At 42.3% G+C, this 60,948-nt stretch overlaps 1 protein-coding gene across 1 annotated transcript; it reads left to right on the forward strand.

Moving 5' to 3' along the window:
- Positions 1-42,827: 42,827 nt before the first annotated feature.
- On the forward strand, positions 42,828-47,765 carry dclre1b (DNA cross-link repair 1B). The gene is made up of 4 exons (XM_080470428.1): positions 42,828-43,213; positions 43,734-43,899; positions 43,984-44,166; positions 45,060-47,765. Exons 1-4 carry the CDS (start codon positions 43,019-43,021, stop codon positions 46,172-46,174), a joined length of 1,659 nt encoding a protein of 552 aa, XP_080326554.1. The 5' UTR covers positions 42,828-43,018; the 3' UTR covers positions 46,175-47,765.
- The last annotated feature ends 13,183 nt before the right edge of the window (positions 47,766-60,948 follow it).

Here is a 60,948-nt window from a genome sequence, read left to right on the forward strand (position 1 = left end):
TGAAGTACTGGCAAATTCTGGAGTGGGAGTTTTTCACAGGATGAGTTTGGGTCAAATAAGACATTTGGTTGTCAGGCTGCAGCCACAACTTCCAGGAAGTTTGTGAGGAGTCCAGTTTCACTCAGATGGATCATTGTGGCCTGCTAATTATAAACTCCATTGGTAGATAATTCTTACATGTCGCCTTTTCAGTCTGAAATGGAACGAAGTCTTTTCCCAAATGAGGAAAAGTCTTGATGTTAATGTGTTATATCAAGGGACGGTGCCGGTTTGGTCCAGAGACCAAGATGATGAATTAAAATATTTGCAACATGGTATATATAGTATAGTATAGTATAGTATAGTACAGTACAGTACAGTACAGTACAGTACAATTTAGAGTATAGTATAGTATAGTATTACTTAGGGTATATGGTAGGGTAAAGGTTGGTATAGTATAGTATAGTATAGTATAGTATAGTATTATTTAGAGTAGATGGTATGGCAAAGGTTGGTATAGTATAGTATGGTATGGTATGGAATGAAACAATGTAGTACAGTATCGTATGGTATGAAACAGTATTGTACAGTATTGTATGATTTTTATAGTACAGTACAGTACGGTATAGTATAGTACAATACAGTATGATATGGTATGGTATAATGCAGTATGGTATAATATAGGTTGGTACAGTATAGTACAATATGGTATAGTACAGTATAGTTCGGTAAACCAAACATCAGTTTTGTAGGCTAAATGCAGATACTGCTTCAGTACCTTAAAGCTTGAATGAATCTCCTGCCCAGGGTGGAAGTGAAATCTAAAATCTAAAATACTGTTTGAAATCCTCTCAACACTCCTCGGACAGACGAGTCTGACGTTGTGAATCTGCAGATCTTTGAAAGTGCTCCACACCCGCAAACAGTCCTGAGGACACGACTTCACTGTCCTCACAAGTAACAGTGGATTCATTTTAAAACTGCTGTAAAAAATAATGCACTTAATTTGAAACGCTTTAAAACCAGCAGCCTGGAATTGACTGTGTAATTGCATTTAATCTCATATTACATAAAAAATCTGAGTGGTTCCTGCAGAAGCCGCACCGTATGGGTGTAGGTTGTCTTTAAATGTAAGCTCTCCTTTATTGTTGTCCTATAAACCGCTGTGATGATTAACGTCTGCTCACTGCACAGCGACAGCCTGGTGTGTAGGCAACCCGAGGTGTTGACCTTATTTTTTATTCTTTAATCACACATTGAGGACGAGGCAAAATAACACTTTTACAAACGACTCCACCGCTTTCTCATTTATTTAAGCCACAAATAAAGGAAAATGTGAGGACGCGAGTCTCAGAAAGCAGGGAGTTCACGAAAGGACGACAGCAGCGTTGGACAGAAGGCAGGGCGTTGAAGCAGAAGACGGGCTTTTAGTCGCCATTAGACGACTCAAACAAACACTATGACGAGGCGTAATCTAAAAAACCATGGAAACCAACGCGGCGAGCTGTCACGACGTTTAGTGTCTTCACACGAATGAAACAAAGAGAGCCTGACAGAGCGGCTCGGAGCAACAATGAATCCTGTAAACGCAGCGGACTAATTAAGACCCCGGCAACCAGAGGCAGGTAAAGGGAAGCGTGGACCCTGAAGGAAGGACACAAGAGCGGCGTGAGCTCACTGACTTTTGCTGTTTCCTGTATTCATTGGGTGTGAAATGTAATCCCATCTCGATGTAAGTCTAATCCCTGTGACCTTTACTGAAGCCAACCCATTAAAGATCGGGAGTCCACCCTCAGATGTGACAAGTAGCCGAGCATCCTTCAGCAGCAACAACCTCAAACAAGTCTTCTCCACGATGTTGTTGTTTTTTAACACCTAATTTCATGAAGTCTCGTTGTCGTTCCACAGAATCCGGAGGAAGTTGGAGTCTGATCTCTGAATGCTGCTGTAAAGCTCGGCTGCGTTTGATGTTTAGGGTCATTATACTGCTGCGTCATCAGACTCCTACAGTGCTGACGATCATCAAGTATCAAACAACTCATCCATTTCAACCTATAATCATTAGTGCTGGAAAGTAGCTGAAATAATGCCACTTTGAAACTCTTCGGCTTCAATCAAAACCGCAAAACAGCTTTGAAATGTTGAGATATTCCACCCTGGATGTAAGACCCATGGGCCAAAACCGGCCCGTAACAGACTCACAGATTAATTATTTAAATATTGAACTTTCAATTCTGACCATCGGGGACTGGGTATCCTCCAGCAACCTAAAAAAACAAGACTTTTTTAGGCAAGAACCTACGTTATGGGCATCAACCAGCAATATATTGGTCGGTAGATAAAAAACAGAGGAAATTAAAAAATATGTTGAATTCACTCAACCTTACAAGCACATTATTAAACTATTGTAGCTTGAACATTCTGCCATTTTCACATCAGGGATTCAGAGTAACATCTACAAGAATGTAAACACGGACATTCAACCTAAAGGCTGAGAACCGAGAGAAAGTGCCCCTTGAGTCCCCCTTGTGGTGAGGAGGGTTACTGCGGACCAAGAATCGCCAAGGAAGTGCCGAGAAGAAGGACCGCCTCCAGAGGATAAATTCCACGGTTCGTGTTGAAATCTTCCTCTTTCTTTTTCTCAAAGGTAGGGTAGGGATTTGTCGGAGTCTGTACATCCGCCTGGTGAATATGTTTTGTTAAGGAATATAATGGAAAGGAAAGATAATGAAAATCCTGACAACATGATGAGACATCCACTCTTCATATTAAATCAATATTTAAAAAAAAAAAAAAAAGCCAAAACGACCATCTTAGAAGAATGTTGGTAGATATTTGTTCTCAATGTAGATCATTTATTTGAAGAAACAGAATCTGATCCGGTTTCCTCCAAACATACATTTGATGATAATAATGTTAATGTGAAATCTCAAAGCAGAACATCTAAATATCCTCTGGGATGTTCCTATCCGGCCCTAATGGTCTGAAACAGTAATGCAGATAAATCCGGTAATGGGTTTTTAACAATAAACTTGTTTTCCAACACGATCAGCTCCGGTGATAAATACCTGATCAGAATAATGGAAGCAGCAAAACGCTGCTTACTGAAAGAAAAAGAAAAAGAATAGAAACGACTGGAGTCATGAAAGAGGAATCCGACATGTACATGTTGACATCCTCCTCCTATCTATTTAAAATATATTCACAAATTACTGGAAGAATACACATAGACAGAGTAGCACTCCAACACAAAGAGATACCGATATTGAGATTAAACCAACAGGAATGTGCAATGTGTACAAATATGTGGAGAATCTACTGGAAACACTCAACAACCACATTTCAGCTCTGATTGAAAAATAAATAAATAAAATGTGTTTTTGTGACCCTGCTGAACCATTTAACTCTTTTCATGTCTGTGAACCCTCAATTTTCCAAAAGTAATTCAATAAAAATGAAGTTCAAAATGATTTCTGAAAGTAGACAAAGTCTTTCTTTTTTTTTCTTTTTTTAAAAAGAGTCCATGACTTCTTACATGTGCTCATGTGGGTCAACTATTTCAGGAATGTTAAAAAAAAAAAAAAGGTGCTTAGAGTCAGGAAAATTCATAGTAAAACCTCAGGAGACAAAATTCAGAGAGATCAAACTGAAAGCAAGAGAAAGATTTCAAAAGGTATTTCAAGAAAATCCTGCGTCAAGAGGAGACAAGTCACATAAAACCTACGTCTGTTATCTGATTTTTTGTTTTTTTTGGAGTGAACTCCAAGCTGTGTTTAAAGATATGTACTGGTGTCAAGCAGTGATACGTTTTGGTTCCTGCCTTTAAAAACCTTTTCTGTCCAGTCCCTCTCGTGAAGCTCTCAGTTAAAGGGCAGAACCTGTGAAGAATCAACAACTACGTCTTTAATTAGCTCCCAAATGTTTCTATCGTAATATGAAAATTATGTCATGAGCCATTTTCTGCATATTGATATCTTAATCAATTAATATATGTGTAGAACATCATTGGGGTTGGCTGTAATATAACTGTTTTCTTATCAGCGAAATAGACAATATCATATTTGAAATATAGATATTTTGAGTAGAAACATCCTGAGTAAAGTCAAATACACTCAGCGTTTCCTTTGAATTCATACAAATGAACCTGATAGAAAAACTGCATCAAACCAAGAAAGTGCATCAATATTCATGTGTGATAATTGACGGTTCCTCCCGGTGGCCGCGGGGCTGGACGGCCGGCCCTCGACGTCAGAGGCGGACCATAATGTGACACAGTGAATAATGACATTTGTCAGTTGGTTCAAAGCCTCCAAAAGGATTATTAAAGACTTGGAAAGAGAATTTGTCAAAGCTGTAACAGCCTTAATTCCAGCGGGCTTATATTACAAGACATATTGTATTATGTTTCTCTTGTTGTAGAAAATATTTGACAGCTGTATTATGAAGTATCAGAATTCATGAATTCCTTAACAAATGTACCGTCTCTATTGCAGATAAGCAAAGAAGTCCACACAGTTATCTTCATTACAGGTACAGTAATAAGAGACATAAACAAAGGTTTTATTTCTCACGACTGTCTTTTTGTGAGAACAACAACCGAGTCACGTCAGGACAGTCAGCTCCAATAAATCTGAGGAAACTGATTTCACACAGACTCATCGAGGAGGAAAATAAACCGAAGTAGCAAAACATCAGACTTCCAAGTCTGGAGGCAGAGCGGGAAGAGCCACCAGAGACAGAAGAGAGCGCAAGTCAGCTTTTTAAGACAAGATGACAATCTCAACTGAAAAGGGGAAGGAAAGGAATTTTACTGCAGAAGCACCACAAACCATGTGAGACAGATCTACGATTTCACACCGAGGCAGCAAAGAGAAAAGAGAACTGTAGTTCAAACACCGTGGGACTATGAAATTAGATTATGGAGCAATGAATTAGATGCTGTTTATCTGAGAGGGTTTTCTTGTTCCAATAGCATCTCGACACTTTAGTGTTAATGTGCTGTAACGAAACAGTGTGTGTGTGTGTGTGTGTGTGTGTGTGTGTGTGTGTGTGTGTGTGTGTGTGTGTGTGTGTGTGTGTGTGTGTGTGTGTGTGTGTGTGTGTGTGTGTGTGTGTGTGTGTGTGTGTGTGTGTGTGTGTGTCTGTGTGTTTGTGTGTGTGTGTGTGTGTGTGTCAGATTCAGCCTGAAAAAAAAACCCAGACTTTTTCAAAGAAGGAGTCTTCAAGCAATGACAATAGTCTGAAATGTTATGAAACTGATGGTAGAGCGCCATGATGTCAAGATACTGTAGTACAGTAATGACGAATTCCCTTCAGAAGGGGATTGACAGCGTATTAAAGATGTACATCAACAACTTAAAACTGGGTCCCAAGAATTTTCCTTGTGGATTCTGGTCAAGTAACTTTAACTATCCGACTTCTGAAAAACATGTTCCATATGAGAAGTTTATTTTTTCAGGTGGGTTGTGTTGAGATTATTCTTGGTTTCATGGTAATACCCAGCATCATGCCGGGAATCCCCCAGAGGGCTGCTGCCATGTTTGTAAGTGTACTCAAATGTAAAAAGGAGGACTACTCCAGCAAAAAAGATAGAATAAAGCTAAACCCAAACCGCAGGCTGTGTGATGCTGCTCTGTGGGGGGAGCATCTCCCTGTCATCCAACACCAGACCCAAAATACGATTACTGTGCAGAAAACACTGAGCCTCTCAAACGCTGCGCTGTACCTCCCACAGCTTCACTCCGTCCGTCTGAGAGACACAAGACCGCGGCTCTGCCTCTCTCCGAATATCAAGGTTGAACGTAATTCGTGCTGAATGTTGACATTTTAAATATTCAACTTGAGATCACCCGCCCCGCTTTCTGATGAGCAGCTGATTCGGAGGAGGAAACATCTTCAAGCTGCTCCCGGGGATGAGTTTACAGTGAGACGTTCTCCCCTGCAGCCTACACACCAATCGCACGGTTACATGCGGCTCTATTTGCAGACAAAATGTGTAAAAGAAATATAAGCACAGAGCCCACATCCTGTTTTTCGCAGAAGGTGCGTGACTTGGCCGTGCTGAGTGGATCTATTTATAATACAGACGCACTTAAGCCTGCGACCCAACAGCCGATGCAAACCGTGTAGAAAATATTCATCGTGGTTTTGATTCTCTCTTTGTTGTTGTGCACAAACAGAATTAAAAAATAAATAAATCTGGAGTAGAAGGGAAAGTCGAAGCCTTTTCCGCCTCGACTGAATGCAACATGACAGCGGCGTGTACAGTAACACTGCTCACGTGATCTCGCAGCTGGCACATGAAATATTGATGCTTCATAATCTATCAGCTGTTGACTGCAAATTTCTAATTAGTCAACAAAGGGGTTGATTAATGGGGGGGGATGCAAAGTGCTATAGCCGCGTGCGCCTGTTAGCTGCTTAAACAAACACCACAAACATGCAATTAGATCGCTCTATGTTCGGGAAGCTGGGAGAATAGAGTGCAACCTGAATAATTACGGCTTTCAAAGCCCAAGTCAGCACTTTCCTTTGAAATCAGGCTCTTGCAAATAAATAAATAAACAAATAAATAAAAACTCCCTCAGTTCAGCAGATAAAGGCAACACAGAGTAAACTGGTGGAGAATCAGTGAAAGGCTTAGAATGTAATTAGAGGTGGGAGAGCTCTGTGCAGCGAGCGGAGAGATGAGAGAGGAGATGAAAGGAAGTGGAGGGGAAGAAGAAAAGTGCAGGTTATGATGACACAAAAACTCTGAGGCGAATCTTGTCTGAGAGGTGTGGTCAACGTCAGAACTGAGGGCTCGGTGGAGCCTCTCGTGCACGAGGCGTCTTTTAAGTCACGGCCAATTTTTTTAGTTTTTTTTCGGCGGCGCTGCTTTTGAAAAAGACGCTTTGGAGGAAGCAGATCCTGACGAGTGAAAGAAAACTGGGTCGAACACGTAGTTTTGGCTCTCTGTGGGAGACGACGCGCTCCGGCACGGCGTCTTTTGATGTCGGCTCAGAGATTTCGGAGGCTGTCAGGAGCCGGCGCTGGTAAAAGAAAGAATTAATAATCCAAACTAATTTTCATGAAGTAGCTTCCATTATCCAGTGTGCTTTAGCTCTCACTGCTCCTGCTTTGGACTGCCACTATGGTCGAGTCCTCAGACCGTCATACAGAAACAGTTTAGACGCCACTAATCGGACGCTGGCACACTTTGGGGATTGCTGCACAGACGTGCTGCTGATTAGACTGCAGAGGAATTGATTCCCCTCATGTATTCAGATTCCTGCCTCAGTGTTTGTTTTATTGTCTCCAGCCCATCTTAAACATTATTTATTTACCGTCTAATTTCTATTTATTTCTTTTAGCAAAGAGAAACAATACAACATAGTATATGTGCTTCATCGCCGTGTTCAAGGTGTAAATAGTAAATAGTTCAACTGCACATGCTCAGTAGATGGACTATAACAACAATGGCGGCCTCCAGAGTGTCATGACTCCCAGTTCGTATTCTCCTGAGACTTGGTAGTTTTATTTTGACAGTCACCGTATTAGCACCGTAATAACAATCCGACTTGGTCGTCTGCCCATACAAATGTCTGTTTACTCCAATTAGTGTTTATAGAGTATTGTTCATGCGTGTGCGGTTTCATTATGAAAAAAGAACAACGGCCACTAGTGGCCTTGAGCTTGTTGTTTTCACTTCTGTGTAAATGCAAAACTTTTCTCAAACAACACAAAAACTGTTTGTTTTAACTTGAAACGGGGCTTAAGTAACTGTTGCCAAAGCATGAAGCTGGTTATGTACATTCATATGAAAAAAAAATAAGATGTTGATTTTCTACAGCAGTTTGTTCTTTGCCTTCAGCCAATAATAGTTGGAACAAATCTGTAACTCACTCTTTAATGTTTTTAAACGTTGATCTTCAAAAACCTGCGACCAGGTAAACGTATCATGAGCTGCAAAGGTGGGAAAAGGTTAAATTGTGTCTCATCCAGCTGTGAAACAGAGAAGTGCATGAACATTGTGCAGTGTCATTAAAGGGACCCCGCACGCTGCCTCAGAGGTCTTAATGGGGTAATTAACCAAACTGTCATCGAATCTTTTTGACGAACTGGATTTTCAAAGCCACGTCGCGTGGCTTTGAAAATCCAGTAGTTTCCAGAAGAAAACAATCGATTTCTTAAAGCCATTTGAAAAGATTATACTGCTGTGGGAGCTTTCGGGAAATAATTGACCTTTTCTTCCCTTACAACACACACGAGCGAAGTGAGTCATAAAAATGAAGAATCTTTCTCCTCCTCATGAAATAATCAAAACACAAAGGACAAACTGACAGATCCTGTCACACATGAATGTTTACGAGATGTTTACAACGAACACGCGTCTAAAATAAGCTGATCCTTTGACCTTCAGTGAAGATTTTCTGTTACCGTCACTACGTTCTTGAAAAGGATCTTTGTGTGATGAGGCGAGTCGCCACATGTAAACCACAGAGTAGATAGATACCACACCGAAATGTTGATTGATAGTTCTAAGTTTCTGAAAACGCTCTAACTATGTAGAAATGGGTGAATGCAACGTTGAAAAAAAAACCTAAACAAAACCTCTGCCTTGACCAAGTTGGATTGTTATGACGGTGACTGTTAACTATAAAAACTACTAAGTGGAGGATAGGAACTGGGAGTCATGACACTCTGGAGAAAACGTTGTTCTTGTTGTCTATCTGCACGTTAGCACGTTAGCAGTAGCAGTGTTTCAGAAAAGTTGCATCTTCCTCCGTTTACACAGAAGTGGAGTTTTTTTTTCGTTTCCATCTCGGGACCCGATTTCAAAAAGTTGCGTTTTCAGTGGCTCCGAACACCGTTGTCGTGGAAACAGACAGTCAAAACACAATGACAGTATTTGCTTCCACTTGAAAATGTTGTGTAAAAGGGCCCCGGGTGAGATTATCTGCCGAACAGCTAAATAAAGTGCAACTTGTAATCCAGAAAATATAGTATTATATGTATTCTACATACATGCAAAAGCTACAATAAAGAACAAGAGATTTCTTACATAAACACATCCTGATATCTTCTGTCGTGTTTCTGTTCAGGTTTTGTTTCTGCATCAGTATGTCAGGGGTGGTTAAATTGTGCCTGGGCACATTTCCATACAGGACAAAGCAATTACAGCACATTTGAAATTAAAATGAGCTTCAAATTGGTGGTTGAAATGTCTGACAATGTTTTTCTGCTGCATGTGTCCTGCAGGTCTGCTGTAGAAAGATGTCCAGTTTTCACTGCAGCATCTTGCTGCAACTGATGTTCAGTTTTGGTCTCATCACTGTGTCGGTCTGCTGTGTAAATCTCACCTTGGTGGGTTAATTTGGAGTAGCAGGGACATTTATTGATGATTCCACAACGACGTTTTCAAGAGAAAATGCAACAGTGAAAACACAACTTCCTGAACATGTTCCAACTCTGTGTAGACAGCGGAAACACTCCCACACTTAGTGAGCAGCACAGCCATAGAAAGTAATTCTACTGCACATGCTCAGTAGATGGACAACAACAAAAATGGCGGCCTCCAGAGTGTCATGACTCCCAGACAGTCACTTTATTAACAATCCAACTTGGTCCTCTGTTCAGTGTCCATGTGCTCCCGTTGTTAGCGGATTGTTCTCTGCACATGTGTGTGTGTGTGTTGTTTCATCACAAAAACAAGCAACAGCACCAACTCGTGGCCTGACATGGCCTGACACGCCAACTACATCGGTTTCGGCGTTTCTGCTGTTTCAGTGTGAACGGACATCGTTTTCAAAATGTTCCAGTTTAAACAAAAATGCAAAAAGCATGCGTTTTCACTTGAGACACTGTCGTGTGAATGAGGCCTTAACTTTGTTTATCTCGCTCCTACCTGCACCAAACCTGGAACGCAGCAGCGTAAAATTCATAAAATGATTGTGTCCTTCTGCAGTCTGACTCCTTAAGAAAACCTTTAAATCTACTGCGTATATAATGCAATTAGATACAGTTGTGTGCCAGTTTATTGGATTGAGAACACAAACGAAAGAGTATAAGTCCAGACATCAGAGTCTGAGAAAAGAATTAAAAACAAGCGTCACACTAACGAGAGAACAGAGCTGACGCACAGTCAGAAAGGACAGGAACTAAAAAAACAGAGGAAACAAAGAAGTGAGCACAGGACGGCACGCTGAGCTGAAACATCAAACACACAAAGAGGGAGAGAAGTCAAAGATTAAACACACCCAGGTAATGAGCGAAACACATCGAGGTCAGGCCATTACAGGAGCAGGAAACAAACTTCAACCGAGGGGGAAATGGAAAAGCAGGATGAAGCACATTGGAAAACACGACACGGTGATCACAGCCACAACCATGACCACAACTATTATCATCAATACTTGAGTAATAAATCCAGCCTACATGGAGCTAATGATGCATCCATTTTGTTTTTACACAAGTGTTGATTCAATTTTATGGCTGTTCCAGAAGTTGCCTTGAGTCGTATTATACTGGGAAGTGTCTCCAATGGTTAGTCTGCCCCCATTGCCATAAATTCAAAATCCACTCAAATCTACAAGGTTGGTTTGTGTGGAGGGAGCGTGCGAGTTCTGTAATGGCTGTTTACCCGATCGGTCAGGCAGCCGCGCACGGGAAGAGAACATGTGATGTCCAGTCTCCAGAAAATGAATCGCACCCCCAGCCACCTTTGGGGGGGATTTGTTGGTGTATAGAAGACCAACATTACTCTTCCCTCCGAGAAAAGAGGGAGAATTATTTTGCCTCACTGGTTTGTGCTCCATTCATATTTTCTGTATTTTTCCTCCTCTGTTCACCACCTCTCAGTCTGAGAAATGTGGAGAGGGAGATATGTAAGAGGGAGTTACATGGTTCCTCCGGAGCTTTTGAAATAACCGACAATTGGTGTAAACATGGAGGAAGAGACACTTTTTTTCCTTTTACTTTCCGCGCCTCGAGGGAGAAATCTCTATTAATAAAGAAACCTCCTTGGTTGTGTGAGACACAGTCTACATGCCCTCATTTCAGAAGCACTGAGCACTAAGTAGACCAGCATGGACAAGTATGGATCAGCATAGACCAGCATAGACCAGCATAGACCAGCATGACCAGTATCTACATGTATAGACCAGTATAGATGAGTATAGACCAGCCTAGTTCAGTATAGATTAGTACAGAACAGTGTAGACCAGTATAGATTAGTGTTATGGATCAGTATAGGCCAGTTCAGGTGAATAACTCAGTTTACAGGTACAATGTGTTTCTTGTGTCAGTGTCCCGGTGAAACATGATGAAACTGGTGCAGCAGCAGCAAAACACTGTGCTGTTGTTTGTCCCTACAGGCGTTGTATTTTCTTTCTTTCTTTTTTTTTTTTTTTATGTATTCCCTGAAAGACTAAATGAAAATTAATTTCAGAAGGCCCTTTGCCTCCTGCCACCACACTAGGTTCCCCTCAAGTCATCCGAGGCCTGGGAGGACATGTGATAGTCCAGTAATGAGATAAATCCCCGCACTCCAGGGTCACTTGCTGATTCACTGTATGAACAATATTGCACATGGGGGTGGGGTGTTGGCAGGCCCGGGATTACAGAGCGCCATTTGGAGAAAATTGCGTGAGCGTGTTTACAGAAATTGAAGAAGAGCATTGGTCGCTAGGACAGGAAGTAGTTGCGGTGATGTGAAATGCATTATTCTTGCTTATGTGTGGAAGCTGGAAAGCAGCAGGCAATAATAGGAAAAAAAAAGAAGGAGTTCTGCAATGTGAGTGCTTCTGTCAGCGGAGGAGGGGATGAAATCCAAGTGAAATATGATGATGCATTATTAATATTCAGGGGAGAATGAGTAGGGACCATTTTTATACTGTCATTTCGTTTGTCATGATTAAATTATCAAGGCCATCATCAATGCATTGGCCCGCGTCCTCCAACTGGAATAGACTTCACGAGATTTGGGTTTGACTGATTTGCCGTAAACACATTTATATTAACTTTTAAATCACAGAAGAGCCTAATCAACGAGTCCCTGAACTGAAACTCCAGAATGCGTCTAATTTCAGACTTTAAGCAATTTCTGAGGGACTAATGCCTCATTACACATAACAGAAACCTTAATTTAAGAAAAAAAGAAAAGAAAGAAAGAAAAGAAACGAGCCTTGGCGAATACATTATCTTCATTATCATTCATTACAATATTAAAAAGAAAATGTGTATTTCAACATAAAGAGCAAATTAGCTGATGTATGCAGAAATATCAACTCTGACTTATCGTGGCATACGACACAAACCCTGCGTGAACGTCTCCAGTGACCATATTTAGTCACTTCCTCATCTAATCCTGCTTCTTTCAAACAATAATCAGTTCATGATAATCACAGAAAACGTGTCAGTACAGTTGTGTTACACATTGAAATTGATGCTGCTTGTGTAAGACTTCTATAACTAGCGTCAGTAAATAATGAATGAATGGATTAGGGCTCTGGTAGAGCTGACTTAACACTGATGTGTGACGGTTCAATTGGGGGGGAAAACTGCAGCGTCATGCAGCTGCGCCTCCTCATACCGATTTGTTTGTCAGGGACTGTGTTGATAATCAGCCCTCTTTTTCACAACATTTTAACAATTCATATATTCTGCTTTAATTACATTTGTTTATACTCCATCTATACATCACTTTTTTCTTGGACAGCTTACTCACACATTTCCTGTCCAACACAAACAAACAGGCTTTTAAAAAACAAGTCTAAGGGTTTTTATTTGGAATCCACAGAGACTAATTAATTATTGACAAATACTTTTTAACTAATTGTGATGCATAGTTGTTTGTGATAAATAATTGTGTGCAATAGATTTGTATAAAAAAAACTTGAACTTATCTATTTATTCAAATTTTACACCGTACTTTCGTACAATTTTGTGTTTTTAATGGTTCACTATGTTTTTTTTATATTTAAAATTTTTTTTTAATGAGGACCACAACGGAAATAAGTCTTATCGATGATTTTTTTGTGTCATCCTCTGTTTTTTTTGTTTTTTTTTTGATTAAATAGATGATTAATAGATATTTGCATGTTTTATTTTGTACGCACATGTTGAAAATCCAAATAAATTCATTCATTCATTCAACCAACCTTTCTCCATACTCTCGTATCTTTACTCCAATCAGAGATCCACATGAATGTTTCTAATTTATCACATTAATTCCTCCTTCCTTTCTGTGCACCTCCATGTCTATTTAAGTCTCGACGTCTCCGTTAGTCTTGATTTGACGTTGATTTTGGTTGATTTGCTCCCGATGACATTTTATTTTTGGCATCTCTGCGATTCGTTACGTTTGATCCCGAGCTCCTCGTAACCATGAATATTTCCCAATTTGACTGACAGCAGTATAACTGGCATGACAGCTTGTACACGGTGCCATCCGGGTGCGTAATAATTCTATATGAAGATTGCTTCGTGGCTTTGCATGTTTATAGGAAATTCTCTCTGATATGTTCTTGACCCAGTGACCCTCGCACTGCAACTGGCAGCCGTGGAAAAGCTCTTGATTAAGTGTTTTGTTCGGGAGCAGAATGCATTCCTTCCCGGCTGATGTATGCACCCTCCGCCGTCCTCCAACCTCCATCTGGGAATTCGTGTTTGTTCCTATGGCAACAGATATCGGCCAGGGAACTAATGCAGTTTCTAATTTTCAGCTGAGTGAATAGTTGGGAGTTTTTAGAGAGACACACACACACACACACACACACACACACACACACACACACACACACACACACACACACACACACACACACACACACACACACACACACACACACACACACACACACACACACACACACACACACACACACACACACTAGTGTTGCTATCTTTGCAGTAATGCAGGATGTCAAACCCATTTTACTTCAGAGGCCACAAACAGCTCAATTTCATTGAGTGGGCCGGAGCGGTAAAATCGTGCCAAAATAACCTTTTAATTTCAACTTTAATGTTTTTCGATGTTGTGGCACAGAGTATACGTGATGAACATGTTTAGATTTTCACAAAAAACTAAATAACTACTGGTGAACATGACTACAATCTCTACATAAAGCCAATTTTAATGAAACCTTTAGGTTTATTATAAAGTGAAATGGACATAAAAACTGCTGCATTATGAGTGTTTTTACAGTCAGCATGGGTTTCAGCTGGCAATAATTCCAGGGTCTCAGTGTTGTGTCTGCTACTCTTAGGAAATTTACTTTGAAAATTCAATGATTTCTTTGAAATGTTTCCAATTTGCTCGGTGGTTTGAGCCTCTTGCAGGTCGGTTTTGGTCCACAGGCCTGATGTTTGATACCCACACTGTAATGCATTTCTTAGCATCTTACCGTAAATCAACTGCTGCACGTGCCTATCCAATTTAAATATATTTAAATGTAACCGTAGCTCTATTACCACATCTTGACCTTCATATACATGTCAAGTCAAATTCAATCAATATTCAATTCAAGAGAAAAATACAAGAACGATGTCTGAGGATGTAACAGTCTAACTGTATGTAAATCATCTTACAGCATCAGAACATCTGTTTCACACACAAACAGAGAGAAAGCCCATAAAGAACATTGCTGTGAAGTCAAGCTGAATGTTTTCAGTGGGACCGGGCAGGGAAAAACAGATGAGACTGCTTTCGGAGAAAAAAAAAATGAGAAGAAAACACCCAGTGAGCATTTTTCCCCTCATTTACTACAAATCCTTTTATCCCCTGCTTGTGGACCATGACTGCAAACAACTGAAACGCTTTACGCCTGAGCAACTGGCGTCAATCTGCACAACGCTGGAGAGTCTAAAAGACTGTGACAAAGTGCTCGGTGATCAGGACGTCGATGTGCAGGGCTGTGTGTGTGTGTGTGTGTGTGTGTGTGTGCGTGTCCATTAAAAACCAGCTGCAGCCTGGATTCAGGTCAATGGGGTCACATGAGGCCTGCTGGTTTTCTGGCCCCAAAAAATGCAGAAGTCCGTCAGTTAATGTGAAGTGATGCAGGGAGAAAGGTGTTTTTAGGGTTTTTTATTTCACCCCCCAATCTAAGGATCTCGCTTCAAGAAGGATTAGAAGTTTTCCCTTTAGTTTAAAGTAGCTTTTTCTCGTGGCAATGAATGCAGCCATGCTTCATTAAACAGGAGTAGTAGATAGGGAGAGTTTATCAGTCGCCGCAATGATCGGCTGAAGCGCATCCGGGACCCTCCTGGCCTCAGACGAATCCCTGTCAATGCTGGCGGCACACAAACTGCTGACTGACTCACTGCTGTCGAAGCCGAGGTGTTACAAGACTGTGAAAGCGCCGGTAGCGTCTCCCCTCCACCATTTGCATATTCCAGCACAAGAATGGATTCTGTACGACACGAGTGAACGCACACAAGCTGCAGCCTGACCTCGGGCTTTGTGCTGCCTTCTATAAGAAGGCCGGGACTGCGCGCTCCCTTATGAATTAAATATCAAACGGAGAGAACCGTTGGCCACAGAAATCCTGAAACACAGCAAATGTTACAAGGTCTGTGATTCTGGAAATGAAATATTAAGCACACGCCAGTCATTCCTTGGGCGGCGATTAGAAATATTTTCTGTACATTAGTTCACCGACACTGTCAATCAGAGTATTTTTTATCAAGCTGCTTAAACTGAGCCTTCAATCATCTGCGAGCTTTGCTGCTGCACATTAATTATACCTGAAGTCAGGGAGATTTATCGTTTGGAAGAAATTTAATTTTTTTTTAATTGGTCCAGTATTAAGCTGATGATATTGGAACTTCTGTGAAAAAAAAACTAAAAGAAAAAACATGATGTTGTGTTTTGCAGGAATACTTAGGCTGGCGGTAGCACAGCACCGTCACCTAGTTCAGGACTCTTCTGCAGGTTCGGTTAGTGTTGGATTTGTTGTTATTTGATGGTCGTTTACACGGACAACGGCAGAAAGCGATTTGGCTTCCCCTCTGCAATCACTGGAAGTACTACACGGTTCCCGCGGCCTCAAGAAAGCGCACGTCATCATTAAGGACAACACGCTCCCCGGACACGCTTTGATTGAACTGCCGCCGTCAGGCAGACGATACTGAGCATTAAAATAAAAACAAGGACAACCAGATTTATGAACAGTTTTTACCCACCAGCAATCACCACACTCAAAACAGAAAAACACATTTGACGTGCAATGCGTTTTATAAGGGATCAGTGCAATACCGAAATGACTGAATGCATGCTCGACTGTGACTGATGGGTGTCTGCTTGTGTTTACCTACTTTTTGTTCAGGGCCTTTAGTAGATTTTTATAGTGTTTTTAGTGGGGGTTGTTACGGATGGTGTACAGTGGATTTTATAGTGCTTTTAGTGGATGTACAGATCGAATGGCACTTTTAAACTTCATTGTTACAATGACAATAAAGATATTGTGTTCTATTCTTCTAGTTTTCAAGTTGGGCCACTAATGGGTGCTGTTGTTTGTTTTAGTAATGAAACCACACACACACACACACACACACACACACACACACACACACACACACACACACACACACACACACACACACACACACACACACACACACACACACACACACACACACACACACACACACACACACACACACACACACACACACACACACACACACACGTGTGAATAATATTAATAATACGCTCTAAACAGCAACGATGCAAGGACACGGACATTCATATGGACAGACGGTGCGGTTGGAGATCGAGTCTGAGAGTTTTCAAAAAGTTCCACTTTGGAAGTTTCCAATAAAGTTGCATTTTCAGTGGCTCCGAGCACCATTGTTGTGTGAACGGACACCCAAAACACAACGGAAGTATTTCACTTTCACTTGAAAACGTTGTGTAATCTGGGCCTGTGTGTCTCTCTGTGTTTTCTCCCTGTGATGGACCGCTCACCTGTCCAGGTATAACCGGCCGTCACACTACTGAAGGTTGTTAAAATCGCACAGTGTCGGGAGGCCTTAAGTTGGACAAGGCAAAAGATAGATGGATTCATGACTTGAACTTAAATACATTTTGACTTTAGTTTGACTGCAAACAGGTAGAAAAGCTTTCAATATGTAACTTATCTACTCTGTGATGTAATCAGGAACTTGAGAGTGTTGCTCATTGGAGCAGAATGAAGTGTGGTGAAGATTTCTTACACTCAAATCAGTTTATGTCCACAATATCCCTGCTGCTGTAGGTTTCAGAGGTCTCCTTGCTTGTTTGCTGGGCATCCAGCTCTGATACAGCTTGATCATGACATTTTTATTTGAATTAAGTCAGAGGCCGACCTGTGAAGCATATGGGGCAGCAGTGAAGTAATGCTAAATTATGATTTATTGTTTCACGCATTGAAACTTTTGTCACATCCTGGTAAGATTTATAGCTGCTTTCAGAAAAAGAAGGTCACTGGTTTCCTGGAGGACCCAGCAGCACTGAGAGCAATTTGCAGATGAACTGATGTATCATGGCAGTTCAAAGATCTCTAACTAGAAGTCCTGGGAAGACATGGATTCGAGCAGATGAGCCACTAATTATATGCTGATAATACATTTTTTACACTGTTCTGTTTCATCCTCACATGCTGATGCCAAGGCACCATTATACTGCAAAGCTGGTGGTGATGCTTCCAGGATCACCTGGAAGAAACCACCTGAGAGGGGAAATAACACATTCATACATTAGCATTCATGTGGGATGGTTTTCAGTTATGGATCTGAAAGACAAATGAGGGAAGAAGACTGTTCTCCTATAAAAAAAAAAGTGCCCATGTGTACTGCAAAGTATGTGCTGCTGCATAAATATTCATGACATGAGCTGCAGTCACTTTTCTTATTTCCCTTACCTTGGTTTATTTCTGCCTCCTGATTTGTATTATGGCATCAGAAATTAGTATTGGGGGTTAGGGATTGTGTGACAGATTCATTTACATGTTTAAAGCATTAATTTTCTCCATCGGAGGGCCCATGTAGAATGCAATAACACGTTCATCATTATCCTGTAAGACTATATTGGACAGACTGAAGTTAGAAGACATTGCAGACACATTATTCACAGCATGTACATTACCTCTAGATCAACTGAAAACAGCAGTGTTAATGTGTTTTTGGTGTTTTTGTTTTACAAAAGTTTCACGCTCACACGGCAATGTTTAAAAACATTATCACTGTACACAAGGAAATAACAGAAACTCTATTTTGCATTAGATTTTGCTGAGTTTTTGTAATACATACACCCACACGTGCACACAAGGAACAGTATGATATAAACTTTCAAGCTGCTTTAAGCTCTCTTTTCTCATCATATCGATCCACCCAGGAACTATATATAACAGAGGAGTCTCCATGTATGCAGACGATAGTGTAGTAAATAGTAGTAAATTCTACAGTGAGCAGAATAAACAGCACCTGGTTTCCTGCACTGTTATTGTCAATCTATTTGCACATGTGCATAAATATTTACTATAACCAAAGTGGTCATGTGCTTGAGTGTTTCAGAGAAGCTCCGTTGTACCCTGTTTTGAAAGCTTTCCATTTTGGCAGCTTTGTCAGTGAGTCCAATGAAAGTTTACACCAAGAAATCTTTACAATTTTCACTTTGAAATGTATGAACGAGGCCTCAAAGCTGCTACTAGTCCAGACTGAGACGAACCAGTCGAGGTGGTTCGGGCGGGCCGGATTGGAGCTCGTTACGGACCGGATTTGGCCCACGGGCCGTATGTTTGACACTCCTGTTAGTCAAAGTCAGTCAGAGTCATAGAGCACATGATTCTTATGATAATGAGATTTTCTTTTGCAGGTCACTGGTACCATGTGATTAGAATGAGACATTCAGTGAGCATTTGAGTCTGTTAAGAGATTTATGGATTATAAGCTGTCAAATGAAATGTCTTTTTGTTCAGTTTACAACAGATGTTTCTTCCATGTAAATCACATTTCGTTGTGTTTTTAACTAACCCCGACAGTCAAAAAATAACTAAATAGATCTTGAAACGAGTTGTCTTTCATGATTTGAGGAGGTGGATCACCATTAGCTGATAGACACACACCTCGACATTACAACCAATCAGGGGTTTTTCCAGTGAAAACGAAAATGTTTCGTCGAGTTTTGTGTGTCCGTTTACATGACAAAGGTGCTCGGAGCCACTGAAAACACAACATTCTGAAAACGTTCTAACTCCGTCTCCGTGGAAACGGGGGAAGTAACTTTTTGGAAAAGCTTGGGCTCCGTGTCGGTGGAGACGGCGGAAACTCTGATCGTGGTAGCATTACAAACCAACAGCACCCGCTAGTGGCCCAACATGAAAATGATGTAGTTGTAGCGATTGTGAAGGTTTTCATGTAGGGTGTTTCTGTCATTTCCGTGTAAAAGGACATCGTTTTCGAAATATTTGTAAACGTAAAACCCTTTTGAAACGAAAACACAACAATGAAACGGTTTGAGGTGAAAGGTTGTTGTGTAAACAGACTCTCAGTCTTCATCTCGGCTTGTCTTGTTTTTACTCAACTTGACATATTTATCATTACAACTACCTCATATTCTTAACTTTGAAACATCGTGTGGCGTAGATTTGTTTTTGTTTTTTTTATGCCAAACAGAGAATCAATTCTTTAAACGGTGTATGTACACTGACAGTCTGTCCCACTCCATTCAGCATGTAAACAATCACTGTCTACTGGCCTGGAGATCATTCTAAAGCCTCTATAGGAGCTGCTTGTTGAGCTTTATGCTTCTGGACCTGTTCACACGTTAATTGATTTTCGCCTCAAGGTCATGATACAGATCTTTATCCCATTTATGTACCTTTCTTCTATTTCTTTGGTGTTTTTGTGCAATATTTCTGTCAAACAAAGAAAAAAAATAAAGGTGATGTCTGTGTAAAAGATGTTCATTCATCTCGCGGGAGGCGTATGAACTGGAACACACTGCGTTATATATTGCCTTCATATAGTTTGTTATTATCATTCATAAAATCCTCCGTGGCGCAGCGCACTGTGAGGGGGAATGAGCTTCTCTCGGCTGGATTCATGTTGTACGGTTTACTGACGAATGAGGGCAGAGATTAAACACACACACACACACACACACACACACACACCGCTCACCCACCCACAGCTCACACACAGCTGTCATGATGCCAGGATTCGGTTAATCCCAGTGCTGTTAAGGTATCTGCTGAGACTCTCTGATCTGGTCAAGTCTACACAAGCTGTCTCAGCATTTAACGGAAGATGTATAAAAATTCTACAGCTTTTCTTTTTGACCTTTGTGCCACGTTCCCACTCCTGCACACAAGTTACAATGGCATTTAAGTTTTAGAAGTGTCACTGATTGCCTCACTGTAAATGCACATGAATAAAACATGCCAAGGTCAGGGTCTCCTATCAATTTTATTTAAAGGATTTACTGGAGTGTCCTGGTCCTTACCCAAGGGCAGGACATCAGGATCTCGCCTTCAGTGCATACTGATCGCGTCCAGCTTACACAGACCTTTCACAAACAAACCCAGTGACGTGAGATATTGAACACAGGTTTAACGCACCTCTGGTGTTTGTTCACATGTCATAACACGCAGACATAAGTTCCCTGCATACAATGTCCATTCTGCTATCTGCAGAAGAGGTCGTATTTGGGTGAAAAGAAGCGGGGGGGTCTGAGAGAAGCATTGACTTGCAATACATGTGACATTGCGATATAAATGCCTCATTGTGTGAGTTGAGCACCAGAGTAGTCAGCTTTTGTTTTTGGACACGGCATGCTGTAGGCTAGTCGAGATTGCTTAAAAGAGGTTTTGGTTCTGCTCACCTCCCGAGGGAACAAATACGTGACCTGCAGGACTTTGAAATTACTTGTAAATGAGTGTTTCACTTCAAGCATGGCCAAGAAACTACATTGGTATGAATGTTGGAGCGGTTACAAGGTAATACTGGAGAAGGTATACATTATATACCTGTGTACTGTATTCAGTTGAGCGTATCTTTGTGAAAGTGGAGTTTCCGTATATGATTTCTTGATTGCAAAGAGTCTATTTGCATATTATTTTCTCTAAGGTTGGTGCATTGGTATTAGGGCGACAATAGGCGATGATCAGTAGAGGCAGTTCATGATTTTTATTCAAGACACAGCAACAACTGTAGTATTAGTGCACGATTGCTGCCTCAAAATATTGTTTGAAATGGATCTGTATCGTCATTTAAGATGCTGAACTTTTTAAATAAATGCTCCGTCTCTGTGTAAACGGGTAGAAACGCAACTTTCTGGAAATTCTCGGGCTCCGTAATTGTGTCGATGGCGCACACGCTGCTCCTGTGCATGCGCACAATGGCTGGTGGTGCATAGTTCTTCTGCACATGGCCCAACATGAAAATCGTTTTCAGCGTTTCCGCTCTTTCTATGGAAACATTTGCAATGATGCATAAACACGAAACTTTTCCTAAACAAAAAAAACTTTGAAACGTCGTGTAAAACAGGGTCTAAATATGTTGTATTTAAACTGAAATAATTAAAATTGACTGTAAAACTTCTGTTTCAAACGAAAATACGTCCCGTTTTAAACTTACAGGGAAACAAATACAGTGGATAAAAAAACACTGGCGTTCCCTTCATCCTGGTTCTTTAGCGTTACTCCTGTTAGTTTGTTACATCCACTCTGTTCTGCCGTTTGTATGAGAGCTGTAGTTCTCGCTCTGTCTCTGTCTGTTTTGAGGTCAGCCACATCCTTCTACGTACTGGAATTACTCACCAGCACTCTGTGAGTGACTCCGCTGAGCATCGTACCTCCCAGCAAAACGACCACTGCGCCGTCGAGTTTCTAAACATTTTCTCTGAATCAGCAGAAAAAGTTGCCAAAACATTTGTGTCAGCATGAGACCTACAATTTCGGTGACCCAGTGACTCCACCTCGGGCTGCTTTTCCAAAACATCTGAAATGTTTTGGGGAAAATCTGGAGAATCTGACATTTATGAATTGGATTCAAACTCGGCTGTTTCTTACTGCCGTGTCAGGAGCTGGAAATTATAGTGAGCGACCGGTTGCAGCAGAGAGAGAAGGGAACATAAGTTTTAGGCTTTTAATGTGGTGCTATGCTAAGAGAAGGGGACTGCTAATTGTCAGAAGCCAAACTGAAGTATTGAAGACCAAAGTCAAAACCCTGTAATAGCATTGAAACAAGCTCAGTCACTTCAAGCAGAACATTATTCAGCGAAAAAACAAAACATAAACAAAGCAGGAAATGAACAAAGCAGCCTTGGCGACACAACAAAGTATGCAAAGCACCGGCCAAATGAAATTAATGTTTCATAATCGGTTGAAAAACAATGAAAATTCATGAGGACATTAAGCCACTGACACCAAATCTGGCAAAATTGGATGTTCAGTCACATTAATTATGAATATTTACAAGCTGGTTAGTGATGTGATGAACTTGTTCTGGTCACCGGTCAGACGGTCAGGCACCGGCCTCTTGTGACCGTGAGGCGGATAAAGCCGGTATGGAGGATGGCAGATCATCACGTATCATGGATGTTTTCATTTGATGTTCAAAGATTTCACAAACCTCGGAAGTCTCAAGACAAAGCTAAAGGTACCTTCAGTCAAATCCGTAACATCTGGAAGTCCAAACAAATATTGTTATTGTCCATCTACTGATTATGAGCAGAACAATTACAGTATTTACTACGGCGATTATACGCAGTAGCAGTAGCAGAAGCAGAACCTGAGCGTTTCTAAAAAGTTGTGTTTTCGCCCGTCTACACAGAGACTGAGTCAGAGCGTTTTTCAAAAGTTCCACCTTGGGAGCTGTTTTCCAAAAAGTTGCATTTTCAGTGGCTCTGAGATCCGTTGTCATGTAAACGGACACACAAAATTCAGCCAATGTTTTGCATTTGCACTTGGAGAATATTACGTAAACGTCCCTCAGATCAGGCTTTTATAACAGCAGTGTTGAGGCTGTTCTTTTGTAAGGCTCTGAATGCTGCACAGCAACGAAAGGAGATATGAGAAAGGTTGATGTCTTTCATAACAGATGCATCTGCAATGAGGAACAAATGAGGAGTTGTATAAGAAGACGGACAGTCTGAATGTGTCTCTCGAAATCACGAATCACAGACTGCGATGGTTTGGTCATGTCAATGACAGGATACTCAAAGTTGCCATGAGATGGATTCCGACTGAGAGGATGAGAAGAGGCCGAAAACCACCTGGATAATAGGACTGTGGAAAAGGTTAAATATTTACCTTCATCTCTAAAGATCTTCACATGATGCTTTCCCAATTAAGCATAATAATACTCAGTTGTAGAATTCTGTCTGCTTCTTCATAAAAAAATGATTTGTCTCGATGAATAATGCTGTCCACTTTGGTACCAAGGTCAAACTGAAATAATTAGACCCTCCCCCAACGTGCACTTGAGGGAAAATCAAATGTGAATCAGAATCAGCGGCACTCACCAGGTCCTGTCCTGGATGTAATACAGACAAAGAGAGCGGAGGGGGAACACACATGCTCTAAAGCAGGCGACTCCACAGAACAAACCTGGTGAATTATGGATCACTCAGACAACTAAAAGTGCAAGTTCTCGTGATGGGTAAATAAAAAAAAATTAAGCCACTCTAATAGATGGAGAGAGAAGCTTGAAACGAAGCTGGGTATCTCGAAGGAAAGAGGTAGTTCTTGAATGAATATTTCATTCACTCTCCCCTTGCTCTCTTCCTCCATCGCTCCCAGTTTCTCTGTTTTTCGCTGAGGCGATTCGTTGGCCTTGGCCACAGCCTGAATCTCAGCCGCTCGCTCCGAGTGAGACCAATCACAGGACTGGCCTGCTTTCCGGTCGTGACAGTCCCGGGATGACGGGCAGCCGGTTGAAGCGAAGATTTAAAATGGTGGAGATTTCTTCCTGTTCTTACAGCTGAGTGAGTCTTATCAAAGAAAAATCACTGACCTTCCCTTTTGCTCCCCTTCTTTATTTCTGACCTCTCACGACAGCCGCCCACCTCCTCCTGTTATTCCCGTTATGTTTTATATTTAACCAGCTGCTACCACACAAAGTGAGCTTTACATTCACACTGGCATGAGAGCACTGTCAATTAGAGGAGTGCTGTGATGTGAATCTCTGGGGGGCTCACTACAGGAAGCTAAGCGCCCTTTCAATCAAAACACAATCAAAGATGACAGGGAATTCAACAACGACTCTGACAGCTAATCCCTGTCACGCCATTACACAAATGTTAATTTAATGGTGTTGGCGGAATGTATTTCCCACATCTTCAGGGGTCTTTAAAATGACATTTCATGTGCTATAAAATGATGAACGTGTGCATTTGACCTTTATTTTTTTTTTTCCTCCCACCAGCATTCTCCCATTATTTCATGTAGCTAATAGGTGCTGGCACGCCAACATCTTCAGCCCTGACCTGATGGCAGGTGTAACGGGCGGCGCGGTATTCCTCGGAGTGTCTTCTGTCTTGCCGCTCTGACTAACAGCTCTGAGCGTCACCCGGCGTGCAGCAGAGCGGGTCTTGTCCCTTCGATCGGGAGGAAACGTCTACACGTCGCTCCCCAAAGAGGGGGAGACGTCTCTGGACTGACGGCACGTCATCACTTCCTCCTGCTGCCCTCTTCACCTGCCGGAGGAGGAAACCAGCAGCGGTCCAGGTGAGAAGTTCCTGCACATACGGGCAGTATTGAGATGCAGATTACGCGACAACGATTCAAGTGAAAACGGCAACATTTTGAAAATGATGTCCGTCGACACCGAAATCACAGAAACGCTGATAATTATGTAGATTTCCTGTCAGGCTACTAGGGGGCGCTGTTGTTTGATTCAGTAATGGAACCACACACACACACGTGCACATAGAACAATAAATAATCCTTGCCTGACATTCTAGTGGACAAACGACCAAGTTAGATTTTTATCACAGTGACTAACTATAAAACTACCAAGTCCCAGGAGAATCCTTCTATTTACCTAAATTTCATGGTGAAAATCCTCACAAATAACCTCCAATTAACTATAAATGAATAACTATCCAAAAAGAATTTTTAATCAAAAATGATGAAATCATTGGGAAAAGAAAGTATCACAAAGAATAAAGAAATTAAGACATAAGAGGAATCTAAAGTCCGATGATGGTTAAAGTTATTTGATTTGGAAGAAATCAACTATACAAATCACAGGGTCTCATTTACATGTTACATTTACAAGTTTCAAGATAAAACGCATTGTTTTTGTGTTTTCGTTTCAGAAAAGTTTCCACAGCAACATCTTGAAAACGATAACTCTTCACACAGAAACTGCAAAAATGACAAAAACAATGTAGTTCTCCCATTGTGCCACTAGTGGGTGCTGTTATTTGTATTTGTCATAAAACCAAACAATACGCTATAAACATTGCACATGCGCAGAGGCAGTGTTTCAGAAAAGTTACGGGGTCGAAGCATTCTCAGAAAGTTCCACCTTGGGAGTCATTTTCAAAAAGTTTTCAGCGGCTCCGTCGCATAAACTGACACCCAAAGTGCAACAAAAGTTTTTGCGCTTTCACTTGAAAATGTCGTGGAAACAGAGACTGCAGACAAACAGCAGACAAACAGTCAGCAAAACTGTCAAATGGAATCATGCGTCATTATTTTAGGTCGGATTTCTGTTCCCTTGAACAACTATAAATGTCACAAAGTCCAACACATGCCGCACAGCGAGCAGCAGCAGAATCCATAAGCTGCGTGCACACAGAGTGTTCTTGGTCACATGAATAATGAATGTCTGCTCATGCTGCTCTGAAAATAGTCTCCTGTCAACATGGCAGCCTGGCATGACAGTAGGCGGATATTGAAAATCGGATTGCATCTCCATTTCCTGCAATCAATAGCTGGCGTGGTCATCATCTCTTCACTCTAAGAATCATGACACGTCAAATAATTCAAGGTTAAACACAAGTGCATCTTTCACCTTTGGCAAATTGAGAGGTAAAATTACTCTACAATGAACAACTCACTGGAAATACTTTGTTTAAAAAAAAAAAAAAAAAAGGATTCTTAGTGAGGATAAAAAGGGACAGAGGGAATAAAAAGCTCTGATCCACTGCAGCTCGTGTTCATAATGAGAAAACGTAGCCTGAAGGAAAACTTTTAAGTAAACCCAGATTCCTGATGAAGTGGGTCCTTCCTCATGGGTGCACTTTTTTTTTTGTGATATAAATTGTTCAAGTGCTGTTTAACAAGTTCCATGGTGGGATGAGAATCTGCCCGGGAAACTTTGGAGTTGGATACCTTTCTGAAGAAACTCGCTGCTCGCTCAGTCCAGCAGGTTAAACTCTTTACTGACGTCACAAGAGTGATGAGAACTTGAGGAACCTGACTAAAATCTTGTCATGTAAACACTTGGAATTGGTTTAGCCGTGTTCACGATCCAATCGGAGCTCATGAAGATTGTTTCAATCTGTCGGAGGTTTGCGGACGTCTGCGACGTCACGGGACAACTTGATGCTTCACGCAGTGTTTTGAGAAAAACTGCCAAAGGAAATCTGGTTGATGCAGGAGACGATGCGACCAGATCACGCCCAAAGGCTCAATGTAACATAACAACAGCTTCAGGTGATAATGTAAATCTCTTTTTGCATTTTGGGGGTCTGTTTCCACAACAACGGTGCTTTGAGTGACTGAAAAGGCAACTTTTAGAAAAGCTAAAAAAAATTGTTCTTCCGCACTTTAGCAGATGGACAATTGATGAACAGTCCGGTTTCTCCCTTGGAAAGAATTGAATTGGACGGACAAAGAAGTGACGAAAAAAACACCGCTGATGTCAAAGAGGGACATCTTGTCTTCAACAGGGCAGTGTGATGAACGGCCGAGAGATTTCTGCTCCACATCCTGAACAAACAGTCTTCAGGTCAAGTCTGAAAATATTTCTCTTCCTAAAAAGCTTATTTTCCATCATTCATGTTTGCATTCATCATCTACGTGCATAACAACTAGCCCAGTGAATGGGCACAGAGATAAGGTTAAGAGCCATTTGAAAGTGCTGAGTTTTCCAGCTCTACCCCCCCCCCCCCCCTCCCCCCCCTCCCCCACTCTCCGTTCAGAAGGTTTATCTTTTAAAGCAAGATGAACAAGCACGTCTCTCGTGAATGATACCATGAAAGCTGCTGCTGATTTGTAAAGAATATCACAGACATGGCCGGCCTCAGTGGACCAAGAAATGCATCCTGGTAAACAACCTGATGGGGGGAAAAAACGCTCTCGCCTCCAGTTCAATGCAAAACAAGATAACAACAACATGGACTGCTGCAACATGCCAACGCCTGTAAGTCATCCTATTAAAAAGATTGTCGGCTCTTAGCGTTCAGTTTGTACCAGGGATACTCGGGGCTCGTTTACGTGACAATGTCAAGTGAAAATAGAAGATCTTCGTTGCGTATTCAGTGTCAGTTTAGACGACAACGTTGCTCAGAGCCACTAAAAACGCAACTTTGTGAAAACTGCTCTCAAGGGGGAACTTTTTGAAAACACTTCGTCCGTGGACTCCCATCGATAATGTTTAGAGCGTATTGTTCTGCTAGTGCCGTTTCATTACGAAGACAGACAACAGCACCCACTCGTGGCCAAACATGGAAACAACATCGTTTTCAGCCCTCCTGTCATTCCCGCCAAGATTTCAGAAATGAAAACAAACAAGTGATGCATTTTCACTTGAACCGTTGCCTTATGAAATGTGGATAAGGTTCAATCTACTGATTATTTTAAATAAACCATAATTCATCATATCAGTCATATTGTCACATTTTGATGAATGAGAATTACAGTTGTGAAGAAGCACACAAAGTAAATGGATTTTCACTTTTCGACTGTGTCAGCGCTTTTTATTGCTGATTGAATTCACCCACTCACACCACTGAAGGCGGCTGCCACTCAAGGCACCTAGTCTGCCTATTGGGAGCAGTTATGGGGTTCAGTGTCTTGCTCAAGGACACTTTGACATGTGAACAGATAGAGAATTGAACGACCCACTCGACCAACCGAGCCACAGCCACCGCCTTGAATCAAAATTGCTGTGGTGAAGAGGCACACGAAGTAAAACGATCTACTCCAGACTTCTTGATCCTAAACTGTTATCAGCTTTGCAGGAAATGTCCCGGAACAGATTTCGCCTTTTGCTCTCTGAGCTCCGGACATTTGGTCCCAGCAGCTTCATCCTGAGAATGTACTAAAAATAACCTCAGCCAGTGTTTGAATCCTGTTTTAAATTAATTCAGTCCACCAGAGTTCTCAGGCACACAGCACTCTGCCAAAGACTCTCTGCCAACTGGGCCTCATAAAATGATAATGAGAACGCTGCTGTCTGCTGACAATGAAATAGACTCAGCGAACACAGATGCACCGGCAACACATCCAGATTGGCTGCTTATAGCACGGCTTTGAAACACATTTATGATGGCTTGACTTTGTCTCACCAGCTCAGTGTCTACCATCTAAAAAAACATTTACTCAGAGCAGGTTTCCCTCGCCGACAACCACACACTACGCTCTGCAAAATGGATCCACTTCCCTCATCATCACTTCTGGAAATGGTTCATATTTGACGGCTTCCAAATGAAAGCCGTGAATTCATTAGTCGTGAAGTGTCTCGCTGAGGTGCCAAGTTAGTATTTTCACTTCACTGCTGTTCATAAGTACAGTTTTCAGGTGTCTCTGCTGCATCTGAGAATTGACGAGTTTTACTTTTCCTCCCGACATTTGAACTGAACTGACTTTCTAGTTACACTCTACAAGCTGGTGACATTTTTTTTAAAAGAATTCATGATGTTTTATATGAAAATCAGGCTCTGTTTGGTTTTAAACCCGGGTTTATACACATTTCGTTTTCGCATTTTCGTTTCAGCAACGTTTCGCGTTTACACGGTAACGTTTTGAAACTGACGTTTGTTTCCATGGAAACGGCAGAAACAATGAAAACGACGGGCCACTGAAGGTAATTGGTGCTGTTGTTTGTTTTGTATTGAAACCACACACATGCAGCAGAGAACAATACGATACAAACATTAACAATTGGAGTAAACAGACATTCTTATGGACAGACAACAAAGTTGGCTTGTTATTACAATGGCTGTAAACTGTAAACTATAATGTGTAGTATTAGATTTTCCGCCATCTTGAACTTTCTTAGCAGTCAACTACTTGAAACTGCCAAGTCCCCGGTAGCAGCGTTCCCAGCGTCTACACAAAGACGGAGCCCGAGCATTTTTAAATAACTGTGTTTTCCCTCGTTTCCATGGAGACGGAGTCGGAGCGTTCTCAAAATGTTCCACCTTGGAAGTCGTTTTCAAAAAGTTGAGTCTTCAGTGGCTCTGAGCACCGATGCCAAACAACAAAAGTTTAGTGTTTTCACAAATTTATGTCTCAAAAGTGTAATATGAGTTGAATTACCAATGATTAAGCTGCTTTATTCACACTGCATGTATCAGCATATGATCATCGCTGATCATACTCAGTTTTAGTGTTTATACTTCATACACACCTGCACGTCTTTAGTTTGACTTGAGTAAAAATTCAAAACGAGTACTTTTACGTCTACATAGAACCAGTTTCATCCCCCAAGTGTCCTTATTCCTTGTGAAGTAATGACTGTGAGTGCTTTTTGCCACTGCTGTTATTTTGCAATAATTGAAAAAGTGATGAGCAGCAGCTCTGCTGCTCCTGATGTGAGCGCCACAGAGCGCCGGCTGCTATTTCTGTAAACTGGCTGCTCTTTGCTGCGCTCCCTGGTGACTGGCAAACATCTTTTGTTAACACTTTGAGTCCTGTGTAGGACCTGAACTCGCTGGGGGCTTCTGAGGGCTTGAATATTTCACTGCCTGTACATAAGAATAACCTTAAAAGACCATCAGGCTGACAGGGTGCGTAGAGATGAATGTGGATCTTAACACGCTCCAACTCGCAAGAGGACAGTATGGAAATGTGACTGGAGCGGCGAGAAGCAAAGATTTAAGAGAGTCTTGCTGCGTGAACAAGAGGCTAAGCTGCAGGTCAAGCGTCGGATTTCACAAACGTTTAACTCGTGTATCTAACCAGGGAGCAGATCTGCCCTCTGTGGCTGGTTAAGTGAAGCAGCTGTGATCAATCATTATAAAATCTCCATTAATAATAAATTATGGGAGCACGTGTGTGTTGAATTCATGTATTGAAAAACTCACAGAGACAATCACACACCATGCAGCCTCTCACAGCGCTCAGTGTTTTCAAGTTTTCTGAAGAAGCAATAAAAATTTTAAAAAAGAAAGATGTATTCTCCTCAACAGTCGGTGCAGAAAAAAATAGTGAACAATGAACTTTCCCGTGCTTATGAGTAATCCCATAGAGACACGGATCATTATGTATTGTACACAGTATGAAATGAGAAAAATAACAAGGTGAATATAGCGCTCTCCCCGAATAATGAGAAAAATCTCAGTACAGTTGCAGGCGTGAGAGCTTTTCTGTGTGCAGTTTGCAATGACATTTCTTTTTTAAACAGTTCAACAATCGTGAATATGATTTGCAATCCCCCTCACTGAGGCCCCGTTTACACAACAACGTTTTCAAGTAAAAACGCAACACTGCATTTGTTGATTTATGGGCGTCCGTTTATACGTCAACGGTGTTCGGAGCCACTGGAAACTTTCTGAAAACGGCTCCAAAGGTGGAACTTTTCAAAAATATACTCATAAACTCTGCTACTGCACATCGCAAACCATGGCTATTTTCTAAACATGCACAGCTAATGACTTCAGAACAAAAACAACCAACAGCACCCACTAGTGGCCCAACGTTTCTGCCGTTTCTGTGTAAGCAGACATCGTTTTCAAAACACGGCTGTGTAAGCAGGAAACTTTTCTGAAACAAAAATGCAAAAAAAGATGCGTTTTCACTCAAAACATTGTGTACATTTTCGATCGTTATGTTTCTTTGTGATAGTTTCCATACATATTTTTTCTTTGTGACGGTGTTTTAACATGACTTTAAAGCTAAAAAAGGAGGAGATGAAGAAGTTAAAGCTGTCTGAACTGAGCCGATTTAATCTCAGGATCATCTTGTGTCATGGCTTTTATTTGTTGAGGAGCAACTTTTCTATCTTCAACCTAATAACTGAAGGAGTTACAACTCTTTCATTTTCACTCGTCTCGTCTACTGCCGTGCCGTCAAACCGCCGTGCAGTCAAACCGCCGATCTCTGCAATGCATCAGACTTTTTTTCTTCCCACTCCGATCTTTGAAGTCTGCTAAAAGAGGCCAGAGCTAATGAAGACAAATGAAGTCGTGCAGTTAAGAACTCGTTATTGGAAATCAGTCTCCTGTATAAATTCACAGCTCTGGGCATTTCGAGTTCAGAGGGAACGTCTGCACTCGTCCTCGTCACGCGGGGTACAGCACTTCACTCCACACTGGAGTCCTACTATTAAATCTTGGTTCATCTGAATGACTTACGGCTTAACTGGATGCATAGTCTTTTGCAATCTATTGCAATTGTTATGTAATAATAACAAAAAAAAAACCCTAACACATGAAAAAGCAGATGATTTATCTCTACAGTTTTTGGCTTGTTGTACTTTATTACATTTACAGACAATGTTAATGGTTTGAGCAGCAGTTATATATGGATGGCTGATGAGGGGGACAGAACACTAGACGGGCGTTGGAAACTAAATTTGGGATATAAATGTTGTGGTATGCTGGTCAATGCCAATAAATGGCGATTTAATTGGAAACAATGTCCAATGTAGCTTGAGTCCAGCATAAAAGCAGCATTAATGAGAGCATTAAAATGACCGTAGAGAATCATCACGTCACTGCACGGTCGATGAAGACGGGTCGTAAAACACAGACATAAACCACTCGCTCAGTTTCTTTGGGTCCAGGTTAACAGAGGGACTGCAGGCATGTTAAAGTGGGCAGTTTGGCTGCATGTGGGATTCCACACTGTGAATCAGTGTCTGTGTCAGAGGGAGACTTTCCCTGCATGACCTTTAAAAGTGTTGCATCAGCTCCCCCAGCTATTCCTATCCATAACATGTGCAGTGATTCGCTTCAGTTTATACCGGCTGTAATTGATGCTGAGCAGGCCATCAAATATTGGCATCTGGATGGTGCACGGGCAGGTGAAGGGGGGTGGGGGGTTTAGATAAAAGAGCATTTTTCATTCACTCCACTCAGTGGTGAAAGCACTCTGGGATGGGCACCTGAGCTTTTTTTTTTTTTTGGTGCGAGTGCACATCTGGCTCTTTGAAAAATGTATGCACCTTCCTGTAAACTACAGAAACTTCAGTGTGAGTTCTACCGCTGCCATTTTCTGAAGATTTCAAAGCCAAAGGAACTCATCTTCCATGCCAGCTTGATCCAGAGATGTGCTGCAGGGAAATCAGAATCAAGGGAGCAAAAATTCAACAAATGTCGTGATGCGATCCTCTGAGCAGAACACTCTGGAAAACATTCAGACAAGCTCGTTCTTCTCAAGAAGATTCACTTCACTTCTATATCTCATTCAAAAAAGAATCCAAATGTTGTTGTTTTTTTAATACCAATAACAGTTTTGAGTTTTCTCGGATGATTCTGTGAGCCTTGTGCTCCTTGGCACTTTCACCCTCACAGCTGAGCGTCGGATTGGACGGGCAGCATGTGTGACCTTCCGTCTTCTGGACTCTCCAGCTGTTTTCATTTTCAGCTGAACCATTCAAGGACATGCAACTTCTCGATATATCCTCTTTTAGTTGTGGCCCGTGACACTGAGAGGCCTTCTCTAGTGTGATGATACCGCCACCGTGCTTAATTATGAAAAGATGTTTTCAGTCGATGGATGTCAATGGCAGCTGTGCATGAATAAACATGGTAACCCAGTGGGTCCAGATGGCATCGCAGCACGGGTCCTTCAGCTCTGTGTTCGGGAGCACGCCGCCATTTTCTTTTTTTTTTTTTTTTTACATCATCTTCAGGTAATCAGACAGAACGGAGTCAACAGCAAACCTCCAAGCCCCCTTTTCCCCAGGAGGCCACCACTTCCAAACTGTTGCATTTACACTAATAACAGTGAAGAAACGCATTATATTTTCCTATAGAGCCAAACTTCGACAGCATAATGTTGTCCACACACGAGCTCAACCTTCAATCAAGAATCAACCACTGAGAGCCCACGTCAGCATTTATTCACTGTATTTACAGCTTCCTCACAACTGACGACAGCAGCCGCCGCACCTCTTGTGCGGATAATAGCGAATGACACTGATCACTTTCTAATCGACTCTTCACACTGCCACTGTCAGAGCGCAGATAAAGGACTTCAGATTGAGAAATAGAGAGCTGGTTTTGGCAGTTGTTTGCCTCCCGCCATCACAGTAATAAAACAAGCGAGCATTGATGTAAAGCCCCAGTGTCATTTGTATGCGCGTGCATGGGTGAGAGTTATTTGTTGTATGTTGCGGTGCACTTATCTGTGTGTTGTGCGTACAGACTTGTAAAAACAAACTTCCCTTTGGCTCGATAAAAACCGTCGATGACGGGTGCTGTCTGGTGTTTGTGAGGAATTGTGCTTGGAGCTCTGCCGGCTGATTCAGTTGTTGACTCATCAGATCAGAGAATCGTTTTTGTTTTTTCTGTAGCTGTCTGAGGCTGTTAAATGCTGTTTGGCAGAGCTCAAAAGGGCTGTTTTGTGACTTTTACCACGGAGTGGCTTCTATCTCGCCGCTCTACCATGACGGCCTCCTGCAGCGCTGCCGTCCATGAGCAGAGCTTCAATTTGACTGCTGGATCTACGTGATGTCTTTTCTCTATAGACTGTAAAGATGATTTGGCCTCACGATGAACTTGAGACAAAAATTCGAGTGATTTGTTTTGGTAGTATTTGACAATTATTGAGGCTGCTGCACTCCAGGAAGCACTCACTGGATCCATGGCCTTTGTCAATCGATGCCTCATCACAGCTAAATTGTGAAGATCTTGAGAGTCCCTGGACTTTATGACTTTATCTCTATCCTGACAGGCAGCAGCTTTTATCAGGTTCAAGACTCATCTGAAGGACTATTGAAGCAAACAAGACGCCTCCACTCATGGGTCATTGGGCATAGATTGACGACACAACGAGCGAAGCATAAAGCAGCAGGTTCTGCACTGAAGAAACTGTGTGTATGACACCTACTGATGAAACACTGTATTTATACACAGCATTGGTATGCATTGTGAGTTCCCAACACAATCACACGGTATTTAACTTGGATGCATATTTAAAGCACAAAAGAGAAGAGACTCTTTGAGCCGGCCTATTTTTAATAAGACAGATTATAATTCAGTGTTTGTATTTTTATCTCTTCAATGATTTGCATTCACTATCAAAACCCCCCCCCCCAAAAAAACCCTACAGAAGTCAGATGAAAAAGGTTGCAGTTAAAAAAGGCAACACAAGCATGTGGGGGGGGGGGGGGGGGGGGGGGGACACACACACAGAGCCAAACAGAAGCATCCCGGGGATAACGACCGGGAGAGACGCCATAAAAGTTTCTTTTATGTCAGCTCAACTGGAGCCGCATAAATAATTTCAATCATTTTCTCCTGCGCTGTGTGAATCCACAGTTTTGTAAATGATAACAGAAGTGGGTTAGCCCGGACGACAACCGAGACGAAACTGAGAGGATTCATCTGGGTTTTTGTGTGTGCCGAAGCTCATTTAAGTTTACCGTCGCAGATCTCCCCAAAGCATCCGCAGACGGAGTGAAAACTGCGGCACAGACAACATTTACCTTCCATTTTGCTAAACAGACACAGTAATATGAGACCGACTGTCACATAATCCAGAGCGGACTTGTTCTCACTCCATCTTTCAGTGGAAATATTACCAGCGCCCTAATCCTGCAGCCAAAGATAAGGCTTCCACTGCCATCAAAGTGAGTGGAACTGATCACATATTTGATATTTACCGGCTTTGCTTTTAAGCGATTGCAGACCTCGCAGCCGAAGGTCACGCTGCGACTGCAGCAGGACGCCGGGAATAAAAGGGCTGAGAATGTCCAGCGCCTGAAAACGCCTCGTGAAAAATTAAACATCCCACAACTTTAGAGCTTTTTGTTGGCGGTAAAGCCTCTGTCCATTGATTACATGAAATAGCAATGATCCTGTACCTGCTTTTATACAGTAAATTGATACTACTGAGACAGTGAATTGATTGTCTGGCGAGCCCGTGGGAATACAGCTACCATTTAATTCCCTGCGAATCAATCTGTAGTTGCGAGCACATCCATGTAGACAACCTCATACTGAATATAATGATCCTGGTAATAAACATTTGTTCCCCACAGCCTGGAATTGATTCACTGGGACAGCGGACTTTCACCAAACGGCTGTTTTTGCCTTTTTCATGAATTGTAGTGGAGACTTCTTCCACAGAGATACCACGTCCTCTTGACTTCACCGACCGTGTGTGTGTGTGTGTGTGTGTGTGTGTGTGTGTGTGTGTGCCCCAGTGCCTCATTAGCAGCAGTGTAAAATATTGTCCTAAAGTTAGTTTGCTTAAGCAGCCACACTACGAGAACACCCACAAGGTTACTACCCTCATTTCTCTTCAGGTACTTAGCGCCGGAACCTTTAAGGTCGCTGTAACACTTCCACAGTCACGAACAAACACAAAGCAGCCTTTCTCCTCTGTGCTGCAGTTGGGCTGTATCAGGCCCCATTTAGACGACAACGCTTTTGTTTCAGAAAAGTTCTGTGTTCATACAGAAACGTATTGATTACATGGAAATTGCAGAAACGCTGAAAATGATGTCGTTTTCATGTTGGGCCACCAGTGGGTGATTGTTGGTTGTTTTCATAAGGAAACTACACAGATATCCACAGCGCACAGCGAACTATCTATCAATCTATCCTGAGCGTTTCCAGAAAGTGTTGTTTTCGTCCGTCTACAGTCCGACTAACAAGGGTTCCACCTTGGGAGCCATTTTCAGAAAGTCGTGTTTTCGGCGGCTCTGAGCACCGTTGTCATGTAAACGGGTTCATACCAGTGGATTGATAACACGAAGCACCCGGTTGGAGAAACCCTCCCTCCAGTCTCATTGGTGCCGTCGCCGGGCTGTAAAATAATCAAGCAGCTCTTGTGCTATAACTGCATCTCGCTGCGATACAGTTCCACTCATGCATTATGCACGTGGGGAGCACTTTGCTAAATCACGAGCAAACGCATAATTTGTCATGCACATTGATACACGAAAGCATATAACAGTCCTGTGAGTATGGCTTCGTCGGGGCCTTTACGATCAATTATTCATCGCCTCTTTTATTACGGTTTAGCGTACGGCGTGCCATTGGCATGAAGGGGCATTTCTATAGAAGTGAGACATCTGTTAAGAAACCAAATTACAGCCATAACATTCAATAATAAGCGTCGTCTGCAGCGCTTTCAACGTCTCTCACACAATGATTGTTTTTGATAGAACACACACACAAAGTGGATTCTTGATAAATTTTGTATTTTCACTTCAATCTGCTGCCAGCAGGCTACTTGAAAACCTATTTTATCAGGGCTCCATAGGAGGATCTTTTTTCTGAAGGATGCTACTCTTCTTTAATCATTTCAGTAATTTGTCTTCAATAACAGTTTTCACGGCGAAGGCCTTTTTACCACTCTTCTAGACTCGCTTTAGTGCTAAATTGCATTCAAACTGCTTCTGAGAATGATTGTCCTGAGAAAGGGCTGACAGAGGCGAGTCAACAGCACGCAAGCGAATATCTGCCATCACAGCCGCAAACCAGTCAAGCAAAGCATGTTACAGGCTAAAGCTACATGAGCAAATGTGATCGACGGATGCTCGAGTTCCCCGTCGCTCATCTGGAAAGACAAAATGACGTTCGGCTTGATATTCTCGTCGACAGCACTTTCACGAGGAGTTGTCAGCCAGCTGTCAGGACGAGTCGTTTGGGGGGAAAACAAGAGGCAAACAAACCTGTCTGCTGCAGCAAAAGTGCCACAAATCCTGAGACGCCAATAGATCTTTCTTTTTTTTTGTCCGAATTGAAAGCGTTTGCTTATAGCTGAGGGCATGGACGGTGGAAACAAATAGACTATCACACACAACATTACACAAACTCAATACAGCATACAAAAGTCATTTACAGTGTCGGCACCGACACAGAAACTGCCTGAGTCACCATTGGTAGACCGGTACCATCAGATAGCCACGGAGGGTTAGCTTTGTACATGTGGATGGATGGATGGATGGAATGTACAACATGGCACGTTAATCTATGTAAACAACGTTTTCACTTGTAAAGGGTAGAAACGAACAAAGTCATAACAATCAGTGACTTGCAGATGGCGAGAGGAAGAGGAGAAGTTTGACGCTTTGCCAAGAGATGAAGCCATAAAGAACATTTATACGATCCCAAGTACAAGGAACCTATCGACTCAACAAAATATAAAAAAGACTAATGAAGCATCTGAGTTTATCTGTGGAAACGAGCTATGGCGGTAGAGACAGATAGATAGATAGATAGATAGATAGATAGATAGATAGATAGATAGATAGATAGATAGATAGATAGATAGATAGATAGATAGATAGATAGATAGATAGATAGATAGATAGATAGATAGATAGATAGATAGATAGATAGATAGATAGATAGATAGATAGATAGATAGATAGATCGATCACACTTCCACTCAAACAACAATTGGAACATTGGAATTAAAACAGAAATGAAATAAAATAAACAAGTTAAAACAAGTGCAAAATTGTACACTGCAAAAAAATAGTAGCCCAAATATAAGATATAAACACTAAATTTAAGAAGAAAATGACTTACAAATTATTTGTGACAATATCTGTCCATGGATCAATTCCGTTGTATTGATAAGAAATGTAGAAATTACATTTTTAACCCTCATTTAAGATTATATTGTAAAATCAAGGACAAAAAAATTTGTAAATACCTTTCAAAACAAGCTAAATGATCTATCATGTCTAAGAGTAAGATTCTAAATATTGGCAAGCGCCAAACAATTTGCAGTGCAGATGAAAGTTTCAGTTGATAAACTGACTGGGGCCTCGCTTGAACCTTTATAAGCTGAGAACTAATGACCGTCTTCAGCCCTCCGGCTCCTGTGACGCTTATAAGAAGGCAACCTTTATGAGGGCTTTCAGCCACTACGATTCTCCCGGCACTTGCATCCTACCAAGAGAGATTCAACAACTCTCGGAGCCCTCCAGGAAGACAATTAGAGCCATCTTTCTCTCAGCGTGCAGTGTTGCCGTGACGGCAGGCGACAAGAACACTGCAATACATAATGCAGGCCTTGAAAGGACGGTCCCCTTCGCTGGGCTCAGACCCCCACTGTAACTCTAATCAACTGATCTAATCGCATCAGACGAGCGGCGGGCTCATCAGCAGAACTCTGTGGTTTGAAGTCTGGAGCGTCCTCACGGCGTCTCCACTCCTGACACACGCCGCTGAAATAGTTTGCACAACAAGATGGTTACCAACGCTGTAAAAGAGGGCGAGGCAGAAGTCACACTGCAGAGCCGGGGCATTGTGTGAGTGTCAGGAGTGACGGGAAGTGAGGAGCACAGAATAAGAGATCAGGGAAACCCTATTGGGGATGACAGAGTGTTGCATTTTCTTGACATTATCGTATTCCAAAGAATTCTGGATGTAGAGAGGCAGAGAGTGTGTGTCTGTGTGTGTGTGTGTGTGTGGGGGGGGGGGGGGGGGGGGGGGGGGGGGGACTAAGAAAGTGACAGAGAGATAAAGAGAGAAAGGCAGATGGAATAAGTGAGAGTGCCTGCCAAAATGAAGATATGTGTTCTCACCAGCGTGCTTTAGCCGGGGACTTGCTCTCAGCCTGTTTCGGCTTCTCACACACGTCCATAAATATCTCCTGCAGCAGCGTGTGTGCAGCACCTCTGCATCAGCCCCGGGGGGACGTCAGACATAAGCCGCCATCACCTCTGACTGTACAAATTTGTTGACTCGGATGAATGAAGCCAATAGAGGCAGACTCCCACTGCTGGTAATGAAGCCAGAGATAGAACAACTCAGAAAGAAGAGAAGAAAAAAACAAACAGCCTTGGATGAGACTATTTTTGGATTTACAAATGGGGAATAAAAACGGATTACTTATTTTCTTTCTTTCTGCTGTGGACATAACAACAGGAGCCACTTAACACTCCATTTAGTCAGGCGCATATTGGAAAGTACAGAGCCACGCTGGCACACGAGGTCAGTAAAAGAATATATGGAGGAATTAACGCCTCGCTTTCAGCAACGGCGGCGTCGGATCGCAGACTGTGCGGCCATCTGCTTTTGGAGCGTCACCGTTGCTGTCTGACAGCGGTTGTTTCTTTTCCTGCAAAGCAACATGGCAGGAGAGGAGCCATCCTCTTGACCTCAGCAACCTTTGACCCCACGAAAAGATACAGAGCCTCTGTTTTAATTCTTGTCACTGGTCCTATATTCTCTTCATTTGTTCTCTGTCTCCGTCTTGTGATATAATATGGATTCTATTCAATTGTGAAAATGCAGTTTTCATATTTCATATAGTCTTTATTCAGCCACGGTCTCATGACTATATGAGGCTTATTGGCCGTACGATTGATGATTTACTGCACCTTTGTAGGGATGTCTCCCCCCCCCCCCGAGACGTTATGCATCATTCCTCTATAAATAACCGCGAATCCAGTGAACAGGGAGTAAAACTGCAATTAATTTCTCCGCATCTTTTCGAGTCACGTGACTATTTGAAGTTACCTCACACCGGGAGCAATGATCTAAGGGCCCCCCGCTGAATTGCTTCTCACAGAGCATATAGATGCAAATAGCAACAGGAACGTCTCTGATTTACAGCAGTGGGGCTGAATGTGAGCGGTGGGGGGTAATTAACTGTAAAGGAGGCAGTGATTAATGTGCGTCTGGATACGAGGAGAGCACACACACGCTGTGCGATGAGTGTGCCACAATCCCAGGTATAATCCAGGAAAGTGAGCTGTGTGCAGGGATGAGGGTGGGGGTGGGGGTGGAGGTGGAGGTGGGGGGCTACAATGGGTGACTGTCGTCACCATGGCAACGCCCCCATTTAGCACTATCTTCTCTCCATAGCATGTTGGACCCAAATAACGCAAAACAATCATTACAAACGCCGGGATGCTGTAATAACTAGGTGACGTGCTGAGACGATGTTCGACAAATGAGTCAGTGAATGAGGTTGTAGAGGAGGAACAATAAATCATCCAATGTGAGGTGAAATGAGGTGAACACCTCTAAATAGACTGTGCTTTTTCGCCCATGCTGAAGAAAATGAATACACTTAAATATGTGGTTTCAGAATCTGACATCACATTTTCACTTAACAGCTTTTCCAGGTCATAAAAATGTGATTATTGTAGGACAGCTGTTTGCTTTCTATTGGCGCCATCTAGTGGATCGTAGAGTATTATTCAGCTCTTTTTCTAGAAAAAGAAAATTAATCTGCCCTTTCTTTCCTCACACTATCACAGGAAGAACATGCAAACTCTACACAGAGGAAGCTCCACGGCCCAGGCCCGGACTCGAACCGGGGATATTCTCTCTGTGCAAGCACGCCAAACCGTACACAACTGTGCAGCCTTTAATGTAAATGATTTAATTTCTTAATGACCTATACATTGTAAATGTATTTCTAATTGTTTCATAAAGATATTTGTGGAAATAGTTTTTAAAAGTAAATTTTTATCCACATTTCACCAGAAGATTTCATTAAAATTGTCTTTTTGTCTTAAAGAAATACCCCCCAAAAAACCATTTCCATCACATATACTCTTCACAACAACAGAGGAAAACTTTAAAGTTTAAATTCAAACGTCATTATGGCACTATCCGACCACCTTAAGAAGAAACCTTATCTAAAATGTGTTTGACACCTCTGACGTTTAACTATCGTGTGCCCAGACAGAAGCGCTCATCAGATCAAAGTTATTGTTTTTCTATCTACAAAGAATAACTCCTGACAATGTTATTGGTGATTTCCTGTCACACAAAAAAGAAAAGGAAAAATTGATAGTCATAGTAATAATCCTGATCGATCATCAGCTCACTGCTGCCTGATGACACTCGATGTTGCCCCACGCCCCACACACATATGGAGCACATGTTTGGATTTGTCTGCACCTCAGTTACATTAAATTCGTTGTTGGATTGCTTGACTTTGGCATCAGATATGAGACTTACTGTTCCCATCTCCTTTATGAAAAAACATTTCCAGAAATGCATACTGTTCACCTGCTGCACTAAGATCCATCAACATTTATCCCTGAATAGAGGCAGCGTCACCTGTTTCACTGTTTTTCTCTTCTTTTCTTTTTTTAATCACAGCTTGAATCCTGAAACCTCAGTTTGCTTTTAAGTCTTTGCCCACAGGAAACCTTTCTGATGCTGTTTTGTTGCAGTACTGAATTTATAATTTGTGACCCAAAACTGTCTTCCACACTCTGTTTTTGACCTTTGCTGCACACTTTGAGTTCTTCAGCTGATTTTAGGTGCAATTGTTTTAGTATTATGCGATCATTTCTGTTTCAGTTGACAATTATGAGTCTCCTTGTTTACCTTGATATGCAAGTGATGGTCATTATCACCCGATAGGTAGAACTGGTTAAAACAAATAGAAATTTCTTCATTCACAAAAAAAAACAGAGATTGTGACTAAAACTTTCACTTTGTAATTAAAGTGTCAAGTGTTTCTGACTCTTTAAAGTGTCGCCACTGTTCACAAACATGTCAGAGTCTCTGTGGAGTCAATATGCAAAGCGTTATCCTATCAAAAATCATTTGGGTGTGAAAGCAATATATCTGAAAGACACATACAAGACAGAGCAGATGATGTTTGCTGAGAGGATGGATTACATCAGATCCCTCCATCCATCATCCGTATCTTTAGCCAAACGAGGGACGTGGGGACTGGTGTCAACGCCAATTGAATATGGGTGATGGCGAGAGAGAAAACACAGACAAACTCTACAACCTTCCCAGAAATTCCCTTTTAACAGAAAGAAACCTGCAGAGCTGCAGACTCAGAGGTTCACACATTCAAACCCTTGGTTCAGACAGGGTGTTTTGATTTTCTATTCAATTCACATTTATGACTGCAAATGAGAGAACTGGTGGTTCTGAAAAACTGAAACATGTTGTAAGAGTGCTTTTAAATTGACGCATTTGTACCGTTTTTTTCTCTCAATACAATCCAGAACATGGGACTGCAACTTTTTTAGTGGGTTAAATTGGTCTTTAGAGCAAATCTCGGCATCATAAGGCCTGGGAACCATATGTGGCCCTTTAGCTCTGGCTGACTGGCCCTCGGCGTGTCACTGGGAAATCCTGAATAAGATTGTATTTACTGTAATGTTTGCCCTTGTTACATCTATAATGGTCACATTTCCATTTGTTATTGGTCATTATTATTGTGTCTAGCACCTCAGCTTGGAGAGCAAGCAATTGTTCCCTCACAAAATTGGTGTTTCATAGTGGGGAAAAATAGTTTATGGAAAAAAATATAGTTTTTATTTACCAAACTTGAAATTTAAAAAAAACAAAAAAACCAATTATGATATCCAGACAAAGACAGGGACTCTGAGAAATCAAGAGATTATTGCTATTGAGCAAAACTCATTTTAACTCATGCCTCAGCCCTCAATAGTAGTGGTAATTTGAATTTCTCATGTGGCGCTTTAAGAAAATTAGTTGCACTGAGTTTGTCTTCAGACGATTATATGCTCTACCACACAGTGTCCTGCAGGGGGCAGTGTGGCACAGGCTCCCTCGGACTGCATCTTCAAAGCGCACAGAAGAAGGAGAAGCATATCAAAAACAGAAATGGCGGGCAGCGAGAAGAACGTCACTGCCTCTGTTTCTGTTCAAACAATTCAAACGTAACGACTGGGTGGCTCTTAAGAATCCCCGAGGCTGCTGCCAGGCTTTTTAAACTCATTTCTAAACGTTCAGAAGAGCAGCTGCTGATCCCAGTCGATCAGCATGTCCTGTGGGAAGGTGATCCCGCACACCCCGCTGGCTGTGGACTTCTGGCAGGTCCGCAGATGTGCGGGGGCTCGACTCTTCTTCCTCTCCCACATGCACAGCGACCACACAGTGGGACTGAGCTCCACCTGGAGCGACAGGCCAATCTACTGCTCCCCGATCACCGCCTCTCTGCTCCGGCTCAAGCTGCAGGTGAGGACCGGTGTTTCGGGTCATCTGGTGCCCCTGTCGACTGGTGACCGGCTTCGTCGAGCGTCCGTCGCAGCTGCTAATAACAGCAGATGTTGAATTAAGACTCACAAAAGTTACGAAACATCCATCCATCTATTTATCTATTCCTCCCTCCATCCCTGTTATTACATTTCTAATGTGTATGCCCAGTAAACAGGCAAAACAATTGCACGTAACAGTTTATGTATCTGTACTTACAATGTATTATAATTGTTTTACACTTTGATTCAGTTTTATTTAAGATGCCATGTCATTTAAAATAGCAGCGTCTCATGTGTACTACCATAAGAACTGAGCAATACTCAAGAAAAAAGTTCCCACCATTCTCTTAAACCATCTGAGAAATTAAATACTCTTCGTTTGAAGTTGCGGTTTATAATAAGCGAATTGCATTTTGAAGGCACCTCCTTGGAATTTTGGTGTGAGCTGAAGTAGATGTGATATCCATGTACTCCTTGTGATTATTTCAATCACCACATAGGTGAAAGAGAACTGGATCCACCCCCTGGAGCCAGGCGAACCCCACCTGCTCCCGCTGGATGACATTGGAAAGGAGAGACTCACGGTCACACTATTAGATGCCAACCATTGTCCAGGAGCAGTAATGTTCCTGTTTGAAGGCTACTTTGGCACGATCCTATATACGGGTCAGTTTGTCTTTTTCTTCCAATCTATATCTGAGAATAGTTCTATTAAAATAACGTTTGGCATTGATGTTTTGATCATTTCAGGCGACTTCAGATACACGCCCTCAATGCTGCGCGAGCCGTGTTTTCAGACCAACGCCACCATCGATGTGCTGTACCTGGATGACACCAACTGTGACCCCAACCGCACGCTGCCCTCCAGGCAGCGAGCCACACAGCAGATCAAAGAGATCATTCGCAGCCATCCCAAACATGCTGTTGTCATAGGTGAACGTCAAAAGCTTGTATTTCACAGCATATTTCTCCTATTTTACGTTACTGCTCACACATCTGAGCAACAGATGTGAGGTAAACAAAATTCTGTTACACAACTTTACACATTACTGCAACATAATCAGAATAGGGAAAGCTTTTTGACAGGTCTGTTGAGTATGTAAGGAATTTACTTTATGTATATTTAATTTGAGAAATAAGAAGAGATTAGGATACTTGCATATAATGAGATAAGATTCACGCTCCAATCCGGACCGCAAAACCACCAAGTGAATTGTAATAATTACAAATCAAACATTAATTTAAAAAAAAAAAGATTCTTAAGAGTAGGTGACATAGCACAACACTGCATAAAAACTTGACTACATGTTCAGATTGTAATCATTTTCCATAGTAATCATTTGGTTTTGTAAAAATTTATACTGTATACTCTGCGTCACCACGATTTGAATCCCTCCTCACAATCTGCTGGTCTGCCCCATCCCTTTTGTCTCCTATTTTCTAACCCCAACCAGAAAAGTCTCCACCTCCAACTTTAGTTCTTCCTGTTAAAGGGGAGGTTTTCCTTGCTATCGTCTCCTCTACTTGGCTCATGTGGAGTTGCTGGTTTTTCTCTGTAAAAGTGACTGTGGAATTTGGTGTCATAAAATTGAACTGAATCCAGCCTGTGAGCTGGAGGTGAAGAAGAAGATAGGAGAATTTATCACTGAGCTTAAAAAGAACAAACAAATTTTGCGCAAATGCCAGAAACCTGACATTAAATTGATGATAGTATTGCTCCTGATCTGCTGGAGGTGCTCGCTAACAGACAGGTGAACTTTGTTCAGGGTGATCGTACTGCTGGATAGCTCTTTCATTTGTTGACACAGATTCTCTCCATCTTGCAGGTCTGTATACGCTGGGCAAGGAGTCTCTGCTGTTGGAGCTGGCGCTGGAGTTTAAAACCTGGGTGGAGGTGAGCGTGCAGAGGATGGAAACCCTCAAAGCTCTGGAGCTGCCCGACGTCTTTACGACCGAGTCCGGGGCCGGTCGCATCCGCGCCGTCAGCCAGTCTGAGATTTGTTATGCTGCTCTGCGCGAGTGGAACACGGAACAGCCCACTCTGGCCATCCTCCCCACCAGCAGGCCGCTGGTCTCCTTCCACCCCAACGTCTACGTCGTGCCCTACTCCGACCACTCGTCCTACCAGGAGCTGGAGGATTTTGTCTCGGCACTCAGACCCGCCTCCGTGGTGCCTCTGTTAGCGAACCGTCTGCCCGGCGGCCTCGCTGCTTTACTCCCCAGCAGAAAGCGCCACGAAGTGCTGGTGCCCGAGTCGGTCAGAAACTACATGCTGGGTCAGCCTGAGCAGCAGCTCTGCTCATCGGCGTACGCAAACCTCCACCGCAGACACATCCAGCGTCTGTCTCCCAAAGGAGTGATCTTTGACTCTCCTGTTCGGAGATCCAGTCAAGACGCCGTGAAGGCAGACCGTCTGCTACAGTCCGAGGAGGAGATGGAGACAGGAAGTAGCGAGGCCGACTCGGACTGCATCCTGGTGGACTTCAGCCAAAACATTTCTCCAAGCAGAAACCGAAAAGAAGCTGGAGACGCGCGGAACCTCAGTGTTATCCGAACTGTGTCAGACGAAGCAGTATCGGAAGAGCCGCTGCCGTTCGGTCAATTCGCCCGCAACAACTCTTCTTTTGAAAGTGATGACAACATGAGGAACAGTCACCAGAACGGACACAGACGAGCACGCCGCCACCGCACCATGTCAGACGGGGAAAACACGAGTCGGCACAGTGGGACCGATCAGAACTACACCAGCGAGGAGTCCGGCGCTTCGTCCGGCTCCTTCACTGAGCGACAGCACGATTCTTTAGAGGAGCTTGAAATCTGCCTTTTGGAGAATCTCGTTTTCTCGACGGAGGACATGAATCCCCGCGGCCTTCTGCCCAGGAGCCTCGTGCAGCAGTATCCGCTCATCCCTCAGAAGACCTGTGACATCGTCTTCTTTTAGAAAGCTTTGTGTGTTTACATTATCATTGTACGTTACGATCTGCAAGAAGCAACTTAATCGTATTAAAAATTGTATTCATATTTAGTTTACTTTCCTCCACTCTTGCTTGTTTGCCAAATCAAACCAAAATGATACTAGTTTTTCTGCCTGGTGGAGTCGACCTCTACATGTGAACTGTGCTGGAGACCGAGAAGAAGTCTGTGAGTTGCTCTTTGTTTTCTGAATCTGCGATTGGTTTTGCTCATGTCTGTTAGTACATTAAGTTATTGGCCTTATGTCTCTGTTTACTTTTCAGCCGAGTTTCAGTTGATGAATGTTGGAGGAACAGCTTGTTTGCCTTGACCGCCTGAAATGAGTCATTAGAGTTTTTTTTCCAGTGAAGTGAGTTGAAGTCATAATTATCTAACAGAACACTTCAATTCAATCAAGTTTGTTTCGCTGCTTGCCTAAATAACCTTTATGATTCAAACGTTTGGCCTTTTTTGTAACATTTGTGAAGTTTCTATGGCGAATTTTAGGAATCTGGTTTCAGTTTTTTTCTGATTGGAAGCTGTGATGAGATTCTTCCGGACGATTTTGAAGCTTTTAGTTGTAAAGGAGTATGTAGGACACGTGGTATTATCATCGGTTTATTATTAAAACCACGTAGTGGCGTTATTTCTTCGTCAGTCTGCAGCTCCAGACAAATTAATGTCTGATTGATGTTCATGTTTCCCCAACAGTTAAAGATCTGAACTATTCAGTGTTGATTAAGAACACAGGAGGTGCAACAAGTACCATTGGTTGTCCTCAAGGTGGCACTATAATATTTGTTTCTGCTTCAAACCACATTACTGCATCTACTTTCTTTAGAGGAAGAGTACAATTCTACCAAAAAAAGTATTGTCTTATACCATTATAGTGTGTATTGTGTGTCAGAGTGTGTGAATTTTAACGTTTGAGGCGGCTGGTGTGTAATGTTAAATATGAGTCATCATTTTGTAAAACAAGCACAAAGCACAAACCCCTGGGAATATTTCATCTTTTCAGTTATTTTACAACGTCTGTCGGTGTTTGTCAGTCCTTCGTGTTTCAGAGCAGCATATAAAACTTTCAGCGTCCTCAAGAGACAGAAGTGACATTTTTCTAACTTCTCGTTTCATTTCCAGCCGAAGTGAGTTTGCAGGTGGATTTGATCTAATCTGGTGACTATATTTGCCTGAGTGAATATTTATGTCTGGGCTGTGGTGTTTGGATCTCTTTCTGAGGTGAACCGTTCTCATGAATATGTGTCAAATAAAGTGTAAAAGGACCCTACATGTCTTAAGTCTCACCTGTTGGACACTCCTAGCTTGTGTGTCAGTACTGTGCATTTTCATTGGAAAATACATCATGGAAGTATTTTATTCATATAATCACGTACTACCTGTCTGTTTCATCGAGTGTATACTGTGTTGAATTTTCTAAAGGAAATCAGAAGAGTTCGCTACGTAAGTGATTTATTGAAATCTTGTGGATAATGAGAAAAGGATATAAAGTCTGTAACTGTACCATGGATGCTAAAACAAGATTGTTTGTGAATCCTTTCTTAAATAAATTGCACTTTTTCACCAATATTTCTTTTTATGTCTCGCTCAAAGGCACATAGTTAAAATCTGGTAAAAAGCTCCGAGGTTTATATTTTCTGTTGCAGTACCGTTTCTCTTCCTTAAGGTGGCAGTAGTTTGTTATAAAAAAGAATAATCAGATGCCTTTTACTTTTTTAAATTCGGCTTGGATTATTTTTGGTTTATTAATCTCTTAACTATAATAAGATCTAATTTGAACACAATATTGCACTTTACTCCTCACAGTTAAGGTAAACCCATTTACATTGTCCTATAATATGATCTATTTACTCAGCTTATATTGTACATATGTTTCTCTCGTGTGTTTTAATTTGTATTTTATTCTTATTAACCTTGTTTCAGTCTGGAACAGGTGTTAAAAACATTCCCCTGCACATGACACTGTGTATAATTGTGTTTCTTTGATTCTTGATGATGCCTACATCCTGGATGAAGTACCTGAACCCAGATTCAGACGGGGACAGAGAGCAGGTTATTGTAGGAATCCAACACTGAGGCGTGCCGCATGCCCGGACTACAGAGCAGCGCCTGCTGTCCGCCCTTTCAGGTAGTCTGCAGCGCGGCGTGATTCCTGCCGCTCCAACACCCACCATCCACTAATGAAGCATCACCTGAACCCCGAGGGACCAAAAAAAAAAAAAACCCCAGTAGAGCAGAGTGCGCCAAACTGACACAAGATGGACAAGGAACAAGATAACAACGTGACGGCGCAGGTTACTGCGCAGCAGCAAAGTGAGCCATATAAAAGAAGCACAACTGGTCCGGGTGTATAAACATTTTCTCTGGACCTGCCCCTCACAGCACGGCCCATTAGCCTTGAGCTCCGAACGGCCCGCGCGAGAAGTGGTCTCGGTGTGGAGATCAGAAATCACAGGCGCCGCACTGTGACGCCATAAAGTCGCCATCGGAGGGTTGTGAGGCTGCCGCCGGGAGTCGTACAGGGTGAATGATCGGCGTGTTGGAGGAGCTGCTCAGGATCCGAGGCAGGCTGATGCTTATGACACACAGTAAAAACACTCCCATGACTGTGACTGCGAACACGTTAAACCCGCCATTCTTGACCTTTTTCATGAGGGAACCACATTTTTACCATTGTGACGACCTGGACAAGAGGCCGCGAGAAACACAGAGAAATAAATAGTGTACATGCATACATGCAATAAAAGAGTGTGACGCACTCTTAAAAGAAAGAAAGGGGTGTTTGCAGTGTTGAATCAATAAAAGTGCAGTGATCCTTCATTATTGGTTTTATAGTATTTGTGAAAGATGATTGCAGATGATTCCAGTCATTTGCAGCAGAAAACTGAAATTAGGAGCGAATTTTCGAGAACGTAGGTCGAGATTTGTGTTGAGAATATTGAGAAGGGACTATGAGTTTTTACCAACGGCGAGTTTGTCTATCAGTTGAGTTTGGCAGGAAAACAGGCAGCAATGGAGAACGTTGACTGGAGCTCCAGGCACAAAGCGGATCGCAGCAAAGTGAACAGCATCCATCTTGTGAAGGCGAGTCTTTGAGGCATATCTGTAGATTACATGACCATAATCTCGGACTAGGAGAACTGCCATTTCAACCAGAAGTTGTTTGTGTAAATGAGGATTTGGTACGATAAAGAAATTAAGAAAGATAAGGAAATGTTGAAGGGGCAGTTCGACATGTGGCATATTTCTGTTGAAAATCATTTCTATGTCTCAAGCCCTGAATAACCTGAAGATGGATAGATTAAAAACTCAAATAAAATGTAGATAGGCATATCTGATGGGTTATCTTCTGATTGAAGGTTAATCATGCTCTGAGGATCCATGAGAAAAGGATTTTGTGGGGGGCTGGGGTGCAATAGTCCGTCTTTTGATGGTGAAGGTTGCAGCCCTCTGGATTAAACCAGCCGGTAGAAGCAGACTGCCTCCACTGGCTGCCTCCACCTCCACCTCCAGTTTGTCAGGCAGAACCAGGCTGGAGGTGGAGGCAGCCAGTAGAAGCAGACTGCCTCTACCTCCAGCCTGGTTCTGTCTGACAAACAGGAGTTTCTCCTCACGGCCATTATTCATGGTGGAGTTGTTCCTGTCAGTCCGTTGGACTTTAATGTGTTAATCACTGTGAGATGACTGTGTTGTACCTTCTGCCTGTGTTGCATTCTGCTGTCCTGCTTCATCCAGCTCAGATCAGGTCAATATGACGCTTTACTACACAATCTATGAAAGAAAGAGACAGAAAACGTAACATTAAACTTGAGAATCTTCACATGAGTGTAATCTTTATTGTGTTTGGAGCGGCAGAGAGAAGAAGAACAGCAACTATTGAATTTTTTATCTTGTGGGATGTGTTGCATCATTGGATTATAATTACTGCCGTAATCATGTGCGGGGAGCGATTTTACCGTCGTAGCTGCTCGAGGTGGAGCTTTTCTCGACTAATTAATACAGAAGTGTAGCTCCTAATTATTGTTATGGTGTAATCTCCTTATTATTTTCCAAATTATTCAATTGTTTGCCGAGTGAAATTCCTGAAATGAGCGAGAAATGTAACATAAAAGAGCACTCTGAGATTAAGATGCTCAAGGAATTAAAAAATGAAAAAAATTAATGAAGCTCGTCGAACAAAAGTTAGAACACTCCCAACAATCCGTCACATTCACCCATTCATGCACACACACACACACACACACACACACACACACACACACACAGACACACACAGTGGACAGGAGCCAGGTGAAGTGTTTGCACACCGAAGACACTTGGACACGTGGACAGATGTCAACGTGAGCTGCACCTCTAGGGGCCCGGTGGGGAAGCCGAGAAATCAAATTTGAGGACAGAAGGAGAACGTGGATGGATTGTTTCAGTGCACTCAGATGACAGTTTGGATAATAGCCATTTGTAATCTGTCTTGGCAGCGAGGGGGACGCACTGTCGTCCTCCCGAGACTCGCTGAATTGTAATCAGGACGAGACAACGCCCGAGACTGAATTTGCATCAAAACTTCTGAATATTTAACACAAACTTGCCTCTTTTTTCCCCCTGCATGCTATATTTGGATTGAGTTCCTGTAAAAACAGAAAACATGTTTGTGCCTAAAATATGATTCATTTTGTGGCATTGCATGTGTGTGTGTGTGTAGGGGTGTGTGGGGGATTCAAGGGGGGGGGTATTTTCTTTCCCTCTTTCTCTTTTTTCCCCCCATCACACACAGAGACTATGACAGTCTGGCAGTGAAGCCAGGAAATGAAAGGAAATGGAGTGTCACATACCCCCACAAACATCACAGCAGGGTATTAGGGCTAAAGTAATGGATTCCTCACACACGCCATTACTTCAAAGTGGAAATCATGAGGCCAGCGCCACCTGCAAGGCCGAGCCCTCTTACCAGGAGTAAAACTGCTGAGAGAACGCCACGGATTGTGAAGTATGCTCAAGTCTCCATTCAAACCAATATTTCCATTAAGAGGGCTGATCTAATTTTTATAAAAAAAAAAATGTTTAAGTCTTCGGTTCTTCCTCGACGTATCTGATAGATTACAGTCGTGCTGACTGAAATAGTTCCTGTGCCAGGTGCATATCAACAACACTCACTCAGAATCAATGCGTCTTTTTCTTCTCTTTTGCTCAAGTGTTGCACAAAAAAGAAGAGCAAGATGCAGCTGGGTAATTTATTGCTCCGCAACAGAAAGTGCTCCTCCTTTATTCTTGGAGTGTTAGCCGGGACTGAGGATCAGTTCCCCTCAAGAGTTACAAATAAAACAAAGTTAATGCACATGACAGGCGAGCACACCGAACCTCTTTTTTAAGTACCGAAGCAGTAAATCACAGCGAGTCCCAGATTGTGGCCCGCAGACTCAACGCTGCACCGTAAAGTCCTTGAAGAGGACAAAACGTCTTGTTCATAACTTCTTTTTGCTTGAAGACTGAATGTAACAACGGCTCCATTGATTCATGTTTTGTTCTTGTTTCCCCCCCGTTTCATCTTTCCCCATTATTAGATTTATTTCATACAACACGCCTTTGCTCATCTGCAGTATTTTTTTCAATTCTAAGGATTCATCCCACCACACCGGGGAGCTGGATTATTTTATAATTGTAGTCCTAGACAGCGACTCTATTGTTTGAGGTTATCCTGTCAAAGCTCAGGATGCAGTTTCACTCCTGATGGTTCAGAAAAACCTTTCTATCTTAGTAAACAGAAATGAAGAATCATTACATAATTTGAAAAGTACAAATTCTCCCTACATAGTTAAGTCTACTTAATACTTTTTCTGATCTTTTTTTTTTTATAAAAACAGGCCTTGCCAGTTAATCTCGGTTTGTTCATCACTGTTTCCACATAAGAACAGCATGTGAATCTGTATAAACCTTTTAAAAATGTATTCTCACTTTCTCATTTTTTTTCCGCCCAGCATGTTCAAATCCAGTTATTGAGCTGTCACCACGCTGAGCAGCACAAGCTGTACTTGAGCACGAAGTGAAGACTGCGACAGTTTTTGGTTTAGTTTGTGAAACTGAGCCGTGTCCCTGTGCCTTGAAGCCGGTGGTGCCGGTTATTGTGATCATGAATGCATTTGTCAAGGTGAACTTCAGTGCACCCGAGTGGAAATACTTCTGGATTCCGCGTGCAAATATGACAGAGTGAGAGGATAAAGAACCTGGAGTGACTATCACGCTAAAGAGCAAAACCTTTCAGATGTGTGCTCCTGTTTTATCTGTGTTCTGTCAGCATAATCGTTTATTTGCGGTTTTTTGGTTTGGTCTGCTGGTGAAGTGGCTTTGGTCACAATGCGGGGAGATGAATGTTTTTCTCTTCTGTGGTTGAAGAAAAAGATTAATCAGAAGGGAAATACATATAGCAAATCACGCACTAAATGATAAATTAGTGACAAATCTGTATCTTGACCAGGGGTGTCAAACCGGCCCAGAAAAGATTCCAATCTGGCCGTCAAACCACCAAGCAAATGCTAAAAATTTTAAATAAAATATTGATTTTTTTTTAACACATTTCAAAGAGTAGCAGACACAACACAACAGTGAGACCCGAGCTGAGATATCTGTGATGCCAAGATGATATCAAGATGATATCAAGTATTTCCGACAAGGATTAAAAAGGTATTTCTATTCTATTCTATTCTATTCTATTCTCATGGCCTCAAAGCCATGCTGACTTAGTGAGTTTGTAAAAACATGCATAATGTAAAGTTTTTTTCTTTGACATTTCACCATATTTTCAACCAAAAGTTTAAATAAAATTGGCTTTATGTTGAAATTATAGTAATTTGTAGTGGTAATTATTTAGTTTTGTGAGAATATTTCATCATCAACTCAACAAAGGACATTATGACAATGTTTTACCGGTCCGCTCAAGATGAAATTGGACTGCATGTGGCCCCTGAACTACAATGACTTTGACACCCCTGATCTAGACGTACCACAAAGGTAACCAAGCTTGAAGATCTTCTAGTTCGTAACCTGTTAACCTTGTAACCTGTAACACAACAGAGCCATGCTATTTTAATCCTCTATGAAAACATCAGGAAGTCCAAATAAACCAAACAAGACAAAGTATTTTACCATCAACCTCAAATACTTGTTAGATAAAACACAGAATGTATAGTTCAAGTTTGTTAAGTGTAGAGTAGTAGTACCCCCCCCCCCCCCACTCACTGCATTAAACAAGCCGATTACGTCGGTGGCCTTTCAGCACCACGGACAGCACCCGCTGAACTCCACCACCACCGATCTAACTCTGAAATTATTGCAAAGCGGTTTTGTTTTGGCAGAACAGCAGGTTTGATCTGCAGCGAATATATTTCCCAGGTTTCGGGGGTTTTAGAGAAACACTCATCCATGATGCAGGAGTCCTCACAGCCCCAGTGAAGCATCACATTTCGGGCGACCGCACTGGTCTTGCCAACTCGACAGAGCGCTTGACTTGACGCAAGACTTTTCCTGGAGGCAAAAACGGTGAGCTTTTCTTTGTGTTTTTTTTTTTTTTTTTTTTTTTTAAAACCTCGCAGCTCAGAGAAAACCCATTTTTCCTCATTTCACTTCCACTTTAATGTGCAGAAACGCTGAGTGCGCCTGCTTTCCGCAGCTCCTCAAAGACAATGCGGCTCAGAGCGCAGCATGGCTAACATCAGAGGCACAGAGCAAGACTTTCAGCAGGGAGGGACGGACAACAAGATGAGCCACTGCTTTCTGCACTTTGTAGAGATTTCTCTCAGTCCCTTTTTCCCCAGACTGTCGCAGAGAGGAAGGGGAGATGAAGCTGAGCTGTGTCACACCCACACAGCAGCAGAGGCTGTTATCTTTTTGCTCGCAGTCTACAGCTATTTCTGTTTCTGTGTACGTACACACACACACACACACACACGTACGTGCATGCATCCATGTGACAATGCAAGTGTTAGTGTGTCTTCTGAGTGGATAAATAAGTGTGAGCAGGAGTAAGAGGGATAAGCCTGAGCACAGTCGTCAGAAAACATCTGTGATGACTGGAGAGAGGGCAGAAAAGCTGCCAAACCCAAATGAAAGAATATATATATATATATATATACATATATATATTATTTCCAGAAAATGGAGCTGTTGTTTTGCGAATCAAAGAGTCTTTTTCATCATTAAAACTGGTAGGTTTCCACACTCATTAAAAGCACTGGAAACACGTCAACATTGGCTCGTTGTGCTGACACATGTTAAATATTTTGGAGGATTTTCGGCACTTATGAAGCTTTTGAGCGTCACAAGAAAGTAGAGCGCGGCTACCTTTGATCTAATTCGTCCGCTGCATAGTCTCAGTCAGAACAGAGCTTCGATCAGAAACAGAGTGACTTCACAATGAGAAACACTTCCCTCTTTTATCCCCTCTATCTGAGGAGCAGTCAGTCATCACCGTCTCTTTGTCGGGATCCCATAAGGCCACAGTGCGGGGAGTCAGGATTACAAAGGCCCACGTCCAGATGCTCAGGCGTGACTCAGGAGAGTGCTTCCCGATGGGTTCTCTGTCTTCCCCTCCTTACTCTCCCGCTGGCTCTCCTCCTCGCTCTGCTCCTTCCTCCACCTCTGTGCTCTCTAATTTCCTTCACTCCCCGCTGCAGTCACTGCTCCCTCCACTTTCTCCCACCTGCCAGCTTTCCTTCCCTTTCACTCCTCTTCTTTCACATCTCTTTAAAGTTGCCTCCCGCCTCCTGATCGTCTCCTACCGCTCACATATCCTCTCTTCCTCTTCTCCTCCAGCCACTGAGATTGGACTGCAGGTGTGAATAAAATGCTTGCAGGGTGCGCAGCAGCAGCAAATAGAGCATTTGTCATTGTAGGAATTAATATGAGAGCAGGTGACACTACCAGCTACATTCATTTTTTACTGCATGACAAGTCAGTCAAACTGAGCATTGTGTTCGCGTTTCACTTCGATGCTAAACGGCAGACATCAACCAGGGACTGCCTCTCACTGCTGAGATGCTTCATGTCTCTTGGCAGCACCTGCAGACATAACGCCCGTTTTATTTGCATCAGATGAACTCTTTGATTCAGCCTTCACCCTGTGAGATTTACCATATATAGAGCTGAACTCATACCAGGCGAAGGTGTTCCATATGTGCAATAATATGGCTTCAATCTGAGAATTTCTGCAAGTTCATTTCTCATTAAGAGGCAATTTAACATAAAGGTTGTTTATTCAGGCAATAAAGCACAATACAGGTTTTCAGCAGAGCAGCTTCACGGCACTGGAACCACTGTGATTTTTTTAAAGTAGTAAAATCTGCTATATAATCCTGCACGGTGGTGTAGTGGTTCGCAGTCCGGCTGTGGTCAGTGAAGTTTGCATGTTCTCCCTTTGCATGCATGGTTTTCCTCTAACTCCAGGGTGTTAAACTCTAAAACTATAAATAATGGTAATTTAAACTCATTTCTTTTGGGAGTTTTTCCAACCAAATAGAACTACCTTCTGAAGATGTTCACATTTATTGAACAATCTCTTTGCAAAACATATACATAAGTGCAATTTCTACAATACTGTTCAACATTTACACATTAGTGCATTACAGCTTCACATCGCAGGGGATCTACAAAGGCAGAAAACATTTTCTCACAGGTATATGGAATTCTCATACTGTTGTTATGGGTGAAACTTATTTCATGATGACAAACAATTTAACATCTGTGTGAAAGTCCTGACAACCTGAACTAACTCTCCACACCATACAAAGTACAGTTTGAGATGTTAATGAAGGAAGGTTAATTTATCCCTAATTTATCCCTCAGCCTTGTAAATGCATGAGCCTCGCATGAAACTCTTTTGTCCTGAAGCTGCAGATTCATATGTTATTGCACAACGTTCAATGTCTGAAAATATTGAATATTCATGGTGCAAAAGTCGAAAAGTATTTTACATGAAGTGGGCTTACTTACACTTTAACTTGTTCCACAAACTTGGTAATTACCTGCGGGCTTGATTGGACCCCCTGGTGGGCCGTGAGCTGTATTCTATTTTATTAAATTCAATTTCTATAACGAGAGAGAGAGAGAGAGAGAGAGAGAGAGAGAGAGAGAGAGAGAGAGAGAGAGAGAGAGAGAGAGAGAGAGAGAGAGAGAGAGAGAGAGAGAGAGAGAAATGAAGCTCATTGCAGGTCTCCCAGCAGTCTAAACCGATAGCAGCTTCACTAGAAAAGGGTCCATGGTGTTCTGAAACAGCCCAAACTATAAGTCTCTCCTGCTCTTGTTACTCTGGTTTCCTTTTAAAGCCCTAAAAACGTCCATTGGAGGTAATTTTGTCTCTTCTGTGCTATGACCATGAGTGTGTGCGTGTGTGCGTGTGTGTGATGAACTAAGGAGGGATTTTTAAATATTTCAAGATCAGTCAGAAATCCCAAGCACTGTATTTAAATTTCTGTGGCAAAGCTTGTATTGATATTGGATCATAAACATTGCTGCCAATTATTTTTTCCAGCAGGCAACCAACTAGTTTCACCTCTAATTATATTCTGAAAGTGTTCAGGCGGTGGTCTGTTTAGTATACAGGCTATTAAAACTGTGCTGGCCTTCAGTCTCTTCCTTTCAGACTGGATTATTTACCTCCTCATTCTGCTCTGTGCCGGCATAAAGAATCAAATAAAATCAGCAAAGTAACCCAGACAGTTTCAATTTTGTGTTGTTTTTGTCCGTAATGGAAATGCATTTTTATGGGGGGGAACAGGCTGTTCCTGAATGCAGCAAACAGTAAATAAGACTCCCTCAGCCTGGATGTGATGATATTCTCTGGATTGGACTCCCCTCTGAGAAGCCAGCACTCTCGTCGTCAGAGTATTCAGCTCTTCTCCACTTTATATTTGCTGGTGTTATTAAAATATGTGGTCAGCACATTGAGTCATATTCTATTTGCTGCTGTTGTTGTTATTCCTAATTTCCTCCTTGAAGGCAGAAACTTAATTTCAAGGTTACTTTAAGCTGCAATTCTCCACTGTGACCTTTTGCTCAAATGGAAAATGAACAGGTGGATGAAAGACTGCGTGTTTTGTGTGTCTCTTACTGAATTTGACCCAACGATTACGATATTCTATCACCATTTCTTTGTGACTGAACGGCTATTTCAGCTGACATATCGCTGGCACATTATCTCACATGGGAGGTAATAGGAAACCACCCACTGCTCCACTCGGGCTCCATTACCGCACTCTGAGAACTCACTCATACCTTTAATATCATTCCTTATCCGTAGCTAAATTATGATTTATAGGCAATACAATGGTAGTTATTGAATTGGAGTGGAGAGTAGGTTTGTGCTCCTGAGCGAGACCTGTGTTGTAGCCCAGAGGTGAGAGGAGTTTATTTCAAACGGCAGAGCAGAAAGCTCTCAAAAGGAGCCGTATACCATACAGTTAAAGAGAGAAGTGGGGAGTCGGAGCCACAATGATTCTTCCCGCTAACCCCAAACCCTCATCTGAGAACAAATAGCTATCTGTCTTACACTGACCAGAGCTGCACAAATTGATAGATGTAGTTCCTGCCTCCTCCAGCCATCTTCGAGGCAGCTCACCATGCTGAAGCGGTTTTAATTGGGCTGTGCTGGCAGTGATGTGACATACCATGAAGACATCTGCTCTTGGTTGGTTTCCAGGTCAACATGAAGCTGCAGCCCACCGTGATCTCTGATTGCGGTGGGAACGGCCTCAGCACACCTCCCTCCTCGCCCTGCTGTGCAGGTTAAAAGCAGTTCAGAGCACAGCAGGGTTTGTTTTTTTTAAGCCGCTGACCATCCTGATGACTGATCCTACTCATGCAACCTACTCAGAAACTGCTGCCGTGGCTCATGTTATAGGTATCGGTCGTTAGAATAAGCAGTATGAAAGGCAGACAGAAGACCAGTACTTATAAACACAACAAAAATCAACAACATAAACACTTCAAGTATTCCAGTTGGAATCCGACATCTGAGAAAATACATCTTTGATTAGTGTTTGGCATTTTATTGATATTTAAGAAAAGTTTACCGTTTTTATTATGTAAATATCAGAAAGTTAAAGTTTATAGACTTATAATTCTTGCAGTTTATGTAGATTGATGGGTGCGTTAGTGCCGTGTTTCAGCTGTACCTGCCTCAGCACATGGTTAGCTGGGATCGGCTCCTGTAAAGTCAAATTGGAAAAAAGGTGTTATAAAATCAGATGGATGGAACATTTTAGACTTACATGTATTATAATGTCACACGTAGGCATATAATGTTTGTTTTTTTGTTTTGTTTTTTTAAATGTAAACTGGTTTATTGAAAGCTGATACATTAAAATGCAAGTTTTGACGCAACATTTTCAAGTGAAAACGCACAACTTTCGTTGCGTCTTGAGGGTCAGTTTATACGCCAACAGAGCCACTGAAAACTCAGCTTTTTGAGAACAATCCAACGCCATCATCATATAGATGGACGAAAGCAAGACGTTCTGAAAACTAATTGAGCTCCGTCTCCAAGTTGACGGCAGAAACGCTGCTACTGCGCATTTGTAGGAAAAACGTTCGCACATGCGTGTTTAGATGGAAAATAACAACAATGTTTTCCTCCAGAGTGTCACGACTCCATATTCTCTCAGGACTTGGTAGTTCTATAGTGGAGAGTCACTCGGAATAACAATCCAACATGGTCTTCTGTCCAGAAGAATGTCTGCGTCCTCGCCATTTTTAGTGAGTATATTATTGTTCTCTGCACACAAGTGTGCATGGTTTCATTATAATATGAAAACAACAGCACCCACTAGTGGTTCAACACGAAAACTACATAATTTTTAGGATTACCGCTGTTTCTGGGTAAACAGACATTGCTTTCAAAATGTTGCCATGTAAACGTCAAACTTTTCTGCAGAGAAAATGCAAAAAACGATACAATTTTCACTTGAAATGTTGTCATGTAAACAAGTCTTTGGCACAGACAGGTTTGTCTGTTCGAGTGTTATTCGCTTGTATCTGATGGTGTTAGTCTTTTTCTGTCCAGAGTGGTTTCACTAAAAATATCTTGGTCTTGGTTTTTGTGCCTCGCTGTTTGCTGAGCTTTATTAACTTGAAGACGGCTTCTTGTTAAAACATTTCTTCTTCATGACCACACTGAACAGAAAGGGTAAAGTTCTGCTTGCTTTGCATCATATCAATATAATTCCCTGGATAGTGTGCTATAGGACATCTGAACGTGTAAACATGTCTGACTTAATTGTGGATTTCAGCATTAAGTAAAAAGTTCCACATACTGGGCAGTGTGCCAAGCAGATTTCTTGCAGTGAACGGATGCTGCTGCCATGTCCATCCATCCCTTATTTTTTAATCCACTCTATCCCAGAGAGGGTCCTGGAGCTAATCTCAGCTCATTTTGGTTGAGAGGCGTAGGGCCAGGTTGCCAGTCTATCATGGGATTAGGAAAGACAATCACCCACCCACACATTCAAAACCTACGACCAATTCAGAGTGAACAAGTTAATCTGCATGTGTTTGCACTGTGGGAGGACATCCGACTACCTGCAAAAAGCAACTGGGAAAACATGCCAACTTCTCAGAGAAAGACTCTGACAGAACCAAGAACTTTTTCACCAAAGGTGCTACGTATCTGCAGTGCATCGTGCCAGTGGGGCTGCCATGTTTGTTCAGTCATTCTGAAGTACATCTGTCTCACCACGTGTGGGAACAGTGTCTGAGTGCTGGTCCTGTGATGGGTGGATCCAGACAATCACTTAAAGTCAGCCGGGATACATTCCAGCTGGATGGATGGACGGACGGACGGATGGATGGATGGATGGATGGATGGATGGAGGGACAGATGGATGATGCATGGATGATGGAGGGCTGGATGGATGTACAGCTGGATGATGGACAGACAAACGAATGGACGGATGGACGGACAGAGGGATGGACAAATGGATGGACGATTGAATGATGGGGGGACGGATGGATGGTGGGATGGAGGGACAGGGGGATGCTGAATGGATGATGGAGGGTTGGATGGACGGATTGATGGGTGGCCAGTTGGATGATGGAGGGATAGATGGTTGGATGATGGAGAGACAGAGGGATGGGTGATGAAGGGCTGGACGGATGGTTCGATGATGGACGGACAGATGGATGGATGGTTGGTTGGATGAATGGACGGACGGACGGATGACTGGATGGATGTTACATCATGAAGTGTAGATGTACTGATGGTAATATCTGTTACTTTCAGGCAGTTGGAAGTCTTTACACTGAGCTGACCAAACCATCTGCGCCACATTTCAGAGACGAGATACAATCTCTCCCGCTCTTGGCTTGACCGTGTTTCCTCCAACTCGCCGAGCGACTCCTTCAAGTGGCTTTTGCAGCCCAGACATGTTTTTAAATATGCAACTATTTTATACTGCCAGGACTGCAGAATAATTGTTATAATATGATCTGAGCCAATTTTCCTGGGGATGATTTTCACATATTATACATGTGAAAAGTTATATGTGGTGTAAGTAGGGTCTAATTCTATGTCATTAGCTGTTGATTTTCTTCCTGCTGCCAGTCGGTGGTTATTGTTCAGGCAGTAAGTGGGTGGGCATGGGGAGGTGTTGGCTCCATCTTAGGCTGGTAATTTATGGCTCCAGCTGCTGTCTCCCTCTCTCCAGGTGGACATCTTAATTCCTCAGCAGTGTGCATCTAATTAGGGGGAGAGGAACACATTTTTAAGGG

This window comes from Lipophrys pholis (assembly GCF_963383615.2).
Source record: "Lipophrys pholis genome assembly, chromosome: 8".
Classification (NCBI taxonomy): Eukaryota; Metazoa; Chordata; class Actinopteri; order Blenniiformes; family Blenniidae; genus Lipophrys; species Lipophrys pholis.

Excerpts from the sequence above, each read along its gene's own strand:
- dclre1b (XM_080470428.1), top strand. The coding sequence starts at position 43,019 with ATGTCCTGTGGGAAGGTGATCCCGCACACCCCGCTGGCTGTGGACTTC. Across the intron at positions 43,900-43,983 it reads TGGCACGATCCTATATACGG|GCGACTTCAGATACACGCCC; the intron begins GTCAGTTTGTCT and ends TGATCATTTCAG. Across the intron at positions 44,167-45,059 it reads CAAACATGCTGTTGTCATAG|GTCTGTATACGCTGGGCAAG; the intron begins GTGAACGTCAAA and ends TCCATCTTGCAG.